This window comes from Podarcis filfolensis, assembly GCF_964270895.1.
Source record: "Podarcis filfolensis genome assembly, chromosome: 4".
In the NCBI taxonomy this organism is placed as follows: Eukaryota; Metazoa; Chordata; class Lepidosauria; order Squamata; family Lacertidae; genus Podarcis; species Podarcis filfolensis.
In genome coordinates this window covers 4,026,001-4,080,307 of record NC_139607.1, presented here as the reverse complement: position 1 = coordinate 4,080,307, position 54,307 = coordinate 4,026,001, and the positions used below count along the sequence as shown (strand labels likewise).

The 54,307-nt window shown below is 41.4% G+C and overlaps 2 long non-coding RNA genes across 2 annotated transcripts; one reads left to right on the top strand and one right to left on the bottom strand.

Moving 5' to 3' along the window:
• The first annotated feature begins 12,072 nt into the window (after positions 1-12,072).
• LOC310761329 lies at positions 12,073-14,658 on the top strand. The gene is made up of 3 exons (XR_014547391.1): positions 12,073-12,213; positions 13,270-13,410; positions 14,530-14,658. It is a non-coding gene; the product is annotated as an uncharacterized lncRNA (long non-coding RNA).
• Positions 14,659-23,994: 9,336 nt separating this feature from the next.
• On the bottom strand, positions 23,995-45,929 carry LOC310761343. The gene is made up of 4 exons (XR_014547407.1): positions 45,671-45,929; positions 42,433-42,559; positions 32,916-33,052; positions 23,995-25,017 (listed from the first exon to the last, which is right to left on the bottom strand). It is a non-coding gene; the product is annotated as an uncharacterized lncRNA (long non-coding RNA).
• Positions 45,930-54,307: the final 8,378 nt, after the last annotated feature.

Below are 54,307 nucleotides of genomic sequence, written 5' to 3'. Positions count from 1 at the left end.
CAGGGTTACTAATAAAAAGAAATTATGAAAAGGGCAATAGTAGCAGAAACCTACTTGAAAGCTGTGTCATCTGCTTGCTAATTCAGACCAGGAGTGACTTCAAACAATCAAGGATCCCGGTAGCATTGTTTCCCTCTTTGTTTTCCCCGAGGGAATCCTTTGCCATATATTAACCAAATAGCTGAAACATTTTCCCACCGTGCACAGATGTACTCCTTCAGTGACTCCTCCTCACGAGGTGAGAGTGGTCATGATTTTCTTCTTTGGTTCCTTCTTTGGTCCATTTCACGTGATGGAATGTGAGGTCTTTGTCCCTCTCTGGTATAGAAAATTAAAGTGATGGTTGTGCTAAGTCTTTGTGCTAAGACTTTATTGTTTCGCTGTATTCTACTGTCATGCTGTTTTACTGGGCAAAACTGTAAGTGTCAGAAACTCACTAAGCAGTGGCATAAATGTCAAAGAACTACCCATAAACGACACCACTAAGTCTGACTTTTACTACAAAATACATTGTGCCCAAGAGTTAGGTAACTACGAAGCTGTAATAAAAGAACCAACTTTATGAGAAAAACATTCTACGATGTGGCCAAGGAAGATCCATCAAGGGATACCCACATGCTTATATTAATGTTCACTGTGCTCCTCACTTCCTCTCCACTGACCTTCAGGTTGCAAAAAATGGGGTTTTAATATTACTCTCACTTTCCTCACACCATGCATAATTTTTTACACCTCTATCACATCCTTCCTTATACTGTATTTGTTTCTGAGTTTTTTTGTTTTTTAAAAAATAAACTAAAATGTCACAAATGTTGTAGCTCCGGCCCCTTGATCATTCTGCTTTTCAATTGTTATCCCATGCTCTGCTCTGCCATGGGCATAGTCCACGAAGTTTGACTAGACTTGCTCTCCTGAGATTATTGATCCTCCTTTTTGTTCTTTTTTATACGAATATCAAATGGGGGAATCTGTAGAGGGTGGAATACTGGGAGCACCAAGAGCTAGTTTGGCCTCTGGGAAGGTCCAGGAAGGGACTGAGGAGTCATTTTAGGTGTTAACAAGTATCTCTGAACCTCTGTGCCCTACACACTCTGTGCATAGAAATTAATAAAGTGACATTTTGTGCGCTCATAGCAAAAATGGAGCTAACATGGGATTTTATTTTTTTTAAAGAACTATTTATTAAGATTTCACAAAGACAAACATACAAAAACACATAATAACAAAAGAGAAAAAATAAACAATAAAAAGATAAATAAAACATACAGAAACAACAAGAAAAATTAAAAAACAATTGTTTTTCATAACATAAAACTCGTTTGCTTGTTTCTTTGACTTCCTCACACCTCCCCTTCTTGTATTCCCATTTAAATAAACAAATCAGCAAATCCTTACCCTCTTTCATTTATCTTATCTCTATATTAGTTATTTTTTTAACCTAATTAACCCTTCTTCCATATTCTTAAAGCATTACAGCTGGAAACCACTCAATTTCTATCCAACATCATTCTAACAGTCATTAATTTTGCAATATTTCTGTAAATAGTCTTTAAATTTCTTCCAATCTTCTTCCACCGCCTCTTCTCCCTGGTCCCGGATTCTGCCAGTCATTTCTGCCAGTCCCATATAGTCCATCATCTTCATCTGCCATTCTTCCAAAGTGGGTAAATCTTGTGTCTTCCAATACTTTGCAATAAGTATTCTTGCTGCTGTTGTAGCGTACATAAAAAAAGTTCTGTCCTTCTTTGGCACCAATTGGCCGAAAATGCCCAGAAGAAAGGCCTCTGGTTTCTTCAGGAAGGTATATTTAAATACCTTTTTCATTTCATTATAGATCATTTCCCAGAAAACCTTAATCCTTGGGCACGTCCACCAAAGGTGAAAGAATGTACCTTCAGTTTCTTTACATTTCCAACATTTATTATCGGGCAGATGGTAAATTTTTGCAAGCTTGACTGGGGTCATGTACCACCTGTATATCATTTTAATAATATTCTCTCTTAAGGCATTACATGCCGTAAATTTCATACCTGTGGTCCACAACTGTTCCCAGTCAGCAAACATAATGTTATGTCCAACATCTTGTGCCCATTTAATCATAGCAGATTTAACCGTTTCATCCTGAGTATTCCATTTCAACAGCAAGTTATACATCCTTGACAAAATCTTAGTTTTGGGTTCTAACATTTCTGTTTCTAATTTTGATTTTTCCACCTGGAAGCCAATTTTCTTGTCCAAATTATATGCCTCCATTATCTGATAGTAATGAAGCCAATCTCGCACTTTGTTTTTTAGTTTCTCAAAACTCTGCAATTTTAGTCTATCTCCCTCTTGTTCCAAAATTTCCCAATATTTCGGCCATTTGGCCTCCATATTGAGCTTTTTCTGAGCTTTTGCTTCCATTGGTGACAGCCACCTTGGTGTTTTATTTTCCAATAAATCCTTATATCTTGTCCAAACATTGAACAAAGCTTTCCTGACAATATGGTTCTTAAATGCTTTATGTGCTTTAACCTTGTCGTACCACAAATATGCATGCCACCCAAAAACATTGTTAAAACCTTCTAAATCCAAAATGTCTGTGTTCTCAAGGAGTAGCCAGTCTTTCAGCCAGCAAAATGCTGCTGATTCATAGTAAAGTTTAAAGTCTGGCAGGGCAAATCCACCCCTTTCCTTTGCATCAGTCAATATCTTAAATTTTATTCTGGGCTTCTTGCCCTGCCAGACAAATTTAGAGATATCTTTCTGCCACTTCTTGAAACAATCCATCTTGTCCACAATTTGCAGTGTTTGAAACAAAAACAACATTCTAGGCAATACATTCATCTTTATAGCTGCAATTCGACCCAACAAGGAAAGCTTCAAATTTGACCAAATTTCTAAGTCTTTTTTCACTTCCGTCCAACATTTTTCATAATTATCTTTAAATAAGTTCCCATTTTTTGCTGTCATATTAATCCCCAAGTATTTCACTTTCTTAACCACAGTCAAACCTGTCTCATTCTGAAACCTCTCTCTTTCAGTCAGTGTTAAATTTTTCTCTAAAACCTTAGTTTTTGACTTGTTCAATTTAAATCCTGCCACTTGACCAAATTCTTGAATTAGTTCTAAAACCCTTTTAGTACTAGATTCTGGCTCCTGTAACGTTAATACTAAATCATCTGCAAATGCTCTCAATTTGTACTGTTTGGCTCCGACCTGTATACCTTTAACCAACCGGTCCCTTCTAATCATATTCAGCAGAACCTCCAGGACCGATATAAAAAGCAATGGGGAGATTGGGCACCCCTGTCGTGTCCCTTTTTCTATCTTAAATTCTTCCGTCACCACATTATTTACAATTAATTTAGCCTTTTGTTCAGAATATATTGCACCTATACCATTTTCAAAACCTTGGCCTACCCCCATCCCCTGTAGGTTCTTTTTCATAAAACTCCAAGAGATATTGTCAAAGGCTTTCTCCGCGTCCACAAATATCAGAACTGCTTTAGTGTTTATATTCACTTCTATTTTTTCCAAAATAATAATTATGTTCCTCAAATTATCAGACAAATGTCTTCCCGGGAGAAAGCCCGCTTGGTCTCTATGAATCTCTTCCATCAATACTTTTTTCAATCTCTTGGCCAGAATATCAGCAAAAATTTTGTAATCCACATTAAGTAACAATATAGGGCGGTAGTTCTTAAGCTGGGTCTTTTCAGTCTCTGTTTTCGGTATAAGTGTAATATACGCCTCTTTCCACTCTGGTGCCCTCTTCCCTTCCAGAATTTCAGGAGCTAACATGGGATTCATTAAACTAGATATAAAAATTAATTATATCAGCCTTTAAAAAGAGAATGCAAATGTAAAATTACCGTAATTTAAAGCTGTAATCTTAGGAAACCTTAGGGTTCCAATCCTAATTGCACTTGCTAAGAAGTAAGCTGCAGTGAACACATTGATACTTATTTAAAAGTGAACATGCATACGGTTGCACACACTGAACTCAGTGAAATTTATTTCTGAGTAAACTTGTTTGGAATTAACCTATAACTGCCTATTTTTTACAGGAAAGCAGAAAATAGGAAATCAGAGGTGAAGAGGGAGTTACCTATAGTACTATGAAAATATGTTGTTCTATAGCAATGTTTGGTTAATGCCAATCTCATAAAATATCTATCAATTTTTGAAATATAAATATAAACCACCACTGGGAATGTCCTATGGTTCTATATATATATATTAAAAAGTACATGGTTTTCTTTCTGGCAATGTGGTTTTAAAAACATCAATCACTAAGAAACTTGTTGAGTGAGGAGAGAAATACTCTAAATCACTCACGAGCAGATATGATAAAGCTAAAATCTTTCATAGCTGCTGTTCACAGAAAACTAAGGGAGAAGAAAACTGCATGACTGCTCCAGCTGTCAAAATGGTGGCAGAGCACTCTTACACCTCTGCTTAGGGCAGGGATGGGATGAAGCGCCTCTACACCACCAGCTGAATGTGGTCACCTGTGCCTCTCTACCTGGGCTTTGGGACTCTCCCTTGGCTCTGCTGCTTCCCTGAGCCAGTCTGTCTTTCAGTAAATGTGCCAGCCTGGAATGTGTCACTGTGTTGTGATAATGTTTCTGGCTTTTCTGCATGGAGGATGGAGGGGTGTATGTGTGTAAATATCTGGCTTTTGCATGACAAGAACACAGCCTGCTATTTAAAGGTAATAGTTAAATCCATTATGCCATTCACTTTTGCTTTTTCCTCCCCTCACCAGTGGGATGTGATGCCCAGAAGGTGGTCCAAGAGAATGTGGCCCTCAGGATGAAAAAGCTTCTCCCCACTAGACTGTTTTAGCTTAGGGCTTCTCCCACTTTTAAATGAAGAGGATGGCTGGTGCCATCTTTCAAGCAGTTGGTCTGCAATTCATGCCATTATCCTTAGCTCCCCTCCCCCTCCCCCGCAGTCCTCCAAATTTAACAATAATCCCCTCACAACCATGCATCTGGGAGTCCTTGGAGCTCTCCCACCTCTTTCATGCAGCCTTGCATGCATGTATTCCTTATCTATGCATCTCCCATACCTCCTATACCTATTCCCTCCCCACTACTGTGCTTCAGACCAAAAGCTTCCATAGACATTATGGCACTTAATAAATTAAAACAACATGCAAAAGAAAATCCCGAAGACTACATGGTCTTATACTGGTCTATTGCAATGATTGGTTTATATAGTTGCTCCACACATTACCTGTTTAATTGAAAAATATAGAGACAGCATGTAAACCATATGGCACCATAAAATCAGGTCCTAGCAAACTGAGGTTCCATCAAATTCAAGAGATACACATGCTATGTGGATCTACATTGTTGCATCCTCCACGTGGACCAACTGTTGCCACACAAAATATTTCCCAGCAGATTCTACATACCGTAGCTAATAGAACATATAAACTTACTGTCAAAGATGAAAAGGAAGTCAAAGAGCATGGTGGTTTTTTTAAAAAAAAAATGAGAACAGTATCATAACCTGAAACCCATCATACACATTTGAACATCATGACCTAGTCCTTTTTTAAAAAAGGACAAAGAGAAAACAAGACAGTCACTTAAAATCCTTGAGCTACAATAATAGTCCTAAATTGTGCTTTGGGAAAGGGCACCCTCTCTGCAAGCTATTCATTTTAATACTTCTAAGATGCCTGAGAAATGCAGGTGTTCCTTGAAACAAGACTGAGATCTGGGCTGCAGGCCAAAGTGGGATTGGCCACTGAGCAAGAGAAAGCACCATACCGGGAATGAAACTTGCACGGAACATCGACCATGCAGAAAAGCTTATCCGGTTCAAAACCACCCAGGTTTGCTATCACAGCAAGCTTTAGCACACGATCGTGGTTTAATATTTTTATATCAATGAAATAACCCTTTATTTCTTGTCACAACTGAACCTTAAATACACACACCTCCATTCACTCTCATTCTTTTCTAGTCCCTCTGTTGACTTGGTTAAGGGAAGGTTACAGTTCACTGATGTTATGCTTTCAATGTGTCAGATTCCTTTGTTTCAGGACCCACCCATTCTTTTGCTTGGCTCAAATTTTGATCAGCTTTTGCACCTATTCATTCCTTCATTTCTGAAAGCTTCTCACATTGTTCTGTGGCTGTGCCATAAGTTTCTTGTGAAAATCCAATCTTGCCAGTTGCATGGAAAATGTGAAGAGAGTTTTGGTCCACTTGGTAAACTGATTTTGGAAGGCCTCATTAACAGCTTTCTTTGAATTTTTCACAGATCCACGGGCACCCTCTCACCTCCTCCCTTCCTTTCCACACTCCCCTCCCCATGGTCAGTTTTTCATTAGAGTCAGTTACATTCAGAAAAAAAAATGGACTAAGCACAACCCAAAAGTAAACAAAGAAGCACAAGTTTGCTGAAGAGGTTCCAGGGCAAAAATAAAAAGTGTACAAGCAGGGAACCACTGAACAACAAAAGTCAGATTCAGCCCCTAGTTTCCTGTGCTGAATTCCCTATTAGAGGTTCATGATTTCAAGTACTGCGGAAGACAGAGTAATACCCCTGCCAGGTATTGTGAAGAAGTGATGCCAATCAGGGCTGGTCTAAGACATTTTTCTGCCTTAGGTGCAGCAAGAAATGGTGCCCCCTTTCAAGACAAGGTGCATAGTATCCAAAGCCAGCCAAGTTAAATTGGAACAGAAAAGCTCACGGGAATAAAAATACAGCAATAATAGTCACCACTCCTGATCGCATATTGGATTGTGGGAAAATACTTTGCATTCTGGGGTTGAAGCCCCAGCCGCCACCTTCCCATTGGGCAAATGGGTGCCTCATGCACAGTGCGGCTTGCATGGCAATGGGAAGAGGGGAGTTGAATGCATACACAGTAGTTGCAAACTGTTCCACCCACTTTCCTCTTTTGAGGGGTTGCACCTACCCACTCTTCGTGTTTCATAGTGTGGCTACTTTGGTTGCCTTTTGGGCCAAGTAGGAATTTCTAGCCAGCCAGGTAACACCTGGAAGACTGGTCCTTTTAGCTGCTCCACACTTACTGGGACAGAATGATGGTTTGTTAAATAGGTTGAATGGTTTAAATGGTCACTTAGGCAGGTAGATCACCTTTAGGGGCGGTGAGTGGCTAATCTTGTAATTGAGGGTTATAAGATCTGTGGCAGGATTTGGGCCACTGTTTGGGGGCAACTTGCCACATCCACTCAGAGCTTTGAGGCCCTGGGAAGTGATGAAGCAGGAAAGCCTCTCTACTCACCTTCAGGGTGAAGTTGGAGTTGGGGGCAAGAGGACTTGCCTCCCCTTATCCCAGTAGAGGCGGCCTGTCAGGGAACTGCCATCGGAACTAGAGGAGGAGGCAAGGCCCCACAACGATGCTGGAGAGGGGCCAAGCAGGGAGAGAGGCAAGTCTCCTGTTGGGGAAGAAAATCAGCGCTACACCAGGGATAGAGGGGGGCCAATGGGGGAAGCAGAGAGCAGGCTCCGGGACTCTTCACTGGACACCAGCGGGGAGAGCACAGGTCCTCCGCTACCCACGCCCTCCCTGCGCAGAAGACTTCCGCGCAGGGAGAGTAGGAGGAGACTGGGCGTCAAACAACTTTTATGTTGGAAAAGGTTTAAGAAACGCCCACTGACGGATTCTGCCAGCGACTGAACAGCCACGGAGTGGATGGCTGTCCAGCGAGAAATGGTTTAACCAGCCAACCTAGCCCAGAGCGGCGGCTATTTACGCACAAGCAACCCCTAAAGCCATTACACGGCCCTTATCCCAATAGAAACCCTACAGCTGCAGGCATTTTCCTGAAATTTGTTTATTTAGCTCCTGCACTGATAGCTTTCCCTCTGCAGATTCTGTTCGTGTTTGAATTTAATAATAATGTGGCCTACAGTTCAACTGGTGTCAGAGTTTTTATTTTAGCCCTTGGCTACAAATTCAGTAATGAACACTTTCTTGCTCTTCCATGACACCCAAATTATCTGATTGATATGGCTGCCTTATTCTGCGTAAATGGTAGGGCTGGCCCTGCTGCCGGCCAGAGGCAGGAGCTGTGGGCTAGACCAGGGTCCAACAGAGTATAAGGCAGCTGACTATGTTCACATGCTCCCACCTTGTCAAAGTCCACAAGGGGGGAATTTGGGGTTATAGGCAGGCTGGAAACCGATCAGGTCAGGGAAACTGGATTGCTGAACAGTCAAAAAGTAAGGACTACTTACAAATTGAAAATTCTCAGACTATAACATTAGAAGAATGCCATCTGTCTTATTCTCCCTTTAAATTTCTGTTAAGCTGACCTTTTGGGATGCAATAATTAGAAATCTTCTTGTATCTCTTGTGCTTTAGTGCTAAGCTAGTTGTAGTTTCTTAGGAAGTGCTTTCCTGAAATTATCTTTTCTCAAAGCCACAGATCAAGAAAGAAAATGCTCCCAGAGGGGGGAAAACAACGAACTGTCTCCAAGATGTATTGTTCTCTTTCTATTAATGGAAATTGCACAGCCCCCTTTCCCCCACCCGCAGCTCTTCCACAATTGATAGGTTATTTCAGAAAGGCTGTGGAACTGGAATAAGACAAATCAAGCAGAGCTGAACATGTCCTTTCTTTTACATGGTCAAATTTTTGCATAGTAGCAAGCACAGAAAAGAGCTTCTGATTTTAAAGGCACTCCTGAGAATTTGAGCAGAAAAAGAAATGGCATACAAGAGCTGAAGGTTCAGGCATGCATTTCATTTGAAATTAAGGATAACAAAAACTGTGCACATCCATGAGCTGTTGAGCAAAAAAACACTCCTCCTTTGCAAAAGCACTGATGTCAGTACTACAATGTATGTGCCTGATATTGATATAGTCCTGACATACAGAGCAGAAGAGTAATAATTTTTTAATTTCATTTTATCCCATCCTCTGAGGCATTTCAGGAAAACAAGAATAGCTGGGGTGGAGCTGTAGCCTTTCCAAAACATGTGCTAAGACTGTATTTGTACTCCTTTTTTAACGAATAATTGTATTTTTTTAACCAGTAAATGAAAATGGTGTATCACTTAAACTTCAATATAGGCAGCTTGAAATATAAAAGTCTTCCACAGTAAATTTCCCCTACAGAAGCATATAGTGATGCCCAAACAGAGAGGATGTTTTAGACTTTGGGCTAGGATGAAGGGGGAGAAGTCATTTCAGTTTGTGGCCAACGTTCTCAGCACATCTTGAAGGCCCCCAGTTAGGTATGTTCAAGAGTATTTTAAGAGCAATTGTTATGGGTTGTTTTTGTTTGTTTGTTTGGTTTCTCAGCATAATGCATCTTAGAAATACTTATGATAACTAGTTTGGTAGAGCATGAGACTCTTAATTCCAGGGTCAAGGGTTTGAGCCCCACATTGGGTTAAAAATTCTTGCATTGCAAGGGCTTCAACTAGATGACCCTCATGGCCCCTTCCAACTCTATGAGGAATAATCACGTCACTTGTAACTTGTGCCCATTATTGAAGGAAATATGAGAACTTTGTCAACTGAATAACAAACATGCAACTCATTGAGGAAGGCCATATTGAACTAGTCTTTACTAGTCTGTACAGGAACACCACACAAGAACCAAACCAGACTAACACTCCTAGCTAATGAGAGAGATTCCATGGATCCTGATTCCACCGTCATTCAAGCATTCCCCACTTTGTTTCTACAGTGGTCTCCAGTTTAAGGGCCTAAGTACCAATTACAAAAGACCAAAGCTGACTCCAAACCAAATCAGTATCCTAATGAATTCAACCCAAACCTTGTAACTAAAGTCTTAACAATTGCCAAGCACTTTCTTTTTCCCCCCTTCTTTTAGCAGTGCAGAAAATTTTGACTGCTCAAAATCAATGGCTCACCCCATACCCTCCAACGTTTCTCTGATGCAAATAGGGATGTCCCATTCCAGAATGATAATTTTACTGTTTATACCCCGCACATCTTACTGGGTTGACCCAACCACTCTGAGCAGCTTCCAACATATTTAAAACATAATAAAACATTAAACATTAAAGAACTTCCCTATACAGGATTGCATTCAGACGGCTTGGGGACAGATAACTCCATGCCCTCTAACATTTCTGCAATGAAAATAGGGACATCTTAAGGAAAGTGGGACATTCTGGGATCAAATCAGAAACCATGACGGCTTCTCTAAATCAGGGACATCGCTGGAAAATAGGGACACTTTGAGGGTCTGTCATACATTCTTCAGAAGTAGAATGTCTCTGACAGAAGGGTGTGTTGTCAGGAAGTAGAGAACATGAAAGGAAAGAGACAGGTGTCAGAACTCTGTCACGGTGTGACAAATTTTAAATTTACTGTATAACATAAAATGCACCTCAGAACTTCATGGCACAGTTGGATCAAATGAAAAATCATTGCTTTCTTCAATCTTGTGTTCTCAATACATCAGCCATCAGAGGACAGGGTTATATGTTAATTTACAATTTTAACTGAAATAATATTGCTGTTGGGGCATCTCCCCAACTAATCAATGTCGGAGGAAAAATTGAGCAATGCTTACCTCTGTTGTTACATTGCTAATTTTATCCTCTGGCAAGCTGATATTCCCATTGTTTCATGCATTTATATAGGGACAGCAATAAGGCACAAGTAATGAGCATAAAAAGCCTTATTGTTTCATTTTCTTCAACTATAAAACTGGAAGTTTTGTGGAGGTGGACATTTACTTCACAAGACATCTTGTGATGGCGATTCAACAATTGTACATTTCTCTCTTCTCTTTATCTTACACATTCTGTGAGCATGCCATATAAAAGGTCAAAAGGGAGACATGCAACAAAATGTCTCATTGTTCCTGCTCCCGGTTGCAGTCAGTCAGCCACACCTTCCTCCAGAATCTTCCACTCCATTCCCCTTTCCAACTATTTCAATACCATACCCCCAAAGCCAGACAGCATTTGATATGTGCCCAGCACCAGATGCTGAGCTCTTTTGGGGTTCCCTCCCCTTGGATTTTCATACTTCTGCAGTCTTGGGGTTCCCTCAAGCCCACTGATACCTTCCTCCGGTGTGTGGGCGGTGGTGCCATTTTTGCTCTATGAGCAATGATACCACTGAACACTGGAAGTAGAGGGGATAACTGATCTTTATTTGGGACAATTGCAGTTGTTGGCTTTTGCTAGGATTCTGGTGTCAGTTGTTTCATGAATAAGCGCATCGTGCTTCCTAGATATTGCACTTTCAATGTACTAAATTTATTTATTTAAAAAATATTTTTCATTCTTGCATTTTACAATGCTTTAACAACAAAAATCAACCTCCATTTTCTTAAAATTCCATCCCCCCCTCCCCCTGTGGTTCCTTATTTTATGTAATATTCTTACTGCATAACCAATTCAAATTTATTTACAAATTTCTTCTTTATGTTCCCTTTTAATTATTTCTTACTGCTCGTGTTTATGTCATTCCTGCTAACATTTTCAATTATTTACAATTTGTCTTCCTATATCCAATAAATTTTCTCCATTCTGTTAAAAAAAAAAGTCTGTCTTCCGGTAAGTTTTCCCATCTCTGCATATTCCATCAGTTTTAGTTGCCCATGGTCTTTCTCCGGAACTGCTTCCTCTTTCCTTTTTTTTTCTGTTTTCTGCTTTATTTCAATGAGTTCTGCCAGTAAACGTTTGGATATTTTTATGGGTGTGGACAATGAGGAGCCGTTTGTTACGCTTCGTATCTGCACCACGTTGAGTGCTCGCCCAGAAAAGTTCGGACCCTCCAGTGCTAGACTCGGAGGCGCTTTCCTTCTCGTTGCTGAGGACTTCGTAGCAGCGGGGAAGCGCCACAAAAGCCTCTTCAGGGCGCGCGGGAGGAGCGCGCCGCCCGCTTTCCCGCCCTCGCCGGCCTCGCCCTCCGCAGCCCGCCCAAAGGCGCGGCAATGCCGGGCGAGGCGCCGCTCCTGCGCCGCTGCGGCCTTTTCTGCGGGGCTTCCAGCGGCGAGCGAGTGTGCCTGAGGCGAGGGGGCGGGGGCGGCGTCTTGCTCCCCCGCCCCGTTTCTGGGCTGCCTCCTCCGAGCCTGGACGGGACTGGGGAAGCGCCTGCAGCGCCGCCGAGAGGGTGCCGCTTGCCGGGGCTGGAAGCGGCGCAAGAAGCCTGGGCTGGGGAGCGCGCAGCCTCGTCTTTCCATCTCTGGGCCTATTCCATTCATGCAGCCAGGACAGCATGCAGAAATAGGGGTTTTCATGTTCTTTAGGTATCTCTCCACCAATTATACTTAAAAGGACAGCTGGTTTTTTTAAAAAACAAATGTTATTTTCAACATTTTTCCCCCCAACTCATTATAAACCATTTCCAAGACTTTTGCTATCTTAAACAACCACTACATGTGAAAAAAGTATCTCCCTTTTCCTTACATTTCCAGCGCGTATTTGATTCCACCTTGTACATTTTAGCCAGCTTACTAGGGTTCTAATACCATCTATACATCATTTTCATATGATTTTCTTTTTTAACACGTAACACTGTAAATTTGAAGTCCACATTCCACAATCTTTCCCATGCTGCCATTTCAATATTATGTCCTATATCCATTGCCCAATGTATCATCAATTATTTGACCTGTTAGTACCGGTAGTTTGTTTGCCATTCTAATAATATTTTAGACATTACTTTTTGATTATTCTTTAGCAGGTATTTTTCTAACTGAGAGGTTTGATTTGTAAAACCATTCCTTTTATTAACTTAAATAGCTAATTAAGTTGATAATATTGTAACCAGCTTGTTACTATCGCTGTTATTTCTTCAAACCTCTTTAATTTAACCTCCACCTCTGTTAACAAATCTCTATACTGTAGGTTAAAACCACATTGGTGTTTTATTTTCCAGCAAGTTTTTTATATTTTTCCGTACTCATTTACTAAATTTGTTTTTGCAAGTATAGCAGAAGATGTGAAAACTCAACCCCATATTGCTTTGTAGACAATTTAAAAAGAAGCCAGAACAACAAATGCACAGAGTGACCAGAGTGAAACAAACAGTATGCCAAGTGAAATTTCTACACATTGGAGCTGATCTACAATCATGTTAAATACTGTTAATGGAAGTGTGTGTTTTAAGATTGCTTATAGTGAGGAGTCACATATTTGAATGTTCCCCCATGTAAAAAAAAAAAATGTGCCCAGGAAAAACAATTACCTCAGGGGAAGATATCTAGTAGTGTAGCTTCCCTTTTTATTCATCCAAAAGTGATCTTCCATCTGCAGTCTGTAACCAATACAGTTTTGAAATGAATTATTCATTTTATTTCTAGAACTTCAATGTGGTGTCAGACCCACCCACTCCACTCCCTGGTGACCTGGCCTCAGTCCAAACTGGGTCCCCCTGTGACTTCCTTTTCATGAAGAAAGAAGATGACAGGTGTTCAATACAGTGAGTGCGTACACCATGTCTAGTTTGACCCTTCTCTCATTTCAATAATTTACTGAATTTAAAACTTATTTTAAAAATCCATCATTGCTCTAAATATTTACCTGCATTAAAATTGTATGATTTGTTTCTTAAATGAGTTTTTTAAAGCATAAACTTGGTTTACATTAAGAATAAACCTAATTATATTCATCACAATATTCCCACTCTATAGAACTGGAGTAAGTGCAGTGCTTTTTTTTTTTCAGGGGGTATTCAAGGGTACACAGTACTGACACCTCTTTTTTGTTGTTAAAAAGTGTGGCACTTACTGTAACAACTTCATGGTGAATACCAGCACCTATTTTTCTAGAGAAAAACACCGAGTTAGTGTATATGAAGATGTCCCCAATGACTCATTCATTCCCATGTTTTCCGCTTCAACAGCACTAAGATAAGAAGAGAATAAGTGGATGTATTCGTTACATTTATGGAATTTCTTTTGTCTCAGCAAGCTCCTGCAGCTTCTTAGACCTCAGTGCAAACCCTTCTGCCCTGTGGGGCTTTACAAAATGGCAGGGTGGACCCCACATCCACAGCCTTGCCACGCAGAATGGTTAGGGCAGAACATGGACAATGAGAAGTTCACTGTACTAGCCAAGAGGTGCTGCAGCAGCTGGGCCTGAGGATGTTGTACAATGGCAGTTGGCTCAGCTCAGACTCCAACCCCCTGGGATCCCCTTCCCCACCTCCAAAATGACCTGTTTCAAGGCCACCTGCCAATGAATGCTTGCACGCATCCCACCCACCGCCATGTGTTTGGAAAGGGGGGGGTGACACACCAATGGAGCAGTGCTTGTCCACAATGGTTCCCATGGGTGCTGGGAAAGAGGGACAGCTCTGTCCAACCCCACACCCAAGCAAGGGAGGGTTGATGTTTTGCAATGCCAAAGCTGGCAGTACCAACTATTTATTCAGTCAATGATTTTATGATCACGGTAAAAGAAACCATCAGAGTGCCAGGCATGACAGAATTGAAATCAATGGGCTTCAGTGTGATTTATTCTGATGTGAACCAGGTGCTGGATGCTGCTGTGGTTTTTTGTGGGGTTTTTTTTACAAAGTACTGTGTTGTCTTATTTATTTTTCTCATTTGGACTTACAGATACCACATGCATCCCAGTCCAGTAAGGTCACTATTCAAACATGCTCCAACCCTGCTACTGAGCCAATCAGAGCAAGTTTGACTAAAAATAGCTTATGCTGCTTCAATAAGATGTTTCTAGGCAAAGAGAATCTGTTGTTTTTTTAAAAGATATTTATTAAAGTTTAACAATTACAGAAAACGGAAAAACAGACAATAATAATAAAAAAAGATTACAATACTTCAAAAATAAAGAAAAATACAACACTAAAGAGAAAAAAAGAAAAAAGAAAAACCCAAAAACAATACAACTAAACAGTAACATTTAAAAAGAGAATCTGAGCACTGAGGTGCAGCCACTGAGAAAGTCTCCCTGGGTATCTCTTGTCTGTGCCAAATGAACCATATCTAGCAGGTCAATTCATGGGCAGATCCCTAATTCCATACTCAGATTGCCCTTGCAATAACAAGATAAGTACATTAATAAATAGAAAGACTAGAACAAGATTTTCTGTACTCTTCATTTTAGTTAATTTTTAAAAACAGAATAAATGCTGCACTTAGATGCCCTTTCTTGGGCATAAACTTAGGGGAACATACTTGTGAATAAACATGTATAAGGATTCCAGTATCTTTCAGATGATTGCTAAGTTATACAGTTAGTTGTGCAACATCCAGCATGCTATGGGCTATAAAAAATAAATGTACTATTATTGTGTGCTGCTGAAATTACTATTCTAGTGCCTGCGGTTAAAAATGATTAAACAATAATAAGCAAAATTAATTTAGATCATGATCTCAGAGTTGTGGGGATTCTTACATATGCCTTCACTCCTCCTCCTAAATTTCCTACACTTAATTGTCAGGGTTCAGGAAAACTTTCAAATGGTAAGCATTCTTTTTACGCAGTGTTTCGAAGCCTGATCAGCAAGTACTGTATATTTATGAAAGAGCTCCACTGATGGGCCAGATCCTGTTATCCGAAAACGGACCTGTAAGCAAGTCTCAATAACAAATTCCGTCCTATTACTGGCTGCCAGCTGAGATGACAGTTAGATATACTCCAGGCAGGGGCACATTTGGGCTGGGCTTCTAACATTCGTTAGTTATTTAAAACAACAGATATCTGTCTATCTTTACATTTATAGCCATGTGTTAGAGACACAGCACAATGCCTGGGCAGGGAGCAACAGAGCAAAGGGAATCAACTGGCACATTCCAAGCCCCAGCACATCGTGGAAGGCGAGAGACTGGCCTTTGGACCCAGCAAATCTAAAGCCTCTGGCACAACTCCTTCCTCTCCCCTCTCCCAAACACCCTGTTTTGAGAATTTCAACTGCATTCTACTGGTGGGATAAATGCTGACAGTAGGAGCCTCCAGCTGTTCACTCCCACTATGCCCCAGCCATCAATATTGGGGTAGGATTGTACTGCAAATTAGTTTTATTTATTTATTTGGCACATATTATTGCATCTAGTGCATAATATTGCTTAGTGAATGTTGATATTTACTGGTAAAGGTTAGTTAATTCATTTTTTAAAAACTAGCATGGTACATTTTCTTTTTCTTTCACTGAAAAGGCATGAAAAGGTAGGGTGACATTTGGCAGTATACTGTGAAGACACTGCATTGACTTTGAAATTTACTGGTCACTGTGTCAGAAGGTTCTACTTCCTGTTTCTTAAGCAGTCACTGATTCACATGCCTCTCATCTTACTCTATGACTTGCTAAACTAGCTCAGGAGTCCTCGTAGAGATACATTATCAAAGCTTTTCAAAAGTCTAAATACTCAGTGTGAAATGGATAGCATTGCAAATCCTTGTTTACACTCTCAAATAACTCTAAAAGGTTAATGACAAAAGCCATCATTTCCACTTGTTTTTTCCAGAACATGCATTAAGGTATGTGACCTGCCATCTCCAAGATCCCTCTTGATGTTCCTGTTAGAATTCCTGGCTCCGTGACTGCAGTCCTGGTGTTGTTGTCTTTCACATGATGGTATATGTTTTGACTCCACCGAGTGGGAAGTGACAGAGACAGGATATTTGTGTTACTGTGTTCCGCGAAGTGGGACTATTGTCCTTTTTCTCTTTCCTGTCTGATGCTAGAGAGAGAGGGAGCCATGTTGCAGTGCTCCGTGTGTGTTTATATGTAAATAAAGTAGATTAGCCAAAATGCTGAGTTGCTGAGGTCTGTCACGCAAGGTGTACAAACTCTGCAGATCTCTAAATGTGCCGATGTCTGTTGGCATCGGTCGCTGTGATGTTCAGGCAGAAGAAAGCTAATGAAGCTCCCAATTGACCAGGAGGGAGGGCATGCCAGTCGGGCATGTGTCTCTACCAGGGTCCTACTCGAGTGTAGGCTGAACTCCTGACAGTTCCATGGGACCAGTAGTCCTCAGCTACGGAAGCTGGCCTTAGGGATAAGTTACATATTTTTGATAGAAAAGTAGCCGTTTCTCATTTGAGTTGGTATCCAGCAAGCCTGGTAAGTTAATGCAAAAGCTATGTACACAACAAAAATGAAGGTGATGCACATCAACTACTAATGTTCAAACCAAGAGGCATCCATGTCTTTCTGAAATTTGATTACTAGGTTTCACTAATCCTATACATATTTACTAAGAAGTAAATCCCATTTCAATAAAATGGAATTCCTATAGCACAGGATTCTTGGTTATTTTTATGCACAAGTTTAATATTGTTTTGTAAAACAAATGCCACAACAGCACTGCATGTTGGAGCAAATAATAATTTGTATTTATGTGCTGACATTATGCTATTTTTATTTTGCAAAGCTAACTGATTGAAAGGAAATATAAGTAGGATCTATTATACTCACAGCAGCAATATGCATGCAGCTATTTTAATTTTCTCTTTTTATATTTGTAGCATTTCTTGAAGTGAATTGTTCAAATTAAAATAATCATGTAACTCAAAGCAAGGCAATATAATCAGAGAATTAATAGCAAAATCATGAACACAAAAATATGCAGCTTGACCTGCCTCCCATTACCTTGACAAACTATTCATTGTCTGTTGGGAAATCATGTTTGACAAGGATGAACTGGCAAAGATAAAATATTATAGAAAACATGTCTTCAGGGCTACAGTATGATGAAGCTGACCTAATATTTGACAATGATGCAAGTGGCGTCCCTGAGCTACATGGATGAACAATATGTTAATTTATGCTAAGGAATTTTTCTACATAATAATGGTCCAACAGAGGATGAGGCTGGCATGTTTAGCAAACTGTTAAAAGAATATGCATCTCCCAAGCACATCCTGCATCTAATCTTAAATGACTGGCCTGGATATGTTTCCAAAGACAATACATACCACCTGCACTGACACTCTTTGTTCCTGCAAATATACAACCTGAGATTATATTGCCAAAATGTTAATGCATAAGAAGAAGGTATGGCTGAAGTGACCCAAGAAAGCATGGCTCAAGCAGTCTTCTCCCCACAGCCCAGCATCTATTCCAAGTGACCTTCTAGAGGGGGTCCATGGTTTACTGCTATGTTAGAGGTACCCTACTGAACTTGCACTTAAAATAAATTTGGCATCTATCTATCTTCCATTGTTTCCTAGCTCACACTGGCTACCATCTAAATTTCTTCTATATTTGGAGGTTTGGAGCCAGCTTTGGATGGCCACTGTGTGAACAGGATGCTGGACCAGGTGGGCCACTGGCCTGATCCGGTAGGATCTCTTGATGTTCTTGTCTTCCTCGGTGCAGAGGCACCATTTAGGCATCGCTCAGGACAGCTCCTCCTGCAGGTAAGAGCCTGCCGTCAATGGCACATCCCACCACCTCCTGAGTGAAAATAAAAAAGGCATTATAATAAATGCTTTATTAGAAAATTAAAGAGAATGAATATGATGGAGATGAAAATGTAATACAGTAAATAGCATTGTTATCAGTGAACATGACTCCAAAGTCAAATTAATGAAAAGCCAAAAGGTTAACAAGTATCCTTGAATTAAAACGACTTTTAACAAATCTGCAATCAACAAAGCTGCAAAAATGGTTACAGATAGTGAAGCAAATATAGCAAAGGAAAAAAAAATTAAGAATTTTTTTCCTTATCCTGCTGTTAAATAAAGTCATGCTTCTGATGTAACTCAATAGCTTATTGACTGAGGCAGTCCTTTTGCACCTGTTTGCCTCTATTCTAGTACAGTCATACCTCGGGTTACAGATGCTTCAGGTTGCACGTTTTCGGATTGTGCACCGCGCCAAACCTAGAAGTACCAAAATGGGTCACTTATAGGTTTCGGTGCTCACGCATGCGCAAAAAGCGCCGAATCGTGACCCGCATGTGTGCAGACGCAGCGTTGCGGGTTGCAAGCGCTGCGGGTTGCGAACGTGCCTCCCACACGGGTCACATTTGCAAGCCGAGCATCCACTGTATGTTACTTCATAAGCCCCTTGATTCCAAAGGTTTCCACTTTGTCTGGAAATGAAGGCTGGAGACAACGGAGTAGTCCCACCCACATCCTGTATTTTGTGGGATCTTCTGAAATAGTTAATGCTTAATCTTCTTCCATTCCTAATCTACTCAAAGCACCACCTTATTAACTTTTGGTGGGCTATGGAGGGTCCTGAGATATTGAATGTCCTTAAAATAAGTCTCCTTTGTTCTCTTATAATGGCAATGGTGCCTACCTGAGAGGTGCTAGAACTTAGATGTGGTGAGTTCCGGCTGAAAAAAAGCCCTGGCAACACCTCTTATTGAATCACCATGAGTTCACTGGTTTAGAGGTGCAAGAATGGGTATACAATCTGGAGTTTAAGAGCCAGGCTGACTGAGCTTGAGCGATGTTGAGTCCTGGAAGAACTTTGGAAAATCAGGGAATTTAAGAGAGTTAGAGCTCCTGATTACAATGACTCCCCAAAAAAGTAGGGTGCTCCTGGAATGGTGATTTCGAGGTGAAGAAAATAAAGGAGTGGTCTTGTTCCTGAAGGACAAAGCAGTGGCATCTTTAGGTGGAATGTAGACTATATTCATGGTGAGTTCTAGAAAAATAGCACTGGGTGTTGCTGGGATAAAGTCTGTCTGGCTGACCCTGGACTCCCAATATTGAAAGGGCTCTTCCCCTGTTTCCAGTAGAAGCAAAACAGAGCTGTGGCTGAGGAAAATATTATTATTTTTAATTTCTCCCCAATTTCTCTCCAAACAGAGCATACCACCTTATACTGTTTTGACAGGAAAGAAAGAAAGAAAGAAAGAAAGAAAGAAAGAAAGAAAGAAAGAAAGTTTTCACCATAACTCTCTGCTTCTTTACACCCTGAGGCTGAGCAGCCTCTTTAGTATTGTTTTTCATGCACCTCCCCTCTCTGGGAAATTATTACATCATCATTTAGTCATATTTTCTCAAACATTTTCTGCAAAAGCTCTTCTTGCATCGCCGATCTCATCTACAGTACAAGACCACTCTGCTGTTCAGAAGGGTGTGTCACCTAGTGCCTTCTGGTTGCTGGAATGAGTGCTAGATCCCTTGTTCTGATCCAGCAGAGCCATACTTCTGTTACCGAGTAAAATTTCAGAATCAGGGTTAACACATATTGTGTCTTAACTCTCAAAAGGTCTTGAATTTGAGGTTTCAACTGTTCCAGTGGAAGTTGGGGAACTTACTGAATACATCCCTGATTTTGCTCAGGCCTCACATGCAACAGTCCTACACCTGATATTGTATATGATGTCAAGTGTGGGGCAGGTAAAGATGCAGCTGGGGTGAAAGTGAGGTTTGTAGGCACTGCCAATCAGCTGATCAGTGGTGCCTGCAAAGTCCTGTGCCTTTGCAAGTGAGTGCCACCGTGATCAATGCTTACAAAGGGCAATTAGCTGAGCAATGGCACCATTTAGATAATCCCAGAAATAAACAGGCTCCTTGCATAGAACAGCACTGTTATTTCTGGTGGAATAATACCAGACCATTACAGCTGATTGAAAGAAATTGTGACAACCCCTGAACAAGTCAAGGTAGGGGTTGTTTGTTTGTTTGATCTCAAATACCCCAAATTTATAGCTAACTTTTAAATAACGATTCTCAAAGCAGGACACATATGGTACCAAATTATGACAACAATTAAACATTACACAACAAACGTATTGACATGTCATTTACTGAAGGCTGCTGCTGGAGCTACCCAGCTCAGACTAGAAATTTGTGTGCTTGTGATAAATGTTGGCATAGCAGAGACATTCCCGTATTTTTTACCATCCCTTTCATTTCATTTCTCAGGCACCCTAAGAATCTGCCATAGTAGTCCCATGTATTGCAGAGGATGTGTTCTGGAAAGTACATTCCCTACACACAAGACACTGGCCAAGATTGTTCTCCGTGTGATAAGCAATCTTTCTTTCAGGGAAGCTAGTCTAGCATGCTTGACCTTTAACTGAGGGACTCCTGATAAGGAACTTCAGGGTTTCAAAGCAACTGCATCAACCACAGTCCGTCCCAGATCCATCTTTCAAGTTCCATGGGTAAGGGAAAGGAAGTTCTCTACTTGCAATATAATTTCAACACACAAATTTAAATTGCATGGTGAAATTGTACTATGCAAACCATTAAAAATGTGTGTGTGAAATTATGGCTTGTTCTTTTCCCTCTGAATCCTTTAAAAAGGCATGTTACATAACTTAAATGAAGAAGAGATTTCTGGAATAAGCTGTAATATAAAGGACTAAAAATGGAACTTTAGCTTTGATGGCACTCTAAAAGCTCTAATGATTAAATTGTTGGCTCTTCAGGTTTAACACTAGAATGAGAAAAAATGTATATAGAAATGTATTAATGGCAGAATAATTTTACAGTTTCTTATGGTTCCACTCATTCATTTACAGAATGAAAATGATGGTATGTTGTGTAAAGCAACTGCAACAGAATCTAATTTGACATTACAAGATGAAATGTACTGTTGCAAATATTATATATAATGTATTATTTGCTGAAGTTATCTTGCATGCTCTTTTAAACCAAAAAAGGAAAAAAAGAAAAGAAATGTCTGGGACAACAGCATAGGGCTGTTTAACATAGTGCGTCAGACATTATTAACACAACCTTGATTAGGATGCTGCATTCTGATCATCAACAGAAGCTGGTTCCAAATGCAAATTTAATCTCTCTTAGTATTCAGCATACACTAACTATCATACCTTTGATACCACTGTGGGTTTGTGGTGCTTCCCAATCTCACATCCTAATTATCTTCTCCTAGTATTTAATAGTTTCTTCACAGATGCCATCAGGTGCATTAGGAACTGCTTATTTATGGACAGCCAATAATGTCCTTATACACTCCTCCAAGTGAAATATCATTTTAATTAACAACTCACAAGCCGATGCAGGTGAACGATGTATAGTTAAAATATGCTTAATATTATTAATGGTAATGAACCAGGCTGGATATATTGGCAGAGGAATGAATTATTTTTGTTAGCAGGCATGTATCCATTACTTAGCCCCCTGGCATTCCAAGTTCCTTAAGGCCGCAGTCCTGTGCACACTCTGCAAATTTTCTGGAGAGAATACAGAGCACTTTCTCAAAGGGATGAAGTGTGATTCTTTTTCCCACTCTGCATCTGCCGTTTCTGTGTCCACTGGGCCTCTGCAGTACCAGGCAGCTGTGATGCAGCTGGCCGCTCACTTCAAGTCTACCTCTCATTTAAGCATTTGGCAGCCCCCTTCTCCCCATGGCCCATGCTCTCCAGGATAATCTCAGGATATTCAGTTGCCAAGCACTTTATGTTGCTTCCATAGAGCTCATCCAGGACCACAGAGAGCAGAACACTCTGTGCAGGCACACTGTATTTATCTCAATATTTAAAAAGCAATCTTAAGGAAAACACCTTAAGATAATTACACAAGTGTATTGCACTCCCTTGCAAATGTTAAGAATGTTTTCTTCCATTATCACCTAATTGTTGGAGGGATTGCAATAAACCTGGTATGTATTATCATTTATGGTGGGAAATGTCGGGTTGGTGCAAGATTTTTTGAAACTAACTTTGACTGAAATGATAAATATTACTATTGTTTGCTGTCCAAAATTTAAGTTATTGACCATTTTCTTCATGATACCAAGGTAAATATATTGTCAAAAGAATTGGCCTCGTATACGACTGTGGCAGCATAGATAGTAATTGCAAGTCAATGCACCAGACCAAATCTACAATGGTCAAAATTTAGGAACCTTCCTTCTAGTCAGCATCCCTGGGGTCTGGCACTACACTACCCAGAAAGGATGCCCTAATCCTTCTTGCTGCTGGTGCAAATAGTGCAAGTCAATGGAAAAGAACCCAATATCTTACACTGGATGCTTAGTATTGCTAACGGCATAATTTGAGATTTTGACAAGGACTAGAAGTTCCAGGCACCTTTTAGATGATTTGGCATTCTTTTATTACGTGCACAGAGGAACCATTGTTTTCAAGATAACCCTCATCACAAGCCTGACAAATCTGGAACTTGGACTTTATTATTTTAACTCATGTGCAACTAACTACTCATTCTATGTGCCTATTTTATAGTTTTGTTTTTCAACTTTTAATTTTTGTCTGTTGTTATAATTGTTCTCTCTGTTTTATATACATTATAAAATAAAATAATAACAAATTGACAAAAATATTTTAAAAGCCACAGAAAATAGAGAAAAATATTGTGTATATATATATATATATTGTGTGTGTGTGTGTGTGTATATATATATATATATATATATCCTGTCACAAATATATTAAATGCATGCAATCACATGCAGTGAAGCTACACAGGAAAGTCAGAATATCTCAGGATATATCTACATCACAGAATTTAAGCATCACTTTATTTCTTCAGGAAACCCTGTAGGTGGAACAACTGGGATAATGTAATATGCTTTAATTAGTTTGGACTGGTGAAAGTTTGAGGGAGCAAACAAAAGTAGAGCTGCATAATAGTAAAATCTATTATTAGTTTTGCACACCATAATCATTGTTTACAATAGTTAAGTTGCATATTATTTCTCTCAGTAAAGTTTGTAAGTTATATTGCACATTCGTATTCCATTTTGTTTTCTATATGATCAAAGTTTGCACATGCTGTTCATTATATATTTCCCTTCCTCCTGCCCCCAGATGCATTCATGTATAAATTGTTGGTAATTTCTCTTTGATATTGTTACATTCATATCTCTTATAAGTTGCAATATGTTTACTGGCCTTCTGATGTGCTGTTTAAAATGCATCCTTTCTAATGTATTTTAGCCTTTCAAGTCCTGTCCAGCTCACATCCTCTTGCCTGTTAGGGGAATTTAAGAAATTCATGTTCAGGGACCATTTCTGAAATGAACTTTTGACATTCTCTGAGCCAAACTGGAATACAGAGCAAAATCACTTGGGGCGGGGGGGATAGACCTAGCCTAGATCAACTAATGTACATTTATTTGGTTTTTTTAAAAAATGTCTAGTAAGTAAAGCTATATTCAAATTAAGACACAAATCCACAGAAGCAATGGAGATAGTTACAGGCACATGGCAAATTTGCTTTTCAGTAGGTTTCATTTGCATCCATTATCAGCAGACGTTGAGCAACCTTAATGGTGGATCTAATATACAGTATAACAAGCTGCCTTATCACTCTTCTGAAGCCTTTTCAAATTAGTAAATTGCCTGGGTCCTCACAGATACTATTTTTTCTCCTATTTAAACATTTTCTCCATAAAATGCTGTCCACAAAGTATCTGTTGCATGAATATGCTAGCAAATAATTTTCATATTTATATTATTAAAAACTCTACATCCATTAGATAAAGTGAAGCTTGCCTTGAATATTTAATTCCAAATGTACAATATGGAGTGAGAAAGATGAGCAAAACTCGACGATAGCTATGTGATCAGCAGTGCCATATACTGTCTTCAGTTCCTTCTCTCATTATTACTGAAATTATTATAATTAAACGTTCTTTAAAAGAAAATCCCTGTACAGAAAAAGTAAATTAACTAGTTTTCTAGTGTACCCATGCACAAAAGCTATTGTTTTAATTGTTGTATTTCTACCAAACAGAAGATATGATCAAGTAGACACTTGAAAGAATAATATGCTTTTAATGTTTGCCTTCAGGCTAAAAAAAAACTGTATAGAGTTGAAAATTTGAGGTTATTACTGCCTTCTAAATGCAGTTATATTATTATTAACGCTTTACCTAATTTCCCATGCAGTCACCTATTCTGAAATTTTCTTCCCCCAAACAAAATCAACTATAAAGTGAAGATACAAAGTGGTATAAGTGCTATGGAGGTGGAAAATGGAATAAAAACAGTTACTAGTAGATCCTAATTACATTGCTCAAGTATAAAATACTAATAGGCAGATTTTTTTTAATTAGCTCAGCCAACAAGATCAAGCCAGAGACATTACAGATCAGGCAGATGTCCAACTTTGTTAGTGCTGTGGTTCATAGGCAAGTTCCATGGGACTCAGAGGAAGAGCTGATGCAATATGCTCTGTTTAGAAGCCTGGAAAATGAGAAGTAAAATTTGATTAATGTCACATATGTTTTTCAGACTGTATACATTTGACATCAGTGGCCAGTAGGGAAAAACAATGAATTTACAGGAGAGGTTGGGGATGTGTTTGGATTTATTATTTTAACGGAATCATATGACTGTCTCCAGTGCTAGGAGATCTCAATATATTGGATTTTGGGATGGGCCTGTGCTGGGCGCTCATTTTAGGATTCATACAGAAGGTTCTAGTATCCTGACTGCATGGAGCTCAGAAGCACAGGGAGTTCCCACAAGTAGAAGAGGCTGTCCACTTCATAGATTTGCCCTTTAACTCCTGAAGGATGACTAGAATGGTGGTGTGATACAAGCACTGACCTGACCCCACAAAAAACTCATCCCCTGATGAGGACTCGGATCTCTTAAAGTCAGGATGGGCAAGGATCTGATGAGCAGGTGGTTGGGTGCATCACTGCAAGTATCCTGCCGACAGCATTAGGCTGCATTATCACACAACACTGGGCTTGGCACTGCGGTGGACACTTCAATTGGCACTGGCACAATTTGTTGTTGTTTAGTCGTTTAGTCATGTTTGACTCTTCATGACCCCATGGACCAGAGCATGCCAGGCACTCCTGTCTTCCACGGCCTCCCGCAGCTTGGTCATCTTGTCCTCCTTCATTCCCTTCTCCTTGTGCCCTCCATATTTCCCAACATCAGGGTCTTTTCCAGGGAGTCTTCTCTTATCATGAGGTGGCCAAAGTATTAGAGCCTCAGCTTCAGGATCTGTCCTTCCAGTGAGCACTCAGGGCTGATATACTATCCACTGATAGGACACATAGAGCCAGCGTGGTGGATTGGTTAGAGTGTTGGACTGAGATCTGAGAGACCAGGATTCAAATCCCACTCAGTAACAAAGCTCACCGGGTGACCGTGGGCCAGTCACTATCTCTCATTCTAACCTACCTTGCATGGTTGTTGTGAGGTTAAAATGGGGACAGGGAAAACCAAACATGCCACCTTGAGATCACTGAAGGAAAGGTGGGCTTTAAATGCAATAAATAAATAAATAAGTTGAATCCTGCCTTGTATTTTTCTTTTTTTAAAAAAAAGGTAAGTTGATGGTCAGCCATTGTATGTTTCAACTTCCTCGAATCCATCCCTATCTGCAACCTTACAATTGCAAAGCGCACACTTCCTTCCACATTTCCTCTCAAGGCTGTGAGGAAATATAGTGTCACCCATGCTTCCAGAACCAGCCTATTTCCCCCTCCCCACCCCACAAAGCTTGGACAGTATAACATTTCCCTTGGATTGATAAAGGCAGTGCCCTGGTGTGGACTGTGGAGCTGGAAATTTATTTATTTATTTATTTATTTATTTATTTACGGCTATTAGCCCATAAAATATGTACAAACATAAAAACACAGGGACATAAAAACAGATATATCCGACAACAGGAGGTGAACACCACGATGCAAGGGTGGGTCATTGAGCAGAGCCAAGTGACAGCTTGGGGCCAGGAGAGCTCCAAGGGACAGATCACAGAAAAGGAAAACTGAAGACGAACTCCGACATGCACTCTCATCACAACAGTTCGATTAGTTTTGATGTTGTTGTTGGTTTTTGGTGGTTTTTGAGTGTGAGATAACCGCATTCAGAAATCTCGCCACCTGCAGAGTTACAGAAGGATCTGTATCCTGCAAAAGCAGTGCGGCGTGTGACTCAACAGGCCTGCCAACCAAGCGCAGTAAAGCAGGACCCAGGAATTTAGCCCTGGCTACGCTATGTAGGGGACAGTTGAACATTATATGTGAAAGAGATTCAACAGTTTCCCCGTCACACACACATAGCGGAGACACCAAACCCTTAGAAAATCTGTGGTTCAGCAGGTTCGATGGAAAGACATTGAACCGTGCACGAATAAATGCACGTCGGTGTGGTACTGATGAAAGAGATGACATATATGATGGAAGGCCAAGTGGTGGGGTTATTCCGTGATACCTGGGGGAGCAGACACCCCCACCCCTGGCGAGGTTGTGTTGATTTTCAATGTCCGCTAATCTTTGCTCAATAAGGCTTTTGGCTGAGCGTAAGTTCATCTTTAAGGAGTCCGCTGGGGAAATTCCGATGCTCAGAAGTTTGGCATGGATTTTCCCTACCAACGGATTGACAAAGACGTCCCGCCAGAGGCACTGAAAAAGGTAATGGTCGGGAAGCCTATGCCAGCTGGACAGCCAATAGCCAAAGACTCGCTTCCAGATGACAGTCTCCAATGATGCAATCCTTAACTCCAGACGTATGGCTGCGTTGCTCACACACATGGGGAGTTTCAGAAGGCGACGGAGAAACTGATTCTGCAATGTCCCCAGTGATGTTAAATTGGACCCTGGGGCCCAGAGCGGGGCAGCATAACAAAGGGTGGAAACCACTTTTGCGTGGTATACCTTCAATGCAGAAGGGATGTGAGAGGCTCCGTCGGCCGCAAGAAATTGGAGTAGAGTATAAAGTATTGTTTTCCCTTTGTTTAGTAAATACTGTATCTGTGGCTTCCAGCTTAGATTGTAATGAAAAAAGACTCCCAGGTATTTAAATTTGAAAACCTGTTCTAATTGGACTCCATCTAACTTCCAGCTGTAAGTTTTCCGAGACCTGGTAAAGACCAGGACTTTAGATTTCCCATGATTAATTGTCAGATGGTTAAGTTTGCAATAAGCCACAAAAATCTTTAGAGCTCTGCATAAACCAACTCTAGAGTAGGAAAGGATCGCTGCATCGTCGGCATATAGGAGCAAAGGGCAGCGAAAATCAGCTAGGCGGGGGGCATGAATGTTGGCTTGAGACTCGTTCAGAAAGAGCTTCATATCACTGATAAACAGGTTGAAGAGGAGTGGGGCCAAAATGCAGCCTTGGCGCACACCTCTATTTATTGGGACCTCGTTGGATAGGTTTCCCGCCGGTGTGAGTCTCACTCTAGCCGACGACCCATGGTGTAATTGGGTTATAAGCCATAACAGCCTTCTATCTATGCCCCATCTCTCTAATTTCTTCCATAGGCAATTTCTTGGGATACTGTCGAAGGCAGCCTTTAGGTCTATAAAAGCGACACATAGGCGCCCCCGACTTGGGGCAGAATATTTTCTGGCAAGATGATACATGATTACCATATGGTCAGAGGTTGAATAATTGTTCCTAAAGCCCGCTTGCTCATGGCCAATCAAATTTGAGTCGTTTGCCCAATGGGACAGCTTGGACAGCAAAAATTTTGCATAGATTTTCCCGATGATAGACAAAAGGCTGATGTTCCGATAGTTCTCCGGGTCAGCAGGGGGACCCTTTTTATGGACTGGCACGATCACGGCCTCCTTCCATGACCTAGGGATAAGCCCCGTAGAATTAATTGCATCAAAGACTTTGGCCAGAATTTCAGCCCACCACCTTGGTTGCGCAACAATAGCCTCAGCAGGGACTAGATCCGGCCCGGGGGCTTTGCCCGTTTTCAGATCTAATATCAAGTCCATTATCAGGTCTGGGTCAGTGGAGGGCCACAAAGGTAGATGGTCGGCTCGGAGTTCCGTGGATGAGTTGGATTCCTCTGCCAAGGAGAAATATTTACTCAAGAATTGTTCCCATGTGGGCGCAGGGATAATCGTCAGTGGGTATTTCCTTCCTCTTTTGTTTATCAGAGCTCAAAATTCCTGTGGTCTGCGGGATCTCGAGGCCGCAATCAAGGCTCGCCAACGTTTTTGATACCACTCGCGTTTGGCCAGCTTTAAAGTCTGTTTGTATGCTCTTTTGGCTTGTAAATAGGAAGATGGTAGAGCCTGAGCATTAGAGTTTTTGTATTCATTATAGATGGAACGAAGAAGGGATCTTGCTTGTTTGCAAGAGGTGTTAAACCAAGGGGCCCCAGCACTGCAATGCGCCACTTTCGCCTTTTGAGGAGGTGATGTAAAAAAAGTGGTAAGGTTTGTTATAAGAAGGTTAAAAAGTTTCAAAACCGAATTGGAATCTTGTAAATCAGTAGTTATTTGAGGTAAGTAGGCGTTGATTTCCCTATGGAAGAAAACCTGGTATTTTTGGGCCACAGCCTCCGACCACTTGATCCCTCTTATTTTGATCGATGATGAGGTTTCCAGAAGGACTGAGTGTTTATTGTCATTCTGGCACCGGAACAATGACAGAGTGGTCACTATTGGGAGGTGATCACTGAAATGTTGGTTTTCAACTTGGAAGGAAAGTACATTAACGGCCAGATTTGCGGAGATCAGGAGGTAATCGATAACACTGTTAGATGTTAGTCCCAGGTGAGTGAACTCCCCCGGTATATCGGGGGGGAAGGTGCCGTTCAAAAATACTAGATTCAGGCGAATGGCCATTTGGTAAAGGGTCACTCCTGCTTTGTTTACTCTGTTGTCCTTTGAAGTTCTAATTCTGGCATGTTCCAAGTCAAAATTGTCCAAACATGGGGAAGTCCACCATTTGGACTTGGTTAGTAAGTCCCAATTTGTGGCAATACGAGCATTAAAGTCTCCCCCAATTAAGGAGTACGAGTTAGGGCATTTAGTATGACATGACAGTAGGTGATTTTCAAATGATTCCCATCTCCAATCAAGATCAGGCGCTGAGCCTTCGGGGGGGAGATAAACATTAGTAATTAGTAATGAGGACTTCCCTTCTGTGATCAGTCCAGATAGAGCAAAAGGCGGGGAAGCCCGTACCAGAGTGAATTTGGCGCGAAGTTGGAGTGAAATCCCAATCAAAAGGCCCCCTTTGGGGCGACCACCTTTCAAAGAAGGGGAGGCCGGAAGTGTTAGAAGATCAAAGCCGTCTATGGTAATCTCTTCCTCATCCCATGTTTCTTGGAACAGAATAATTTTAAATGAATTTATGTACTTCCTGAATTCGGGGTCTGATTTTTTGGTTCTCCAACCAGCAATGTTCCAGCTAAGTATTGATAATGTCGAGTCCTTGTGCTGTCCCGGTAATTGTCACTTTGAGTTGTTTAATGGGTTCTTGGAGGTAGAACAAGGACCCATAAGGAAATCGGTAATTTTAGTTTGTGCGGATAAGGTCTTCTTCTGTGTTAATTGTATCGATGATTTGGTAACATTAACAGGCAGGAAGGGCTTTGCCGGGAAGGAAGAATTAGGCAAAGTTGGTGAGGTCGGATGCTGTTCATTGAGGTGAGTAGTAACAAGTCTTTGATGGGCTACACTAGTAGATCCGTCAGAATTATCAGTCTTAGCCAGGGTAGCGCTAAGAGGTGTTCCAGCCATCACTTGTAGTTGCTGCGCAGATGGAGAGGAATTATCACGCAGATGTGTTAAAGGACATGAACGTGAGGATGGTGCATGCATAGTCATTTCCTGGTGATCTTCAGGCAGGGTAGATTCTAGCTCAGGCATTGAGGCAAAGGAGTCATCAACTTCCATATTTTGATTGGGCATAAGATCTAAGACGGGAGTATTGAGTTTATCAACTTCCTCCACGGTAGGATGGTGCTGTTGGTCAACAGGTGACTGCTGATTCAGATCAGTAGGGGGTAACAAGGTAACAGGTTGAGAAATTATCAGGGCATTTGATGGAGACGCCATGTGGGACGTGGAGCGCCTGCTCTCCTCTCTCATCGGTATAGAGGGGTCCCCTTGCGATAGAAGTCTTTGTTTGAGTAGATCCAATCTATCGAGAATAGCCTGCTGTTCTTCTGAAGGGAGTTTTCCATAAGAGGAGATAAGATTTCTCTCTTCAGGGATATTCCAATCTCCGCTTGCAATTGGATCATTCCTCAACGTAACTAGATGGGCACTTGGGGTCGCAGGTGGAACAGGGGATACCCGGCTAGGTGTTTTTCCCGTTATTATAGGAACAGAAGAAGGAAACGAGCGTTCATTGTCAGTTAAGATGTTGGCAAAAAGAGGTTTAACACTCGTGTCCTTAAAGACTCTAGTTGTTACAATCTCCCAGGGTGCCAGCCGATCTTTTTGTCTTGCAAGAAGATGTGGGATCCTTGCAGACTGGAAGGAGAGCATAAATTTCCTTGGCCAGGGCGTGGCATTTAGGGGTGCTACAGATATAAGATCTATCTGGAAAAAAGGAATATTTAACAAATCACGAAGGTACCCTTTAGCCGTCCTCAGGTTATTCCACCTAAGACTGGGGGCGTCACGGGAAAAAATGGATAAACATATTTTGTTAGGTTGAAAAATCAAAGATTGCTTATTCCTTTGGAGCAGTGGCAGCCTGCATCTTAGGCCCTTAGGGAGAGATTTCTGATCAAGTTGTCTCTTTAAGGCACTTACAAGCTGCACTGGAGATTGATGCAAATTAGATAGCTCAGTTGAGGAAGGTAGATGAGCCAGAAGGGCCCGTGAAAGTTTGTTCAATGACAAAGAAATCCCCTCCAATTCCTTGAAAATGAAGCTTAAAGTCCTGATTACCAGTTGTATTTGATCAGGTACTAAATCATGGGCAGTTTGCCCTAATGCTTCCCGTTTCAGTGACGGAGGGGTAATTAAGGTGTCAGGGAGGAGGGCTTCCCTATGGCTTCCATCCCCCGCTGAATCAGCTAGCTTTTCCAACTCTCCTTGATCATACAGAGGCCAGAAGCGGTTGTATGTTTCGACCGCAGAAACAATTACTTGCTCCGTTTTGCTGTTATTGTTAGTAGATGGTGGGAGAGATTCAAGCTTTGACTGCTTTGCTCTTGGAGGTGAACAACCTTTCTCAGCAGATCTTGGTCGCTTGCCATGACCCATTTGTCGCTGTCTCACTGACTACGGAGGTTCAAAGTAGAGGTAAACGGAGACAAAAGAGAACTTATCTTTTATGGCCGCAACTCCTCTGCTACTCCTCCTCCACTGCTCAGCATAACCCAATCTTCAAGGCGGCGTTACTAATCAGCAGAAGGTTTGAATATCCTTGTTGATACGTATTGGCCAACCATAGAAGTAAAACGATTAAAACTTCTAACAGAGGTAAAATGATTTAAAAGTCAATTAAAAACAGCTAAAAAGACGGCTGTAAAAGGCTATAAAAGGCTATAAAAGGTTTGTAATCCGGAGGGTTCATGAAGGAGAAGTTGTTACAACCGCCATCTTCGGGCGTCATCATCTGGGACCGCTGGAAAAGCTACCTCTGCTTTTTGTTTTTTCCTGTTGCTTAGGCTTTCAGAAGACCCAAAAGCAGTGTGAGCAAATTACTGTTAGATCACCTCTCAGCAAATGTGGGTCCAGAGTTAGTGTGCATATTTATTTTATTTTATTACAGCATGTCCTCTTCTAGCCATCTATGTAGAAAAACCACCATCTAAAAAGAATGGCTCCAAAAGAGAAGGATAAAAAATGGCACAAATATAATACATCTGCCCACACTTTCTTGCACTTTTTCTCTCCTGTCTATACATGCGGGCATTTGCATTCAAAGTCACTTCCCAGCTTGTAAGGAGGTAACAAGGGAGGAGATACATAATCACCCAAATTATTTAACAGAAGGATAACATGTTGTTCATGTCCAGAAGCAGTTATTGTAATAATAATGCTCCTCCATAATTGCCTCAGTGCTTGAGTCAGAGACAATTATGTTCACTTATCTCCATTTCCCTGATGTTCTTTAATTTTTCAACCATTTTCATGACTGCCTAATAATTAGTGTTACTGGGCATTTTTGTCCAGTTTTATTTTATCTTATTCTAAGCATTTTTTGTCTAGCTGCTGAGATGCAGAGTTGATGCTGCTGATGAAATGGCTTTTGTCAGTCCATGCAAGCCATCATTGTTACAAAGTCCCTCCCCTCTTCTGTGACAAAGGAGCATTGCCTTTGAGGCTTCTCACAGGTGCACCAACAACACATCTCTCCAAAATTTCATAGGCATTTAATTTTTTTATAATACTGGTAAATGTAATTTGCACCTGGCTTGCATGAATACAGGTCCAGCCTACACTCAAGTGCCCATCAGGGCTAGTTTAACTGTGTCCAGGAGCAACAGAATTCTCAGAAGCCATATGTCCTTCTCTCTGAAGTAGACAACCTAGGTTTCAGCTGTTTGCTGCAAAAATTTTTTTTTAAAAAAATCAATCAATCTTTATTATGGTCCAGAGACCCAACAAATCGTTACAAAGCAATGCACAATTCAGACAGCCTACCTCCAGGTTAAACAAGCATTTTGTTCAGACTTAAAGATAGGGATCATTGGTTCTTGCAACCACCGATAAAAACTTGGCTACTGCTAATGTTCTAGCATTTGTCCGGTCTTCCAATAGGAACCTGATATAGTGAGCCTCTGATTTTCCCAGGAAAGGTACCAGCAAGGGTAATATCAGTTCAGCCCTGGCTTGCTCATATTTCGCACAGTGCAGCAAAATATGTTTTATAGAATCGATGTCTTGAGCACACAAGCAAAGTCTGTCCTGGTAGGGAACTCCTCTCCACCTTCATAACCCAAGTAATAAAGTTGGGGGGGGGTGACGGAACAATAGAGGTGGCTTTTCTAGCCATGGTTTTCTGCCATTTGCTGACAAACGCCTCATTGGTACAAACCCTTCCGTAGATCAAACACTGAAATCCTGAGCCAATGTTTTAGGGCAGCCCACCATGCTTTAGTTGAAATTGGGCATTCACCAGCTTCTAACAGAAGTATGGAGTTGGGGACACAGTTGGGTACCTGCAGCAGAGATCATAGAATTTTGCCTGGAACAGAGGTAGCTATTCAGTCACAAACAGTAGGCATATGGCCTATAAAATGCAGGGCTTTTCAGCCTTCCTTCATGTTCCTTCACTGACTTGCATTGTGGTGGTGATGATCTTTGCTTTATCCAGCAGGATGCATACATCACATTCATTTTAATGAGGCCATTGCAGGGTTGCTTCTCAGTGGATTTTGTGGTCATCTGAGTTGTTCCTTTCATACAAATTTGTATGTCCTCTTTATTGCTGCTTATGGCATTTCCCTCTGTTCCACCTAATGCTTCACCAGACTGAACCAGTTCAAAAGGAGGCCACAGTATCATACCAGGATAATTCCCCAAACAATGCTCACATAGTTATTGTATATTAAGAGGAATACAGAATGGTATTTGTGGAAATATTTATGCAGAGGTTGCTGTGCAGAGTTGGGTAGTGGGAAAGAAACTTGGGGGAAATGATTAACTTGTTTGCCCATGGAGTCAGTTTCTCATTGGAAACTGCATGCTGGGCTGTGCAGCAAAAGCTGCACACAACTGCTTTGAGTGATCCCAAAACTGAACTCATGTGTGCCTGCATTCAGCCTATATGCCCAACCTACCACTTTGGCTGAATGGTTCAGCCCTCGGAAACACAGAGGCTCTAAGGGAGTGAGTGTTGTGATAGAGATGATGGACATGAATCTTTGTTTTGTGTGGTAGAGGACATTTGCATTCACTCCAGGCCAGATCCATGTCAGAACATAAGCACTTGGTTTGATCAGACCCAACACCCGTCTGGTTCAGCATTCTGTTTCCAATTCTGTGAGTTCCTAGCCAGAATGAAATAGGGGCATGGAGGCAGCAAAATCCCCATTTAACACAGGTAATTCACAGTACATGTTAAAGTGTCCTTGCTGGTATATCAGCTATATCTGATCCTCCAACACTGCAAAATCTGAAGATGTTTCTTCTTCAGTGAAGTGAAGTTTTTATTTATTTATTGCCATTTAATTCTACCTGTCATATTTGTGTATGCAGTCCTTTCTCCAAGGCACTCAGGATAATGTACAGTGGTATCTTGAGTTACAAACGCCTCAGGTTACAAATGCTTCAGGTTACAAATTCCGCTAATCTGGAAGAGTTACCTCGAGTTGAGAACTTTGCCCTGGGATGAGAACGGAAATCATGTGCCGGTGGTGCAGCAGCAGCAAGAGGTCCCATTAGCAAAAGTACGCCTCTAGTTAAGAACAGTTTAAGGTTAAGAACAGACCTCTGGAACGAATTAAGTTCGTAACTAGAGGTACCACTGTATATGGGATGATGACACCATCTTCTCCCGGGCCGGCCCAGGACAGTTTGCCGCCCTTGCTTCATGGGTGGGTTGGCCCATATCTTCACAACAACCGTGACAGGTAGGTTACACTGAAACATAATGGGGAAAAGAGCCCCAAGTCAACCGTGAGCATCATGATTGAACTGCAGTATGAACTTTGACCTCCTACGTGTAAGTGGCAATGGAGGTAGGCGAAATATGAAGAGGGCGAAAGTCTTTCATCCTAGGAATTATGGTAAAATTCGTGAACTTCCCGGTATCCTGTCAAAATCAGAGCATTAGTAGTTCAGATTCCATCACTTTAGCATTGAATGTAGCAATGCATGCCTCAGTTATAATTACAGATGCAATGATTTAATTAAAAACAAAGAAAACCTTAAGAGCAAGTTGGTTACAAGTTGGTTCTTTCCTATTGAGCTTCTTACATTATTTGATAGTCATGTGCTGTGTAATGGCATTGTTACTGCAGAAATGAAAAATAATGCTACCAGTTTTTGTGGGGGGTGGGGCTGGGTTCAGCCTTGTAAATTGACAATGATCTGTGTCAACTGATGTTCTGTAATTTTTCAATTAGGCTCTCCTGTGTCCTACCCTGCTTGTGGAATGATGTATGCACAATACTTTACATCGTTGTTTCATTGAAAGCTTTGACATAATTGGGATAATTTACATTTCCCTCAATTAAATGAGGTATAATTAATTTCCCGACTGTCACCAAAACATATTTGATCTTAAGGAAAAGAACAATTAATCATTTCTAGGGAGAATAGCAGACATTTCCCATTTGGTAAAGCTTCATAATGGCATTTCACACAGCAAACCAAAACTATGAACCTCCAAAGCTCCCCTCTTTCCTTCCTTGTCTATGACTAAGAGAGAGCAGAAAACAGATAATGGAGCTGTACAATCAAGGTACCTATTCAGGGCTGCAAAATTTTAAGTAAATATTAAGAATCAGCTTGGAGGGAGAGATGGAAACCCTGTTTTCCAAAATCCTGTCTGCATGGTACACTCAGATCCTTTCTCTTCATATGCTCACAACTACATCTGTTACTGCCACTATTTCACATATTCCAGAACTGATCCCTTGTGTTGAAACAGGTTCTGTAGCTTTGTCTTCAGAGGATCTGCCTCAGATTAAGGTAGGAGCTGGGACTGGAGGTGTAAGAGGAGATGGCATATCATGGAATTGTAGTGTCAGAAGTGACTCCAAGGGTCCTCTAGTCCAACCACCTGCACTTGTAGGTATCTCAACTAAAGCATCCATGACAGAAGGCCATCCAACCTCTGCTTAAAAACCTCCAAGGAAGCAGAGTCCACCACCTTCCAAGGAGTCCGTTCCACTGTTGAATAGCTCTTACTGTCAGAAAGTTATTCCTGATGTTTATTCAGCATCTCCTTTCTTGGAATTTGAAGCCATTGGTTCAGGTCCTACTTTCCAGAGCAGGAGAAAACAAGCTTGCTCCGTTTTCCAAGTGACAGTCCTTGAGTTATTTGAAGATATGATATCTCCTCATATGCTTTCTCCTTTCCTCAGGTGACAGGGTCAAATTTTAATAATAATAATAATAATAATAATAATAATAATAATAATAATAATAATTTATTTGTACCCCTCCTATCTCACAGGGTTGCCCCAGTCACTCAGGGTGGCTTCCAGCATATATAAAAACATAACAAAACATTAAACCTTAAAAAGCTTCTATATACAGTGCTGCCTTCATATGTTTTCTTAATGTTATATAAATACTCCTCTCCTTAACATCTGATGGGAGGGCATTCCACAGGATAGGTGCCACTACTGAGAAGGCCCTCTGCCTGGTTCCCTGTAGCTTAACTTCTTGCAGTGTGGGAGCCACCAAAAGGCCCTCAGTGCTGGATCTCTGTGTCTGGGCTGAATGAGTGGGGAAGAGACGCTCCTTCAGGTATACTGGGCCAAAGCCATTTAGGCCTTTAAAGGTCAGCACCAACACGTTTTTCTTGCCTAGGCAGTACACTGGAATGTTAGGATTTCATGTTGCAGAAGTAGCACTTTAGAGAAGCCCATTCATAATGCTGACTTTACTGACATCAACATGCACATCGTTAGGACGAGCATGAGCCCAGCATTGCGCGTGTGACATCACATATGTGGAACATACATGGCATCACATGCACATAGCGCTGTCCCACTCCCAAAAAATCTGGGGCCCAACTCAGTGCCTCTGTTTGCATGGGTTTTCCACACAGCAAAGTTGATATTGCCAGTCTTCATGCCATGTTTGCAGACACCTTTGTAACACAGAATAGGTCTGCCAATGGGCCTGATATGTGAAGCCAGCTCCCCATAAAGCACTTCTTTGGGATCCTGCCATCTTTTATTCTGTGGACATGATTAAACCAGTGTAGCTGGAAATGTAGGCTTGGGAGAGCACACCCTTCTTTGAGACTGTCTTGCCACATGATGCCCAAAATCTTCCTGGCACAGCACATGTGGAATATGTTGAGGTGTCAATCTTGGCAACTGTAAGTTACCCACAACTCATTTCCATAAAGCAGCATGCTCAACATGCAAGCCTGGTAGATCTTCATCTTGGTATTGGTCATTAGCATCACATTCTCCCATCCCCTTTTGGAGGGGCGAGTCATTGCCACAGCTGCCTTGTGAATGTGCTTGTCCAGTTCAGTGTTGATGGAGAGGTTGCTGGTTATGGTGGAACCCAGGTAGACAACATCATCTACCACCTCAAGCACATGGTCACCCATGCTACATGGAGTAATGGCGATGTCCTGACCCATATATCATGAGTGTACAGCACATATGGTTAACTGCTTCTACAAGCAGTTCCAAGTACAAGAAAAGAAAAGAAAAGTGAAGGTCATACATGCCATTTTGCATGTAAAGGTTTACATAAAAAAGGTAAAGGAAAAGGACCCTTGGATGGTTAAGTCCAGTCAAAGTCAACTATGGGGAGTGGTGCTCATCTCACTTCAGGCTGAGGGAGCCAGAGTTTATCCACAGACAGCTTATACATACATACATACATATACATACAGGAGTATATAAAGGTTTATATACATGAATCAGTATCCATAGAAATGTCTATAATCTGTTTTCAATTACGTTAAGCTCTCTGCCTTGCTGATAACTCACAATGATGACAGGTTGTTTTAAAATATACTTTATGGGGATAGATAACAGATACAGGTTTCCTGATGCTCAATTACCTTGCACCTGTATGTGTTCTGCTTGTAAAATGCTCAGCATGAAATTCTAAATTGCCTTCTTTGGAAGAATTCCTGCTTTCTCTGTCCTTATTCTTATTTCCCTTTTAGGACTCCAAAGTAAACTATCACAATTTGGTATTTTCTCCTGCAGGACTTCACTTACCTGCCCTGAACATATTTTGTTTCAAAATATGAAACTTTGCACAAATGTGATTTTCAGAATGTTACCAGTGAAATATTCCTGAGAGAGAAGAAAATGAGTCGCTCATTCTTCAAAATGCTATGTTGATTGAAATGAATTGGTTATTTCTTGGTGTAATAGTTTTCTACTTCATTGTGAGGGCACGGATAAGCACCAAAAAAGGAAAGAAAGAGGATTCATGCCGCTTCAGACAAGGCCAATGTCTTTTTGAAAGTCCAGAGAGCTTCAAAATATGCATTGCTCCCTCCCGCTGGATCCTGCATTCCCTGCCTCCTGTCTGTGATGAGGGTCATAGTGGGTCTTAAAATCTCTTCTGGGCTGATTGCCATCTTTAGAACTCACAAAATGTAGGGCATGTAGGGGGTCATAATCATACAGCTATTATAGGTGTCCTTTAACCTGTCCTGGAGCAAAAAACAAAACAAAAAGAACTCAGCTGACCCCTAAAATCTGTGGCGAGTCCACCAAGAATGTGTATCATAAGATATTTATATGTACAGTAATGTGTGGGAGGCAGAGAATAGTACAGAGGATTTGGGAAAATGAGCTTGTAGCTATTTATTTTCATTATTATTGCTAAAACATTTATTCTTAGGATGTATTCCTATACACTTAGAGAATAAGTTCCATAGAACTCAGTAGGACTTACTTCTGAGTAGTAATGCATGTGACTGCACTGCTGATTGATTACAATTTGATCAATTAAAAACAACCGAGTGAATTGGAACAGTAGGCTATTTTTTATATTAAAAAAACTTTATAAATCTGTATGAAAAATATTGATAGAAGGCAACATGATACACATAACAATCCAGTCCTATGTAAGTTTACTCAGAATCCCTCTAAGTTCAATGAAACGGACTCCCAAGAAAGTGTGCACAGGTTCCCATTCACACAGGAGCAATTGTCTCTTCTAAGTTGCAAGAAAGGAGATTCTGACTAAACTAAAAACTTTCTGACGGTAAGAGCTGTTCAGCAGTGGAGGTGGTGGACTCTCCTTCCTTGGAGGATTTTAAGCAGAGGTTGGGGTGGCCATCTGTCGCGGATGCTTTAGCTGAGATTCCTGCATTGCAGAGGGTTGGACTAGATTGACCCTCGGGGTCCCTTCCAGTTCAAAGATTCTATGATATTAAGATACACTATGAAAACTATCAATCAGCAAATCTGAACAACTGTAAAATCAAGAGTGGGAAGAGAAAGGATACAACCCTGTATATGTTTTAACTTGGAGGAAGTCCCATTGAACATCATGAGAGTTACTTCAGAGTAAACTTGCAAAACACTCAGTGTTGGGCTGTAAGACTGCAGTCCTATGGATACTGCCTTGGAAGTAAATTCTATTACAATATGTGAGCTTGGCTCTCTAGGTATATATCCATTGGCACGTCCTGTGTCTCACCTTTTGAACCAAGGAGTGTGCAAATGTTAAGTATATTTGTTTAAAATTATGGACTTATTTGAATGTATCTCTGATGTTTTTGTAGCTATTTGAAGAAGTTCTGGTTAGCAAATCTGGTTAGCAAAGTTTTGAACCAAAGCTTATTGGTCTGCACAATGTTTTATTCCAAAAGGAGTCAGTTTTTATGCACCCAGTTGCTTCAAGCTTCACAACAGTAAACGTGTCAGTGATGTGCAGACTTGGAAACTAATGGAATCTATTGATGCTAGAAATACCAGAGACACCCCCCCCCCCCCGATTTTAAAACAAAAACACCAGTGCCCCCTGCACCTGTGAATCACATGAAGGAGCACTGTGTGTAAAAAGGGGCTGTGCTGCTGGTCCACCTCTAGAGATGTGTGTTGTCCTCATTCATGATGGCTACAGAATAGCCATGTATGTTTGTCCTGGAAAAAATGACAACTTGACCCTGGGACAGAACCAAGGAGCCCTCTCTTTGTGAGATGCACCTTCACATGTGAAGAAGGCTATGTAAAAGCCAGTGTGATTCCAGTGTGACCAAGAAGAAGAAATGAGGAGGGCTGCATAGATAGGAGTCAGCTCAAGTTCCAATGGCTGGTGTTTCTGGGACCGTCAGGGCAATGGGAAAAAGAGTCGGACTTCAACCCTGTGTCCTTAAGGTGACTATTTTCCAGCCACCTCTATCTAGAGATAGAGAAGAAAAGCAGTGCTGCAGTTGAACACTTTTGCTGTGGAGGTGAAACCTGCCCTGCAGTGCTGACAATGGAAGCCCCAGCTGCCACTAACAGTAATCTTGGATTCACAGAGGATGCATGGAGAAACACTTTGCACCTCCCAGGAATTATTGTAACATACAGCCCTATGCACACAGGAGGGAGGGAGGGAGAGAGAGAGAGGGAGAGGGAGAGGGAGAGGGAGAGGGACAGAGACTGAGACTTTCATAATGGGCATTTTGCCAATATTCTGAAAGCCAGTAATTAATACAAATATTATTGAGGTCAGTGTGATGGGGGAATTGTTTAGGACTGTAAAAGGTAAGAGCAGCACTTTGTTCCCAGAAGCTAATTGGCAGCTGGATCGACCCTGCCTTATAAAAGAGTGAGAGGCTGTCAAGTATATAGCTAAAGCAACATCAGACGAGACCACAGTTTACAAAATAATTTCATTTCCCTCCTCCTACACCATGTCTGCTGCAGTCTTTGAAATGAAGATCACAAGGCGCTATTTGTCCAGTGATTTGTTGTATGTAAATTTGTTACATTCTTTGAATGCTATGCCAGGCTTTCCGGCTTTGATTCACTTGCTGACTTCTATGATTTGCCTGCAACCCTTTGACTTGCCTCCCCATACAACCTGGAGTAATGAGAGAAGTGTATATACATTCCCCCACACTGCAGAATAAAAATACAAGATACCAATGTGCTAGGAACTAAAGTCTTTTAGTTTTATTTAACAACTGGTTTGTGACTCATGCCCCTAATTTGTTGTCAAGCTTCCCCAAACCCAGTGCTGGTTAGCTGATGCTTAGGAGAGACTATGAGAAACTGTTGTCTCCTCATGTACCACATGTGGTGGACGTGTAGGAAAATAAGAGAATTCTGGGGCCTCGTCTATGATGAGCTGAAAAAAATCTTTGGAACAACATTTTTTAAAAAGCCAGAAGTGTTTTTGTTAAGCACTGTTGGTAAAGATATCCCAAAAAACCTAAGAGAAATATTTCTATACACTACAGAGGTGGCCCACACACAAGTAGCCAAGAACTGGAAAGGGAAAAATGTTCCGACTATAATGGATTGGCAGAATAAGTTACAAGAATATGTGGAAATGGCGCAATTGACCAACATCCTAAGGGGCAGTTCAAGACAAGAATTTGCACAAAAATGGGATAAATACAAGAGATATGTACAAAAATATACCAATGGTTTTTCGTCTTTGGCAGCATTTGAATGACCTTGGATAAAGAAATATAGGGGAAATGAGATTAACGGTACAAATTGTTGTAAGAATGTATTAGAGAATATATAAAGAATAGATTAATAATGGTAGGTATATTCACTATTAAAATAAAAGCATACAATGGGAATTGACAGGAAGTCCAAAGTTTTTATGATATTTTTGTTAATAACTTTTGTTAATAATCTTTATTAATAATTGCATAAAAAGTAGCATAAACACAGCTGAAGCTTAAGGTTTATAACTATGTAAGAAAAGACAAGTATATGTTTTGTGTGTGTGTGCGCGCGCGCGTGTGTATATGATTGAAATCTCAATTACTGGTTTGCCAAAAAAAAAAAAATCCCTCGCATCATCACCTATTCTGATTATTTCCTACATTTGTATGCCACCCTTCACCCATAGATCTCAGGGTGGTTCACAGCATGAAGTTACAAGATAAAAACACAACATACATAATAAAAATTAGAACAAGAACAAACCAAACCAATAATGCCCCCTCCCTCCCACAAACACATGGTGGGGGTGGGGCACGTAAATAGTCAGCTAGTTTGGGAAGACTGTTGAGGAATCCACACTGCCAGGGGCCCCCTGGCCAGGTCCCCCCTCAGCCGCAGCTGGTAAGAGGTCCAAATCCACTCTTTACTACCTTGATGCATTGGGTTGTCCACTGGGTTGTTTTGGGGGCAAAGCTGAGGATTCAGTCCATAGGCATTAATAATAGCAGTACCAGGCATTAGGTCCTCATGTTGAATTGCCGGGAGAATGGCTTCTTCCTGTAGAAAGCAAAGCAGTTGGAAAGAGTTGTTTTAACAAATAAAAATTTATCTTTTAAAAGTTATATATGAGTGTACAGTGGTACCTTGGTTTTAGAACATCTCTGTTGATGAACATTTCAGTTTTTGAACGCCATAAACCTGGAAGTGAACGCTTCGGTTTTTGAACATGGGTGGCACTGTGGGTTAAACCACAGAGCCTAGGACTTGCCGATCAGAAGGTCGGCGGTTCGAATCCCCGCAACAGGGTGAGCTCCTGTTGCTCGGTCCCTGCTCCTGCCAACGTAGCAGTTTGAAAACATGTCAAAGTGCAAGTAGATAAATAGGTACCACTCTGGTGGGAAGGTAAACGGCATTTCCGTGTGCTGCTCTGGTTCAGCAGAAGCGGCTTAGTCGTGCTGGCCACATGGCCCGGAAGCTGTACAGTGGCTCCCTCGGCAAATAAAGCGAGATAAGCGCCGTAACCCCAGAGTCGGCCACGACTGGACCTAATGGTCAGGGGTCCCTTTACCTTGACCTTTACACCTGGAAGTGAATGCTTCAGTTTTCGAACACGCCTCAGAAGTCAAACAGGGAAAGTGGCTTCCGCTGAGTGCAGGATCCTGAGGCCCAGCTGCCGGCTATTGAGTTTTCAGTTTTCGAACGTTTCAGAATTAGAATGGTCTTCCGGAACAGATTATGTTAAAAAACCGAGGTACCACTGTATAAATAAACACAGTTCCTTCTTGCAGCCACAAAAACCTCTAAAATTATCCAGCACAAATTACTGAACCTGTGTGACTCATTAATTTGTGTTACGATATATAGGTTACTTTTCCAATTGAGTTTGCAGTTGAGTGGTAATAGTTGGCTTCTCCACTGAGAGCTCAGCTAGACTGGTAAAGAAAAAGCGATTTATATGTGTTGTATGTGCGATATAACATTGTGTCACCAGATGGCGATGTAGAGTCCTGTTTTTCTCTACCTGCTTTCCCTGTTTAAATTTACAAAGGTTTAAACTGAAACGCTTCTTTGATGTGTCTACATGCAACACATATAAAATGCTTTTTCTTTACCAGCCTAGCTGAGTCCTAGATCCAGCCTGAATCTTAATCAACTTGTCTTTCCCTGTTAGAATTGCTTTTTTATTCTTGCTCTTATTGTGGTTTCTGGCAAGTATAGCAACAAAATACTCGTGAACTTAAGAATTTGGGGAATAAGAAGAATGCTTAGCAATTTTATAAAGTTATTTCAAGTGTTTTGTGCTTGTCTCAGTAATGTTTACGACAGCCTAGTACAGTAATCATTTTTATGTTGTGAGTGCTGGTGGGTGGGGATGCTAAAACAGAATACTGACTTGCCTAAAACAATATGAAAAGTCACTGGGAGTTAATTTTTCAGATGTAAGTCCCTGTGACTTCAGTGGGAGTTATCAACTTTGAGTGAGTTTAGAACTCCCCCCCTGTTGGTAGTGTTTGATCGATGGACTTCACTGCTTATATGCATAACCTACAGTAGCTCAACTTTCTTTAAAATGTAATTCAATCCATCTCCAGTTCATACTGTAGTAAAGAACAGTGCTCAAGATCATCATGATGATTGCAGTGAACACAATTCGTGTGGACAAATTCACAGATTAATGCCGATTTGCCCTCAAGTAAGCAAGGATGGCATTTGCTACCAATTTCTCAGCCATCCAGGCAGGTTTTTTTAGACATCACATTCACATTTCAAAATATAATATGAAATCCATGAAGATGCCCAGGTTAGATGCTTCTGCCTTTAGGGATAAACAAATATCAGCTGGAAGCAGTTGTAGCAAATCTTTTAGCACTAAAAGCAGGAAAATGTAGCCTTAATATTGCATTCAGCTCCCTCTTGGGTTTATCTTCATGTTTAAAGTTGTCCTTCATTTCATCAGCACTTACAAAACATGCAGCTGCTTATATCACTCAGGCTGCCAGGCACAACTTAGAGGAGGGCTTCACAATAAACAACTTAATGCTGATTTTTGTAAGCCACACTGAGAGACTGTTTGGCTAAAGGGTGGAACATAGATTCATTAAATAAATGCATAAATAAAATGCAGGAAATGGACAGCACTGCCTCCATATTTGGGGGGGGGGGCTGGTACCCTGTGATAGAGGGAACATTTGCTGCCAGAAGACCAAGTGAGTGTGAGGTTTGTCCATTCTGTCTGTTCTCAAGCATGGGGTGTGTGGTTTTGCTTGCGTGTTTGCAGAAGAGCCGTGTTGGCTGTTTGGGTTAACATACTAAAGGGGGAATCCTATGGTAAGATCTACCAGGATGAGTAGCTTAGGATGCAGCAGATCTCCAGCTCAGCTGTCTGATACCCAGCTTAGCCACCATTAACTCCCTAACCCTGGCTCTGCCGACAATATGCCAGTATAACTTGCTCATCCTGGCTCTGCTGGGACTCAGCTGCTGAGGTGAAGCTGTCTGAGCCAAGGCCAGCGCAAGTCCCCAGAAAGGGATGCTCCAGGAGCCATAGTGGGGGCGGGACCAGAACGGAGGCACTTAGGCTGGATCCTAAGCCAATTCAGCTTTGTCACATGACCTGGAAACCTGCCATTGAACACTACTATGTTAAAGGTTCATTTTCCTTCTGCCAGGCTTATGCAGAGTAGTCGCAGCTGAACAGGGTTTAGATCTGATGTAACCTTATGCAGCCTTAATTTATGCCACTTTGCTTTATGCCAGCTTCTTGTGCATAGGATTGCTCCCTAAAAAGGCCAGCGTAGGCATAATCACTTAGGGTTCGAGAACTTACTTCGGCTATTTTACTATATAATGTTTCAAAGGTGATTTGGGAGTGAGGAGTGGGACCAGATTTCATGAATATATGAATGTGGCATCATATACGAGCTGGAAGATACGAATTTATGCAGGATTCTGCCCATATTTATGCACCCAAAGAGGTGCAAGGATCACATGTTCATAGTTTCAATTCTTTCCAGGTCAGCATTACTGAGCTTGCAAAGCCTACCAGAGGTTTTCAAACTTTTTGAGTCCACGGCTCCCTTGACCAACTACATTTTTTCTGTGGCACACCTGTGGGGCTCAGGAGCCCAGTTAGGTCACCCCTTGCCTGCATAGCTGGCAGCCCCTCACCTTTTTCGAACACCCTCCCTGTGGAGTGCTCCTTCAGCCTCCTCTCCCCCTTCCCTTCTCCTTGGAAGTCCTCTGGTCAGCCACTGCTGCCTGTGGGATGTGAAACACAAGAGCTGTCAAGTACAACATTCCTAGAGTGAACATGTTTACACATGGGGAGGAATGTTTGTCCAGCCAGTAGGTAAACTTCCTGTTTCCTTCTGGGCTGGGACAGACTTCCTCTGCATGTGACTAGAGTGGGCATAGCCTCACCTGTGCAGGTAACGACAAAAGCACAGGGCAGGGCAGCCATCTCTCTCTCTATGACTATTTTTGTCTAAGAAGCAACATCTGCTTAGCCAAAGATGCTCTCTTGGCTTCCAGCCAAGAGAGGACAAAGGGACTGTCTCTTTATGGGATAGTTTCCAGGTATATGTTACTTTTCTAAGATAAGTCTGCCTTCTGGGATCCGATTGTGAACAGAATGTGAGTGAGTAAACTCTTTTTTATACTTTTATAGAAGACTGTGTCGTGTCTTATCTTTTATGAGGGAATAAGGGGAAAATACCAGAACAGTTATTATAGAGACTTTAGCGAGACTGAACAAAAACATCCACTGTGAGTTTAGAAAGGGGAATGTTACTCTGCTGAATTGTGAACCTGTTTACACAAGTTGGAAAGGCTATAATCAAACAATATATCCTCTTCTACATCCCTGAACATTCCCACACTGCCACCCCTGGTCTTTGAGCTGCCCCCCTGCCCCATAGTCAGGTGTCTCCTCGCACCGACCCACTGGGACCTGGGAAGCACATCCTGGCCAGCCCCAGAGGCACCATTCACCTGGGGAGGCTGTAGCCAGGGCAGCTGCAACAAACAGCTGTGCAAGCCTTTGGGAGGCAGAGATGCAAGAGGGCATCAGAGGAGGGAGAGAAGTAAAGAGGGACAGAGGCCAGTGTTGCCTGTGGCACCCCGACCGTCATTCAAGCCACCCCAGGGTGCCAGATCACACTGATTGAAAACCCCTCTAACCCAAAAGTCTGTGGCTGCTACTTTCAGGCTCAATGCCTGGTCAAAATACTCATTTAACCAATTTGGAATTTCTTGAGTGGGTGACCAAAGATAATCCATAGTTTAATTGGTCCATTCCATAGAATACTCCTGTTTTCCTCTCATACACTCCAACATCTCTCCGATGAAAGTAGGGACGTCCCATTCCATAACAACAATTTTACTATTTATACCCCACACATCTTACTGCATTGCCCCAGCCACCCTGGGCAGCTTCCAACATAATAAAACAGTTACAGATAGGTAGCCGTGTTGGTCTGCCATAGTCAAAACAAAAATTTTTTTTCCTTCCAATAGCACCTTAAAGACCAACTAAGTTAGTTCTTGGTATGAGCTTTCGTGTGCATTCAGTGTATCTGAAGAAGTGTGCATGCACACGAAAGCTCATACCAAGAACTAACTTAGTTGGTCTTTAAGGTGCTATTGGAAGGAAAAAAATTTTTTATAATAAAACAGCCAAAATAAGTCAGTTTAAAATTCCCAGCACAGTGAAAAAATTACAGAAGCAGCTCAGTATACATCTTTGATACCAGAGATTCCCAGAGTGGCTTACATTTGCACACAATCATAACAACTTAATTCACTATATAGCATACAAGTTAAACAGCAATAATAATTTAAACTCAACCCTGCACAGCATTGAATTCTGAAAAAAAAAAAACAGCAACACTCGAACAAAACATTTTCCAGTTTTCATTTTCCACTTGAACGTGCTAAGTGATGGAGCAAGTTGAACCTCCTGGCCTTTACTACTGGCTAGCTCTCTCTTCCACCATCTGACGGCTGCCACTGAGAAAAGGCCCAACTGTACAACCCCATTTCACAAGGTAAAGGGATCCACAGTGGAGTGCCTCCCAATTATCTCAGCAGGTTCACATGGCTAGAGGCAGCCCTTTGGATAGTCTGGTCTCAGGCATTTTAGGTGAAAATGAGCACTTTGAATTGTGCTGGGAAACTTACTGGAAGTCAGCACAACTGATGCAACATATGACTAACCTCTCTCTTTGTTGCCATATTTTGCAGTAATTGCAGTTTCTGAACAGTCTTGAAGGTCAGTCTTACACACAGCACATGACAGCAGTCCAATCGCAAAGCAACCCAGCCATGCAATTGTGTAAATATCAGTTTTCTCTAGAAAAGGCTGCCATTGGCCTGCTAGTCAAAGAATGTAAAGGACAACCCTGCCAGCAACTACTACCTCTTTTTCAGAGAGCGAAGCCAGGCCCAGGAGCCCCTTTTTTTAAGGAATAAGTCAACTCAATTCAAGCTTTTTTCCAGATGTGCCTTCCTTCTTTCCATCAGTAATACCCACCTTCATGTTTATCAATATTCATTTGTTCATTCATTCATTCAATTTATTTCCTACCCTGCCTGCCAAAGAGCCCAAGGCAGCAAACACACAAGTGCAAAAACAATCAAAACATCTAAAACCAATCACAATACAGATGCAGACGAGGAAAAATCACTGTTTTAAAAGGTTTGTTGACAGAGGAAGATCTTCAGCAGGCGCCAACAAGACAAGAGAGACAATGTCTGAAGCGCATTCCAAGGGAAGGTGCCACGACACTAAAGACCCTCTTCCTTCACTGGGCAGAGCAGACCTCCTGATAAGACGGTCTTGGCAGCAGGCCCTCTCCTGCAGAGCATATAAAACAATACAATTAAGCGAGTATGAGTTGATAAGGCTGAAAAAATCACTCCCCTAACTCAGATTTCTTCTTCCTCCCCCTTTCAGACATTTATTGCCATTCCCAGGAGAGGTCTTGGGTGAAGCAGAGAGCTAATTATTGTGAAAACATCTAATTTGCTTTTAACACAAAGACTGTTAGGAATAAAACGGAGAGTGGGGAAATGCAGCAGCTATATTTAAAATAACACAGTTTGTACGTTTTTGTTTTGGTCTGTGATCATGTAACTTGTAGCTAAGTGACAATTAAAGTTTTGGGCATTGCCATGCCTTAGTAGATATCAAAAAAGCAGATAAATTCAACTTTGCTCAGCACTTGATATACTTGCTGGGCACTTAACCTACTAAGGTATGCCATAAGGAATTGTTATTATTAAAGTTCTTGTTGCAATTTTTGCCAACGTCTTCCTAGACTCATTCTATCATTCAGCTATCATTTTATCTTGCTGCTACACTGCCAAGCCTTCCTGCTTTATTAGAAACCCAATTTAGATCTTCTGCCCAAACAAGCTTTTTTGAATCAATTCCATATTAAGCTTTTTCCCCACGGAGGGTTTAAGGTGCATCCCAATCCAAGTTCATACATCAGCAAAGAATTAGAGACAGGATGAGAAGATAACTTAGAGAAAAAGAAGCCGGCTGTGACCTTGCATATCATATCTTCAACGTTTCTCAGTGATTTAAAATGCCATTTTGGTTAGCCTGAATGAAACCAGGACAATAAAATGTTATTTAAAGGTACTGAAATAAAAGACTTTGGAGTGGGGAGGGAGAATACTTCTATGAGGTATAATTTTTAGCCAGCAAATAAAATATATACCCTTGTTTGGATTTTGTTCTGGGAAGCAGCAAATATACATGATCTACCAAAAAAACATTTTAGAAATTCAGTAAGCAAAAGAAGAGAAAATGTATTTTCAGTTTTTGTTTTCAAAATGCTTAATACTATTTCTACTTGTTAATCATAATGTGCTGCTAACTGTAAAATCTATGCATAGCTTTTCTAACATCATCTGGAAGGTACATGTACTCAGGTTATGTCCAGAATATCAGGTGAAAGAGGCACCTGTTGCGGCAGCATGCCACCTACAATTTCTTCTGAGTGCAAGTTTCATTTTTTATTTTGCAGTCTAACTTAGCGTTACCAGACATCCCCGTTTCCCGGGGACAGTTCCCAGATTTGTGAATATGTCCCCGGACAAATTCCATCCACCAAATGTCCCCAGATTTCATCTAATGTCCCCGGGAAATGCAGCAGCGGCAGTCTCAGCAGCCCGCAGCAGTTGACTCTGGCTGGCTTCAAGAGCTGCTCAGAAGTCCCCATATGATGGTGGTACAAGGGCTCTAAGATGCAGCTTCTGGGCTGCCTCCACCTTCCCTGACCCAGCAACTAAGCTGTGAAGGGAGGCTTCATGCTGCTGTCGGAGCAGCCTCCCAACTCCTACTTTCGTGCAAGCAGGAGGGGGCAGGGATCTCTCAGTTAGGCAATGGGAAGCCTCCCTTCCCAGCTGAGGGATCCCCACCCCCCTCCAGCTTGCACGCAAGTAGGAGTGCGATTGGGGCTGCTCCAATGGGAAGGGAAGCATCACGCTGCCCAAGCTCTTGACCCTCCTTCTCTGCCTTCCATGCCTGACCCACCATGCACTGCTTCCCCACCACCACCACCAAAGAACCAACAACTCAGGGGCTGCCCAGGCTCATGGAGAAAGAAGATAGAAGCCTTGGAGGAAGGGGAAATGTGGCGGTTGAGGTCAAGGCGGCAGCCGCCCCTCTGCCACCCCCATCGCTGCAGCATCAACATCCCGAATGTGTATGTATGTATGTATGTATGTATGTATGTATGCATTTAAAGTGTCCCTGGATTCTTTGAAAAAAATCTGGTAACCTTACTATATGAACCATCTATTCTTCATTTCCGAATCACAATTTTTTTCCTGTCGGCTATTAGGAAAACAATCACAAATACAGGTAAAAGGGGAAAGAAAAATGTTTGTACTTTTTTTTTTTTTACTCTAATATATATATATTGTCTCCCTTCTGCTCTCTCTCACTTTTAATAAAAAACAAAGAACCAATGTATTGGGCCAATATATATGCAAGTCTGAACACAGGTAAAAGGAACCATAAGAGTAGCTGACACCTATCATTAGTATTTCATGCACAAACTTGGTAAAGTACATGCAAAAACATCAGATACGCTAGTGCTGATTGAAAGAGCCTTGGCCTACAGCCAAGAGCTCCACAGCTGGGATCTGGCCTAGCTGCCACTGGTAGAGATAAGGAGTGCGGAGGAGGACAAACTACCTAGGGATACTTAGAAGTTCGTGCAAGGTGCTTTTGCAAAAGCTGTTTTACATTTCTCATATCTAAAAGGGCCTAGAAATGAAATTGCAAAATAAAATTGAGGCCAACAGTAAAAATGAGTCCTGATTATTTGTGATCCCGTGAGAAGGAAGATTTTGTTTTGTATAATCGGAAGAAGCTTCTTGTTGCTAGTGACAGGTATTCAAATTTAAATCCCTTTTCTTAGAACTGGGAGCAGCTGATGCTGTTTCTATATCACCATATTGTTTCATGACACCCCCATCTCTGAGCAGTGTGAGATTCCAGGGGTTCTGGGCACTTACCCAGGGTTCGTGTTTCCTTTGGGAATTGAAGCACAGCAGAGACTGTGGTGTCTTTAAGATATATGGTTTATTTACACATATATGCAACCTGAGCCTGCAGTGGAGGAGTTCACAGCATCAACACCTCAAAAGTGTCTTGTTTCTGCTATAGCCACAGCCTAGGCTTCAAGCAGAAACCAGCCATGGCCCTCTCTCCCTCTGCTTTTCCAGCCTCTAGCTTTTTCTCTAGGTCACACAACAGCAAACTGTGTTCTAATACTGTGGCTTTATCTGTTAAGAGAGGGGGGCTCCATCCATTTGCCATCTAGCATGAGTCCTTTGACCCTTTGCACACTTAAGTACCTTAAGTACATCACTCAGGAGGCCAGGCAGGCTTGATTAGCTTGCAACACGTTGGATGTAGGGGTTAGAAGTGTCTGGCACACAGTTTAGAACCCCAAGCCTTTATTAAATTCTAACACTTGCTGGATCCAGAATTTAGAGGTCTGGCACCACAAACTGGTAACAATATGATGAACATACGCCGCTGCCATTTACTAAGTGCATTAGTCCTTCAAGCCCAGAAGTGGCTCTTGAAGCCCAGATATTTGATATAATGTAATTGTAGATGACAGGGCTGCACTCGGGACCACGTACCTGCAAAGCAGGTGGTCTACACTGGGGCCTAATTTGATCAGTAGAATGCTTGGTACCTGGTGGGCGGGGCTTGTGTGTTCTGCTCTGGAATCAGCCCCTCCCTTCAGGGTGTTCCTTTAAGTTTCCGTTAAGAGGGACCACGGTGGAATCTACACACACAAAATGCTGTGAAAATGTTTTTTAATTTTTTTTAAAAAAAATACATTGAATTTGGCATAGCTCACTGTCACCATCTACTGTCACATTTGTATATTGTACTATACAATACATTTAAAGTGTTTTATTTGCTGCTGTATAGCTGAGACTCAACTTTCTATTCCTGTTTCTTGCCTCAGACTTGCCTCATGTTGTATTTAGTTTCTCTCATCATGTTGTTTTGTTACAGTTTTCTTTATTATTAAAGCTTAGTTTACATTTATGTGAGCCACTTATTTGTCTCAAAGAAAAATAAACTTTGCTGGGGAAAGGTGTGGAATGTCCTAAACTGCGTCCGTGAGGGGATATTCCCAGTTTGGCAGGAGGATTGATTTTGTTAATCACCCCCACACACACAACAGTTATAGTCCTTATAAAAAGCCACAAAGACCCTGCTGCCATTTGCATTTTGCTTGTCCTCACCATCTTCTGTTTATTACAGGGTTGGGGGATCTTTTTGCTGTTGAACACTCTACTCCCTCAGGAATTATCTATCTAACCAAAGCAGATGGTTGATGAAAGCAGGGGTAAAATGTTCTGGATTAACTAATCTGGAACAAAGACTGACCTGCTTCAATTTCCAGCATAGCTACCACAACTTAGAATTCCCAAAGCCATGCAGTCCTGCTGGGTTTGATAGGATTACTCACAAATAAGTATTCAGGTTATGTGTTTATTTTTTTAGCACAACAGATCAACACAAGAACTCTTTGGGAGAGCAAGGAAAGGTAATTCCTTTCTGACCTAGGGTGCAATACCATGCATACTTACTTGGGAGCATGGAGGTTGCAAAAGGAGTACCCTCCATCCATTCACTTTGGGGCACTGCATGTTCATGGTGCGAGGCCACTCATTCCTGGCTGCATCTGGGTACCATTTGCCCCCTTTTGCTCAGAATACTCAGATGTGAAGCCCTGAAGGTTTAGGTTCAGACATCATTCGTCATGACAACATTATGAAGACAAATCAGAGTGAAGACAATGTTTTCTGCCCTCGCCCCAAATTGAAGAAAAATAAAAAAGAAGCATCTAGCAGCAGTCAGGAATATGCTCATCAGCTACAAACTGGTTGGCAAAGATGAGGCATTTCAGCTCAGCACGATTGCATTTGTATTTATTCCTTATTACCCTGCCTTCTTGTTCTTATCTCTCTGGGCTTTGTTATCTCCCTCACTGACAACATTTGATTATAAACTGATAGTCTTCCAGCGCTCCCCCCCCCAAAAAAAATGTTTAGGGGTACTCTCATTTTCCTACTCATATTGAAATACTGCCCCTCAATGAGGCCAAACGTCGATTCACAAAATGTTTAGGGGTGTGCATACCCCTGCGTCCCCCCAGAAAAAAGCACTGCAGTCTTCATTGTATAGAGCAGATGTTTTTCTTACACGTGTAATTTGCCATTGAGCTCTACATCACCATCTGGTGTCACATTTTTATAACGCACTTACAACGATATAATTGCAGCTGTGTAGCAGAGTCCTTATTTAGCCTTGCTTTATGGAAAGGAAAGTCATCACATGCAGAGCAGCACACACCAGAAATCTAAAGTGAATAAAAATTCATTCATTCATTCATTTACTCACAAACCAAGTTTTATACTAAAGGTTCTTAAAGATGAGCACCCGGTGATAGCAAGTCTATATGTATAGCTAAAATGTCAAGATGTCAACAGACAGGTAAGCACATTCTGAAGAAGCACAGTTAATTTGCTTCTGAAGGGCAGGAGGCTACCTGCCTTTCATTGTGCATTATTCTCAAGTATGATCAGACATAATGAACACCATGGTAAACCTCACTGTAGACTATCATTGTAAATGATCATATAAAACTAAAATGCCTCTATTGTAAGAACGTATGCTGCACCAAATGCTCACTGATTTCTATATTTGCTTGAAAATGAGCATATCTGAAGTTAAGGCAACTATTCCCCCCCACACACACACAAACCCCCACCTTGATTATGTTCCCCCCCTGCTCTTGAGTGCCCTTTTGTTTCCCTACTGCTGCTGCTGTTTCATACAATGCACTTCATTCTTCTTCTTCAACCATACTTTCTTCATCAGCTTTCTCTATCATTTGATCTTATTGGCTGTGGCATCGCACAATTTGTATATGGATGTCTATGGCACTGTTTCAGTTGTAGCATTTTGATGTAATTGGCAAAAAAACCCAAACCCCACCCCACATTGTCACTAGTAACAAGGAGGCTAAATAGGAATGAAAGTAAATAAGAATAAAAACAGGACTGAGAAATACCTGCAGCCCCAAGATGGAAAGTGTGTCACGCTAAAAACAACATGAACAAATGAAAGAAGAAAAGTAAAATTAAATGAATTCAAAACTTAACACAAAGCTAGGTAAGGAGTTTTAATTTTAAATAAAACATTCACAAAAGAAAGGAAAGGAAAGGAAAGGAAGTGGCATCACACTTACTATTTAG